Below are 72,089 nucleotides of genomic sequence, written 5' to 3'. Positions count from 1 at the left end.
CATGTATTATTCATTGGCTTCATATGCAGATCTTTGCTACACTTAGCCCAATACCTGGTTTCATGCAATGGCTTCTCGCTAAGCTGGCCTCACAAATAAAATTAGCAGAGAGAGAGTTGCAAGAGGGTAATTCGTTAGAAATTGCCGGTTCTACTTTCAGAGAATCCATCCTTCTCCCAGAGGAAGAGAAGCTGCTACAGAACGCTGTGTATGTTCCATATAAAAATCTTGCAAATTTCACCTGACCCGGTTTAACCTTCTATTTATGTTTAGCTTATCTTATCATTTTTTTTTGTTATGTTTTGGGATTTCCTTGCCATGAATCCACATGTTCCAGAAAATACCCATGAATCCATGAGCTTTTTTGCTTTCTTTCACAGTATTTGATTTTTTATTTAAGAAATAGGTATTTTAACTTAGATTGCTTATGTTAATATTTTGACTAATTGTATTCAACAAAGAAACAGGGTGAAGGGTTACTCGTCGATTTGTTGTCATCTGTGCTCATACAGTTGTACTGTTGCTGCAGTGAACAAGTTGATAGTAAACAAGGAATTGAACTTTTGCAAGATATACTGACATCAAGCCAGTGGGTAAAGTCTGACAAATTATCTGCTGCGCTAAAATCTCCTCTTATGCGTTTGTGTGCAAGGTGTGTAAAAGGACAAGGACACGTTGAAATCTGGAATTCTACCAACATAAATTTAGCATTATTCATTATCTGTGAATTGATAGTCTTCTCATTTAATGTATAGGTATCTTGCCAGAGAGAAAAAGCGAGGAAAAGCTCTAGATGCTGTTGCAAACTTTCACTTGCAAAATGGAGCAGTAAGCTAGCCAATATCATCCCTCGTCTTTCTAATGTTTCACTGTTACTATTTCACTGTATGAAATTTGGGCTTAATTGTATTGAAGGTATTTCGAACAATTCAGCAGCCTTACCTAACAACTTAACACCACTTCCATGGCAGATGATTGAGAGAATAAACTGGATGGCTGACCAATCAGAGAAGGGCATTGCACAAAGTGGAGGTATCATGGTCAATTATCTGTACAGGTATGTTTTTATTGAAAGAATTTCAATCCACATAACTTTTCGATGGCTTTCATGGATACTATTGATATGTTCAGGTTAGAGAATATAGAAGAGTATGCACTGTCTTATTCGGGTACAGGGCATATCCATGCTTCACCTAGCCTTCTCCAAATATGTTGAGGTATGTTATACTCTTGGTTGGTATGAGATTTCACATCTCACGTTATGATATGACGTTTTCTTCTTCTGTACTTTAAATGTTACAACCTTCATCTGTTTTTATTCTACCTATGTATCCTCAGTGCGCTCACTACAATATTCTGTAACACAGGAACAGCCAGATACATGAGACGGAGATGCAATTGCTTCCCATTGACACGTGGCATATATGTGTGATACAATCGACAAAAATACTTTGCAACGATATAATATGACACCTCTTTTCCGGTTTAATGTGGACGTTCCTGCGACATGTTTAATTTGGCAGTGGCTGTTCTGAATACTTTCTGAAAGCTACTAAGGGGTACGAACAGATGACTCTGACTAGCTCTTCATCCCTTTTGTTTGGCAATTGTAGCAGAAAATACAGCATAGACCATACGATATAATGGCATTACTAATTTATAAAGTTTTTGACACATATCTAATTTATAAACTGGAAACATACACACCATTATGTATGTATGCACACTACAGCATAAGATCATATCTTCTATTAGTGGGGAAAAATCGGAGAGAATGCAGCTCACCTCATTCTTTTATTGTGTTAGCACAAAATTTCCATAGTTTCCTTTTTTTTTTTGGTACGGGAAACGTGGTTATGTTTACTTTTGCAGGGTTTGTTTCAGTGGAGCGGATTTTCCACTAGTATTTGTGCATCCCCTGTTTAAAAAATGTTTCAAAACTGTTCTTTTTTCTTCTTGGATGCACTACGATATGACATAAACACTTGCCAAAGTTTTAGCCAAAATAAATGTGTGGCAAAAAAGAAAGACAAAATACAAGTTGTTAGTATAGCAATTAATATACAACGTGCTGTGCATCTGTGAATACTTTGGGTTCTTTTGAAAACTCTCAAATATATTTTAAAATGCGTTATTTTTTGCAACCTTTGCAGAGTCCTCTTCCTCCTATTTGGTTCATAGGATTCTAAAAATGCAAGAATAAGAAAATTTTTTATTCCAATGACATGACATATCAAATTCAACTTGAATCGAACGTACAATTTTACGCAACAACGAGGTTTTTTTGGTGACTACCTCAATCTCTGGCGGCTCTGTCTCTCGGTGATGATGTGTGCGTGTATTAGGTTGAGCATACGTGTGCATTGTGTTTAACTGTTCAAGTTGCCACGTGTAACCTGTTAAAATAATAGGCCTAGAACTTATGTGTAACCCTTGAAACCAAAAAGTCTGAAAAACAGTTTTGTGGAAACATGAGCATGCATCACTTGGTATCTTTTTTTTTTGAGAGATCGCCCGCACTTTATTCATCTAATATAAGGTTTTTCGGAATACAAAGCCCCTCCGGGGGGTTTAGGAGCCACAAGCGGCGTTCAAGTTCTAAATTAACTGAACTACGAGCAAGACGGTGCGGTTTACCATTTGACCCACTCTTCTCATGGCGAAACAAGAAGTCTGAGAAGATCGACACCGTCCTTTTGACCTCCGTGAGAATCATGATGTACTCACCAGAGTATGGCCTCGTCAAATTGTTAATGACGTCAAGGCAATCGGAGGATACACATATATGTGAGATGTGCAGATCCTGTGCCAGTGCTAGAGCCTCCCGACACGCCAGGGCTTCGAGTGCAGCCGGGGGATCTTCCTTCACAGTTAGCGCTGAGGCACCCATGAAGATCCCTGCTTCACTCCGGCAAATAGCTGCAATAGCTCCACCCTTCGCTATCTTTGCTGTCGCCGCATCCACATTGATCTTGTGGTAACCTGCCGGCGGCGGTAGCCATTTTGGCTCCACTCTCCTTGTTGTAGTCAATTTAGCAGCGACTGGCTTTGGAGTCAACTCCAGATCGCCTAGAAACCGTCTGACAAACATGGAAGTAGATAGAGGGCTCTGCTGCTCGCCGTGATGTATGAGCCGTCGACGAGCATACCAAATAGCCCAGAGTGTCACTACCATCTCCGTGAACTCCGTATGACTCAAAGTCTCCCTCATGATAAATAGCCAGTTCTTTGCTGATGGTTCCTCAGTTGATATCGTATGCTGGGTGATGTCTTCATTGACCAACGCCCATACACAGCGGGACATCATGCAACCAATCAAGGAATGTCGCCATGAATCCTCCGCACCACACACGGAACAAGCAGGGGAAGTGGCCATATGGTGGTGGTGTCGGATATCGCCTGTTGGCAGGGACTGATGAGCTAGTCTCCAAAGGAACAGGCGAAGCTTGGAAGGAACCGAGGTCTTCCATAACTTGCTGCAAAGCTTGTCTTCTGCTGCTGTATTAGACGAAGCTGGCCTATGCTCCAACCAGTCCTCCCTCCTCTTCTTTGTACGAACAAGCATCCGATAAACCGATCGAACATTTAAGATACATGTACGATTGTAGTGCCATATGTCCTCCTGATTATGAGTACTCAGGGGAATTTTGCAAATATGCTCGACATCCATTGGCAGGAAGAAATGATCGAGTCTCTCCCTATTCCATGTGATCGAGTCAGTATTTATGAATTCCCTGACTTTCACCGGTGGATCCTCTCTTATACATGCAACTGGCCTCATCATATGATCCCTTGGGATCCAGTTTTGGTCCCAGACATGCGTGTTAGCTCCAGTGCCAACCCTCCGGATAAGCCCTTGTTGCATAACATCTCGTCCTTCCAAAATTGCTCGCCAAACTTGAGAAGAATGGGAGCTGAGGTTGGCATTTAAAAAATCTGTGGAAGGATAGTATACCGCCTTGAGGATCCTGGCCCCGAGAGAACCAGGGTTTTGCAGAATCCTCCATGCTTGGCGCCCTAGAAGGGCCAGGTTAAATAATTCAATGTCTCTGAAACCTAAACCGCCATCCAATTTTGGTGAACACATGACTTCCCAAGAAACCCAGTGTGTCCTCCTCTTTCCCTTCTTACTTCCCCACCAAAAGTTACGTATCAAGGAATTTATGTGAAGACAAAGTCCTCTAGGGAGTTTGAAGCAGGACATGGAAAACGTCGGGATTGCTTGAACGACTGATTTGATCAGTATATCTTTCCCACCGACTGAGAGCATCTGCTCTATCCAGCCCTATATACGCTTCCAGACCCTATCTCGCAAATACTTAAACGCTCCATTCAACGATCTGCCCACATCAGAGGGCATGCCAAGATACTTTTCGTTTAAAGTCTCATTGGGAACTTGGAGTGTATTCTTGACTGATTGTCTAATGGTCCATGGACAACCCTTACTGAATAAAACCGAGGATTTGTCCAAGTTCACCCGTTGGCCCGACTGAAAGGATCGTATGACACCTAGAGGGGGGTGAATAGGTGTAATCTCAAATTTTAATTCTTTTTCAAATTAGGCTTGACACAAAGGTAAATTCTCTAGATATGCAACTAAGTGAATTCACCTATATGACAAGATAGCAAGCAACAATACAAGATACAAGTAGTAAGGGCGGTAAGAGGATAGAGGTAACCGAGGTGGAGCACACGGAGAGACGACGATATGATTCCCCTAGTTCCTTCCTTGTAAAGGGAAGTATGTCTACGTTTGGAGGGGTGTGGTGCCACGAAGGCCAACCAACGCCACGAAGGCTCACCCTATTCTCCGGTGAGCAACACCACAAAGGCCTAGCCCACGCTCCACTAAGCGGTTGCCTTGAGGTCGCAACCGACACCTTTACACAAATCTTGGGGCACACATCCACAACCAAATTGGAGGATCCCAAGATGTAACCACAAAGCTTTGCACGAAGAGTAGCTTCGAGGTCACCTCACAAAGATCTACTAACAATGTTGATGAACCACAAATCCCTTTGGTGTAAGAGTAGATCTAGGTCATCTCTACCAAATCCCCAAGTATGGTGGAGTTTGAGTGGAGAAGTAGAGAGATCTAGGAGTTTTGAGCTCAGCAATGGTGGTCTCAGATTTGGTCAAAAAAGTTGGGAAGAACCATTGGGGAAGAAGAGGTATTTATACCCCCGAAGGGGATCCTGCCGTTGGAGGTGGTCTGACCGGTAGTACCGGCCAGGTTGGGCCGGTACTACCGGTCGGTGTCAACGCGGCGCGGGTCGAAGGCGGCCACGTGGTGAGGCGGGCGCTGGAGCCGCGGGCCGGGAGGGAAGGCCAGAGCCTCCGGCCGCGGTACCGTCCGGGGTACCGCCGAGCGCCCCCAACACCATGTATCATCTCTGCTAGACAATGCATCTTTCCGGTACCACAGTAGGTACCACGTCCGGAGGCTCCGGCCGTGGGCAGGCCGGTGGTACCGCCCGCGCCTCCGGCCGCGCTGCCCCACCTCTCCTTTTCTCCTCTTCTTCTCTTCTTATTTTCTTTCTTCCATCTAATCTCTCTTCCATTCTTTCTTCCAACTAAGTCCAAACAATAATATCATTTCATTTCCCGAAATAAACTCTTCAAGCTCTTCAACTTTTAGGCACAAAAATCATCGCTATAACCTTCAATTCTTATACAACATAATTAGTCGAATATAATTATTGTCATCAACACCAAAACCACTTACTTAAGGAGATATGTTCTTTCAATCTCCCCCTTTTTGGTTTCCACAGACGGCGCCAAAGAGTTCTATTAGGTTCGTACGGGATTTTCATGGGAAGTCACAAGCTTGCGATTTCTTTGACTCTTTATGCTTGTGACTTATGGCTATTAGTTGTTTTGAACTATCTTGTTATGTTTTATGGACCTTATCTATGTGTGTGAGACATATGGGCTATCTATTTATGTGTGAGACATTTGCTATCTATCTATGGTAAAGACTTAAGTGGACTACTTGTGGTATGATCTCTAAACTCAACACTTGTCTTTACTCACATATGCTTTGTCTCTTCTCAAGTGCAAGTGATGAATTTGTTTGCTTACCCCTTACACCTTGCACTTGTTGGTTAATCTATAAAATTCTAGAGTATATTGATCCTAGATGATGTGCTTCTTATTCAAATGCTATGTTAATTGAATGTTCCTTCTCTCAATTGCTTGATCACAAATCCAAGAAAGAACCTCAATTCACCCATCATGGACATCTCAAACTTGTCGGTCATAAGCTTTGAAAATTCTTCATTGAAAGCTTTATTAGTAGATCCAAAGATAATATCATCAACATATATTTGGCAAATGAAAAGCTCCCCATCAACCCTCCTAGTAAAAATAGTGGGGTCGATTAGCCCCAGTTGAAATCCATGGTCTAGTAACAACTCTTTAAGGTGCTCATACCACGCACGTGGGGCTTGCTTAAGGCCATAGAGTGCCTTGTCGAGTTGATAGACATGGTTAGGGAACTCGAGATCCTCGAACCCGGGAGGTTGCTTAACAAAGACCAACTCTTTTAGAGGTCCATTAAGAAATGCACTTTTAACATCCATTTGTTGCAATTAAAGTTATGGTGAGAAGCATATGCACGAAGGATACGGATGGACTCAAGGCGAGCCAACAGGAGCATAGGTTTCACTGAAGTCAATGCCTTCCACTTGAGAGAAACCTTGAGCCACCAATCTTGCATTGTTCCGAATGACAATACCATGTTCATCTTGCTTGTTCTTGAATATCCACTTCGTGCCAATAACATTGCGACAATCCTTGGGCTTCTCTACTAATCTCCATACTTTGTTGCGCTTGAAGTTATTGAGTTCTTCATGCATAGCATCCAACCAATCCGGATCTTCAAGTGCATCAAATACTTTCTTTGGTTCCACCATGGAGATATAAGCTTGATGATCACTAAAGTTGGCTAGTTGTCTCCGGGTGGTCATTTGCTTCCTCAAGTCACCAACAACTTTGTCAATAGTGTGGCATCGAAGTTCCAAAATTCTTGCAACTCTTATTTTGCGACAGGCTTCAATGTCTTCAAAAGAGCTTTGAGACATCACTTGGTCTTCTTGACTATTTTGATCCCCATCTTGACCATCAATTTGAGCTTGCTCAAATTCTTGAGTTTGCTCTTTATCATGAGGTTGATCTTGGATATCATTTGGGGTTGCACCATCATCATTGGGTTGTTCTTGTTCAACACTTGGTGCTTCTCCATCAATCTCATTAGGTTGATCTTGTCCTTTATCTTTCTCATGAGAGGGAGGGTCTTGAGCTTGTTCTTTGGTTGGTATAACATGGTCCAAAAGATCCGGAGCTTGTTGAGCTTGTGAGGATGAGGGCTCCACTTGAGTAGAGCATAGTCCCTCCCGAGGCGCCACACCATGTCCCTCAATGGGGAGGTGAATTCCCGTCCCCATTCTTACTATGGCGTCTTGAGGTATTTCATCATCTGCGCAAACATCAACTTGCCCCACTTGGGAGCCATCATTTTCTTCGAATGTCACACTACAAGATTCAATGACAATAGCCGAGACTTTGTCAAAGACTCTATAAGTGTGAGATTTGGCATTGTAACCAACAAAAATAGCCTCCAAAGCTTTAGGTGCAAATTTAGACAAACGAACTCCTTTGATTTTATAGAAACACTTACAACCAAATACTCAGAAGTAGGATATATTGGGCTTGTTTCCGGTGAGGATTTCATAAGGAGTCTTCTTCAAGCCCTTGCGGAGATAAAGCCGGTTCGAGGAATGACATGCGGTGGAGATTGCTTCGGCCCAAAAGTCATAGCGAGATTTATACTCCGACAACATACACCTTGCCATATCCATGAGAGTCTAGTTCTTCCTCTCCGCAACTCCATTTTGTTGAGGGGTGTATGCAGCGGAATATTGATGTCTTATCCCCTCATCACTAAGGAAGTCATTGAGTGTGTAGTTCTTGAACTCGGAGCCGTTGTCACTTCTTATTGCCAATATAGTGAGGTTGTGTTGACGTCACTGTTAAAAAACTAGGCCGATTCAACGATTACTAGGCCGATTAATCGCTACTAGGGGCTTGACCGTGTCGATTACCATTAATCTCTTGTGTTAATCCTTTAGCCCGATTAATCAGTCCGAAAGTCCGATTACTAGGTATTTTCCCGATTAACTACCACACTTGGTAAAAAAAAGTTACAATCTTTTCAATGCATATCGCTAATACAGGCGCTACCCCTCCCCAATAAAGTAGATTTTGCGAAGCTCCCGCTTGATTGCAGCCTCCAGTAGCTTCATTTCCACTGTTGCCAAACAGTTTCTTGCGCTCCCAGACCAGTTACTCATAGTTTCCCAGACCTCAGATTACAGGAGCTCGATCACCATGAGGAGCTCGTTCAGGAACTGGAGGACGCCTTCAATAGGTTAGGTGGTTGAGGTGTAAGAGGGGTCGTACCCTAGGTATGTGGTGGGAGAATATAAACTTCAGAGGTGAGAGGAGAAGAAGTGGAAGGAAGGAAGGCGGCTTCGGCTAGTAGATCCTGATTCGCTCCTGACCTTAAAGATTAGGTCACGGAGGAGAAGCGTACAAGTTTTTCTAGGATTTTAGGCTTTAGAGAAGTAGGGAGAGACATATAGAGGCTCATATACTATTATTTTTCTTATATAAATTGTTTTAAGTGCTAATTTGTGTAGGTTGCACCGATTAATAGCCGACCGATTAAATCAGTTAATCGTCCAAATTCCGATTAATCGCTACTCCCAAGCCGGCCGAGCAGTTAACGATTACCGATTTCCTTAACATTACTTGACGTTGCACCTCGGTGGCAAAGTCGATGAAGATTTGTTGAGTCTCATCCTTCTTCTTGAGAAAGAAAACCCAAGTATATCTTGAATAATCATCAACAATAACCAAACAATGTTTCTTCGCACCAAGACTTGCATGAGTAGTGGGACCAAAAAGGTCCACATGAAGGAGTTCCAATATTCTCTTGGAAGATGTGATGGTTTGCTTGGATGCGGAGAATCGTGCATTTTACCTTCAACACAAGCCCTACAAACATGATCTTTGGCAAAACAAACATTGTTATTTAGTCCCACAATATGGTTTCCCTTGTGGAGACTTTGCAAAGTCCTCATGTTGACATGGGCCAAGCGGCGATGCCACAACCAACCCACGTCCGCCTTTCCGAATAAGCACATCCTATTTGTAGTGGTTTTCCCCGAAAAGTCAACCACATACAAGTTTTTTTCGACGTACCCAACGAAAGCGAATTTTAGAGTCTTGCTCCACAAGAGAACCACAATATCAATATCAATGAAGACGGCGAAACCCAACGAAAGCGAATTTTAGAGTCTTTCTCCACAAGAGAACCACAATATCAATATCAATGAAGACGGCGAAACCCATCTTGCCTAGGGCATGAACGGACAATAAATTGTAACCAAGAGTCTTGACAAGCATGACGTTCACAAGAGTAATGTTGTGTGCAACTGTTGGAGATATGCCCAAGAGGCAATAATAAAAGTGTTTATTGTTATATCTTAGTGTTCATGATAAATGTTTACATCCCATGTTATAATTGTATTAACCGGAAACATTAATACTTGTGTGTTTTGTAAACATAAAGGAGTCCCTAGTAAGCCTCTTGTTAAACTAGCTTGTTGATTAATGGATGATCATGGTTTCCTGATCATGAACATTGGATGTTATTAATAACAAGGTCATATCATTAGGTGAATGATGTGATGGACATACACCCATAGTAAGCGTAGCATATATCAGAATGATTCATATGATGATCATTGGACAACAGTAAGAATATCCCTGAGTGCTTTGTCAGAGCCGAGGATATAAATATGTAGTTTTATATGGGGTAATAACAAACGAATCGCTGTAAAGTGTTACACCGATATTAGTTTGGTCACATATAAAAATGAATTTCAATCTCAACTAAGCTAATGTGTTCATTAAAAGGTAGCACAATGGGCTAGAAAGAGTCTATGCTAGATTTAGATAAGTTCTAAATATTGTGACGGATTCTACAAACGAAGGCAGAGTATCTCATTGTTTAGACAATGATCAATTGTTTTGACAATGATCAAAGGTGTTTGAGTCGAAGAGTTCTTTGAGAACTTGGTGTAGTTCCGGTAGTGTCAGAACTATGAAACTATATTGTATGTGACAATATTGGTAACATATTTCAGACCGCGGAAATAAGGTTCCACCAGAAGAACAAACATATACGTTTAATGCCGACTCATTTGAAAAGTTGAGTAATGCGTAGGGATGCAAATGAATTGCAAAATACATATGTTTCTGAGTATGTCATATTCGTTGACTGAAGCCTCTTCGATAATCAAACATGATAAGCACCAGAAGGCCAAGGTGTTATATCTTTACAAATGTAAACTAGATTATTGACTCTAGTGCAAGTGGGAAACTGTTGGAGATATGCCCAAGAGGCAATAATAAAAGTGTTTATTGTTATATCTTAGTGTTCATGATAAATGTTTACATCCCATGCTATAATTGTATTAACCGGAAACATTAATGCGTGTGTGTTTTGTAAACATAAAGGAGTCCCTAGTAAGCCTCTTGTTAAACTAGCTAGCTTGTTGATTAATAGATGATCATGATTTCCTGATCATGAACATTGGATGTTATTAATAACAAGGTCATATCATTAGGTGAATGATGTGATGGACATACACCCATAGTAAGCGTAGCATATGATCAAGTCATTTAGTTCTTTGTGCTTCAAGCTTTAATATGCAAAGTAACTTAATCCTTCGACCATGAGATCATGTTAATCACCTACACCGGATGGATGCTTTGATGACACCAAACACTACTGCGTAAATGGGTTGTTATAAAGGTGGCATTAAGTGTTCCGAAAGTATAGGGTTGAGGCACTTGTATCAATAGTGAGATTTGTCCATCCTAATGACGGATAGATATACTCTGGGCCCTCTCAGTGGAATGATATCTAATTACCTTGCAAGCATGTGACTGGTTCACAAGGGATATCATATCATGGTACGAGTAAAGAGTACTTATCAGTAACGAGGTTGAACTAGGTATGGAGATACCGACGATCAAACTTCGGATAAGTAAAATATCGCGAGACAAAGGGAATTTTTATTTTATGTGAATGGTTCTTTCGATCACGAAGTCATCGTTGAATATGTGGGAGCTATTATGGATCTCCAGGTCCCGCTATTAGTTATTGATCGGAGAGGAGTCTCGATCGTGTCCACATAGTTCTCGAACCGTAGGGTGATACACTTCAGGTTTGATGTCGTTTTAAGTAGATATGGAATATGGAATGGAGTTCGAATGTTGTTCGGAGTATCGGATGGGATCCAAGACATCACGAGGAGTTCCGGAATGGTCCGGAGAATAAGATTCATATATAGGAAGTCACTTTCCAAGTTTGGAAATGATCCGGTGCATTTATGGAAGGCGCTAGAATATTCTGGAACCTTCCGGAAGAAATCACCATGGAAGGTGGAGTCCCGGATGGACTCCACAAACCCTAGGCCGACCAAAGGGGAAGGTGTAGTCCATGGTGGACTCCACCACCATGGCCGGCCATAGGGGAAGGAAAGGGAGGAGTCCCACTTCCCCTAGGTTTCACCCATATGGAAGGTTTTGAGTTGGACTCTTATTCGGATTTTGGGCAAACCCTTGGGGGTTCCACCTATATAAAGAGAGGGGGAGGGAGAGGGCTGGCTACACCTTGTCCGCACCACCAAAGGGCTCCCAGGCAGGCGCCGAAGCAACCCCCTCTCCCAAACCCTAGCTACTCCCTCCTCCTTCTTCTCCCGTAGCACTTACGGCGAAGCCCTGCCGGAGATCTCCACCACCACCGTCACCACGCTGTTGTGCTGGCGGGATTTCGAGGAGGATCTACTACATCCGCTGCCCGCTGGAACAGGGAGAAGGACGTCGTCACCAACACCGTACGTGTGACCGAGTGCGGAGGTGCTGCCCGATTGTGGCACCGTCAAGATCTTCTACGCGTTTTTAAAAGTGGCAAGTGATCGACTACATCCACCACGAGACTTATCTCGTTAACGCTTAGCGATCTTCGAGGGTATGTTGATCTTCACCTCGTTGCTACCATCTACTAGATTAGAACTTGGCTTGTTATTCGTTCTTGCGGTAGGAAATTTTTTGTTTTCTATGCTACGAATCCCTACAGCAACTACAACCTTGCCAAGACCCAATACCTCAGATTTAGAGTTGTCGCTGAAGGTAACGGTCCACATGTCCAAGTTAGGCTTCAACTCCGTAACGAGGTCCTTGCCGCTGGTCATATGACTTGTGCATCCACTATCAAGCACCCATTTTGATCCTCCGGCGGCATAGTCCTACATGAGATCAAGTCTTTGTTTTAGGTCCTCATTTTGCAATGGGTCCTCTTTTCTTAGTAACAAGGGTCTTAGAAACCAAATAGACCAAGCAATGTAACCATCATATGGACCAACATATTTAGCATAGACATCTCCATAGTAATCACGGAATAGCACATAATGATGGTCATATTTTCCCGCAAAATTATTATGAGTGGTATTGTCCCTAGTGACATCACCACCCACAACATTTTCTCCTTTGCTTGTGCGGGCTTGGTATTATTGTTCTTGTTTGTGTTCGGCTTATATCCAATCCCATTCTTCCCATTGTTTGATCTTTGATTGCTCAAAAGATTATCCAAAATTTTCTCACCTTGGGAAGGAAAGGACATAGCAAACTTGGCCTTCAACCTAGTGTTCTCCTTAATAACATTCACATGATCACAAGAAGAAGTAGAAGAACTACGCATATCATTTTTAGTTAATTGAATTTGAAGTTGCTCATGAGACTTGGTAAGGGTAGAGAATTCACTCTCCAAGGCCTTGTGAGTCTTTTCAAGTTTCTCTAACTCCTTAGTTAGTTTAGCATGACCAACACCAAATTAACCTTTTCCTTTTTAAGAACATTAGATCACGCTCTTTAGTAAGGTTGGATAAGGTTTCATTGTGAATTTCCTCAATGGAAGACAACTTTTCCTCTAGAGCTTCTCTAAGCTCTTGTTCTTCCCCAAGAGCTTGAGATAAAGCACCAATCTCATCGGCATTTTCTCTCTCAAATCTCTCATTGAGATCAATGGCATGTGCAAGCCTATCCAAGATAACTTGGACATGCTTTTTGGGTTCACCTTGAAAGTTAGAGATAAATTCATCCAAGCTAATAATTTCTCTCTTTATCTTGAGACTCTCAACATCACACTCCGAAACAATAGTCTTGGAGGTGGGTTTGGATGAAGTAGTTACCTCGGAAGTCTTGGCCATGAGGCACTTGTTGAAGTTGAAAGAGAGGTCCTCATTGGGAGATTTGAAGAGAGATGTCATAGGGGTAGAGGCACTAGTGGCGTTTTCACTTAATGTGTCTTTGTGAACATCTTCTTCATCTTCGGAAATGAGAACATGAGAAGTCTTGACCATGAGACATCTTGCATTGTTGGAGGAGTCCTCATTGGGAGATTCAAAGATAGATGATGAAGGTTTGGAGGTGATAGCAATGGCGGCCACCTCACTTTTTGAGTCGTCTTTGTCATCTTCTTCTTCTCTGGAAGAATACTCCTCACGGGCAATCAACACATACTACGATGGCTTCTTGGTAATGTCACAGCCACTTTTCTTGACAAATGGCTTCTTGCGAGGGACCTTTGACTTCTCCTTGAGGATGAGCTTTCCACCATGATCTTCTCTAATCTCATATGGGCACTCAGCAATGAAGTGATATTGATTGCCACAATTGTAGCAAGTTCTAACTTTGGGGCCTTGGCATCTCCTCTTTGGTTTCCCTTTAACTTGTACTTGGAAGGATCTCTCCAAAAGGATTTTATGAGAAGAGCAATGTGACCATGCATGTAGATCACGTTTGAATTCTTCGGAGTGTCCATCATACTTAGTTTCCATCAAATCCTCTACACAAACATGTGCCTTCAATGCATGATTTTCACTTCTCTTCATCCCAATGGCCTGGGCACGACTATCAACCGCAATCTTTGACTAATACTTGAAAGCATCCATTTTTTGAATGACATCATTGGAGGTCATTTGCTCAAAGTTGTGCTTCTTCTTGAGAATCCTTAGATCGGCTGGTTCAAAGGTAAATAGAGCATTGATGTACTTCCTCTTGATCCAATCATCATCAACATAAGTGGCACCAAGGTCTCGAAAGGAGATAGCAAGAGCCTTGAGACGGCGGTACATATCCCGTTGATGTTCACCATCTTCCATGTAGAATCCTTCGGCTTCATAGCTAACCTCTTGGAACTTATTTTGCCTCATGCTTGAGCTTCCAAGGAATACTTCGGCAAGAATATCATCCTTGGCGGTTGTTGCTTTCTCGATGTAGGTTCTATCATCCTCGCTAACGGCTTGTTGAATCATATATAAGTCGGTGGCGTTGAGTTGGCAATCAACCACTTCCCTACGAGACAAACCATTAGGATTGTGAGGCTTGTATCCTTCCACAACAATTCTCCATAATTCAATAGATGAGGAATTTAAGTAAGACTTCATCTTGGTTTGCCACAAAGAAAAAGCATTAGGATTAAGTGACGGTGGATCTCCTCGTGGATTAATGCGAGGGTGAGGAATGGGAGGATCCGGAGAATACACGAGCAGAGGAGCAACCGTCGAGTACACTCCGGTGGCATTAGGATCTAACTTGGGAGGGGACTCACCACTACCCTCTCCATCCTTGGTTTCATCCTCCGTAGGGGCACAAAGGGAGGTTTTATCAAGGAGTGACAACCTCGGTAGTGGTGGTAGGAGGGATAGGAGGTTCATTGGCTTGCATTAAGCTCATCATCATCTCCCTTAATTCACTCATGGAGTCATTCATCAAGGAGATTGACAATTTCAACTCCTTGATGTCCTCCATGGATGCGGTCTCCAAACTAGCAACCCCCTCTTCGGCCATACTCTCTTAGGCGGTAAAGCCGAAAAAAGAGCCGAGGCTCTGATACCAATTGAAATGATCGTATGACACCTAGAGGGGGGGGGGGTGAATAGGTGTAATCTCAAATTTTAATTCTTTTTCAAATTAGGCTTGACACAAAGGTAAATTCTCTAGATATGCAACTAAGTGAATTCACCTATATGACAAGATAGCAAGCAACAATACAAGATACAAGTAGTAAGGGCGGTGAGAGGATAGAGGTAACCGAGGTGGAGCACACGGAGGGACGATGATATGATTCCTGTAGTTCCTTCCTTGTAAAGGGGAGTACGTGTATGTTTGAAGGGGTGTGGTGCCACGAAGGCCAACCAACGCAACGAAGGCTCACCCTATTCTCCGGTGAGCAACGCCACAAAGGCCTAACCCACGCTCCACTAAGCGGTTGCCTTGAGGTCGCAACCGGCACCTTTACACAAAGCTTGGGGCACACATCCACAACAAAATTGTAGACTCCCAAGATGTAACCACGCAGCTTTACACGAAGAGTAGCTTCGAGGTCACCTCACAAAGATCCACTAAGAATGTTGATGAACCACAAATCCCTTTGGTGGAAGAGTAGATCTAGGCCATCTCTACAAAATCCCCAAGTATGTTGGAGTTTGAGTGGAGGAGTAGAGATATCTATGAGTTTTGAGCTCAGCAATGGTGGTCTCAAATTTGGTCAAAAACGTTGGGAAGAATCATTGGGGAAGAATAGGTATTTATACCCACGAAGGGGATCCTGCCGTTGGAGGTGGTCTGACCGGTAGTACCGGCCAGGTTGGGCCGATACTACCGGCCGGTGTCGATGTGGCGCGGGTCGGAGGCGGCCACGTGGCGAGGCGGGCGCTGGAGCCGCGGGCCGGGAGTGGAGGCCGGAGCCTCTGGCCGCGGTACCGGCCGGGTACCGCCGAGCGCCCCCAACACACTGTATCATCTCTGCGAGACAATGCATCTTTCCGGTACCATGGGTGGTACCACGCCCGGAGGCTCCGGTCGTGGGCAGGCCGGTGGTACCGCCCGCGCCTCCGACCGCGCTGCCCCTCCTCTCCTTTTCTCCTCTTCTTCTCTTCTTCTTTTCTTCCTTTCTCTTGTTCTTTTCTTTCTTCCATCTAATCTCTCTTCCATTATTTCTTCCAACTAAGTCCAAACAAGAATATCATTTCATTTCCCGAAATAAACTCTTCAAGCTCTTCAACTTTTAGGCACAAAGATCATCGCTATAACCTTCAATTCTTATACAACATAATTAGTCGAATATAATTATTGTCATCAACACCAAAACCACTTACTTAAGGAGTTATGTTCTTTCACCGATGCCAAGCAGTACTTGTCTAGGATTTCCTTGACTTCCATAGCTCCCGCATGGCTTGATTTGACGAACAACATGCTATCATCGACAAAAGGGAGGTGGTTAACCGCAGGAGCAGTTGGGGCCACTTGGATTCCTTCGAGGAGCGATGACTGACGACTCTGTTTTAACAGGCCTGAAAGGCCCTCTGCTACTATCAAGAACAAATACGGGGATATGGGGTCACCCTGCCGGATCCCTCTAGACGGTCGAAATTCATCCAGTGGTGATCCATTAAACAGAACTGGGAAAGAAATTGATGAGATTATCCTCATAATCAACTGAACCCATCGTGCATGAAATCCCATGCGTAGCATGATCGCCTGTAGATAGTTCCATTCAACACGATCATATGCTTTCCGCATGTCTAACTTAAGCGCACAATACTGATGCTTTTTAGATCCATTCCTCTTCATAAAATGTAAGCACTCATACGCTGTAATTATGTTGTCTGTTATCAACCTGCCCGGAACAAATGCGGATTGCTCCTCTAATATTATGTCTGGCAGTATTATCTTCAACCTATTGACCAGAACTTAGAGGCAATCTTGTATATATAATTGCATAAGCTTATTGGGTGAAATTTACCAAGATCCTCTGGTTGGGCCACTTTAGGTATTGGAACTATGAAGGTTTTGTTGATCCCTTTCGGGCTTTCCTCTCCTCGAGGAACCCTTAACACAGAATTTGTCACCTCTTCTCCACAAAGTTCCCAATTTCTTTGGAAAAAATGAGCCAGGAACCCATCAGGGCCCGGTGCTTTTGTTGGGAACATTTGAAAAAGCGCCATTCTGACCTCCTTCTCTTCAAAAGGAGCAACCAGGTTTGCATGCATCTCCATCGTTACTGAAACTGGCACCGCAGCTAAGACCTCCTCCATGCCTTGCATACCCTCAGAACGGTATAGATCCTCATAGAATGATATGGTCATTTGTTGCATCTCCACCGGTAGTTCAGAGATTGTGCCATCTGGCCTTGTAAGGCGTACTATCTTATTTTTCTTCTTGCGGCGGCTAGCTCTCTGATGAAAGAAATGTGTGTTCTTGTCACCTTCTGACAGCCATTGTACACGGGAACGTAACTCAACCAAACAATCCATCACCTTAACTTCCTCATAGGACGGGCCTACCCTGAGGGGAGCTGCCCTGAGTATTTCCAACTCCCTCTTCAGCCGTTAATCTCTTTCCGCACATGGCCAAAGCTGATCGACCCCCATGATGTAAGAGATTCAGATAGTGATGAGAACCTCTCCTGTACCTCATGCATGGAAGAACACTTCTCTCTTGTAGTCCAAACCTGCTCAACAAGAGGACTAAGGTCAGCGTGGGTTTCCCACATGGTCTCATACCTGAACAGGCGTCACGGAACACGTTCCGCCTCGGGTTTTGGTTACAGGTTGAGGAGAATGGGGATATGATCCGATGTTGCAGCCGAGGCCAAATGCTGCACCTCAGCTAAAGGATACCTAGCACACCAATCGGTAGATGCAAGGGCTTTATCGAGTCTGGCCCGACAGTATGAGCTACCCGTCACCTTCTTCTCGAAAGTCCAGCTTATACAGGTGAAGCCAAGGTCTAGGAGACCACACACATCCACCGTCTCACGAAAGGCCATGATCTGAGCATAGCTACGCTCATTAACCCCTTGATGTTCCTCCCTCCGGAGTACCTCGTTGAAGTCACCAATGCATAGCCAATGATGCGGATATGATGACTTCAAAAACTTCAGCAAGTCCCATGTTTTATATCGCTCGCTGGTTTGCGCCTCTGCGTACACACATGTTAATCGACATGGCTCCATTAAGGGACCAGAAATTATCGCATCAATGTGATACTGAGAGTAAGGCAATTGCTTACAGCGTGCTAATCCATCTACCCTAATCTTAGGAAGTTGGGTATCTGCGTCGATTAAAATAGGGCGAAGGTAGTACCCCCGTGATATCTAGTTTCCAAGCCCTCGTCGATATAAAGCCTGTGAATTAGATTGGGAATCAGGTAGACAGGTCTGCGGTACAAAAGATTTTTAATTCTCAGAATCAAATTCAATTTTTCATGTCATTACTTCCATCTCTTCTCCTAGTAGGCTTAGCAATTCAACTTCATATTCATGTGTGTACCTAGCAACTTAACTTTTGCAACCATCAACATATCTACGTTTACTCCCTCTGATTTATAACGGTGTCATGATTTTAGTTTAAATTTAAACTACAACCACAATACTTATTATTGATCGGAGGGAATCTCTTATAGTTGTATTTAACAATACAATATTGTACTTAAGAACAGAGTGACTATTGAAATGTTAAATAAATAAAATTACCGTCTGCAAGTCTTATACTTCCTCCGAAATGTCTTAACTTTTTCTAGATACGGATATATCTACAACTAAGATGTATCTAGATATATCCGTATTTAGAGAAAATTAAAACAATTGTACTTGGACGGAGGTAGTAATAGCCAAAAAGGACGTGCATTAACATTGGAACCAAGTTAATGTAACGTGATGGCCAATTGGTTATAATCTGATTATACAATGACAAGTGATTTTAATATGAAATTCGTAACCTAATAAAATTGTCGCAACATGTCAATATTTTTTTATAGTTTCGGAGATCTGTTTGTTATAAAACAAATGTTGTAAGAGGATTGTCAATCGGATTAACAACTTTTTAATTAAAAATTCAAAACTTAGAACCTTTATCACTATGCTTTATGCGGAAAGTTATGATTTGGCTCTTGGGTGCATATGCTCGCTTTATTTTGAAATGCATCTTTCATATTTTGAAATATTAAAAAAATCCAAATAAAAACTTAACGTGTACATCTTCACATGCTACATGCGCACAAAATATTTCCATGAAAAATCGACTTGTCATTTTTGTTGTGCAAAAAGACAAAATTTGGTGCTAAAAATAAGACTCGTTTGGAGACATGTTTTGTCTTTTTTTAAAACAACCACAAAAATTATCTTTTTTTAACGCACATAGATTGTCGAGATGTACATGTGATTTTTTTAAAAAAAAAATTACATGAGAAATATGTTTATTGGGTGGAGGGAGCATATGCACCCGGCAGCCGAATTGAATTTCCATGGCCTACATGGAGCTTATTCAGTATGAGAAAAACAAATATTTCAAGATAATATGATGGGAATGGGCGGACTCCTTCGACATGGACCAACCCGTTTTAAGTGAAGTTAGCGGCCTTGTTGGCCCGACAGGTATCCCGACTTAACTCAGTTTTAGCTTATATACATGTTTTTGGTTGTGGTTACACTTAGAACATTCTCTAAAATATATTGTAAAAAAGTATTTCTGAAATATATTATAACGGCATAAAAAAATTATAACCTGAGAAGTATTCCCTCCATTCCAAAATATAAGACGTTCTTAAATTTCGCTGGTTTACAGCTTAAAACTTTGACTGTGATTTGCACTTGTACTATGTCCACTCCATATTCGCAATCTGATATAATCCACATCCGACCATTATTTGCTTCGTTCTGTATCTATTAAAAATATATGGTAAAGGATATGAAAATACTCCCTCCGGTTCATATTAATTGACTCTAATATAAATGTATCTAGACACATTTTAGTTCTAGATACATCCATATTGAAGTCAATTAATATGAATCGGAGGAAGTAGCAAAATTCGATCCGATCCATTTAAACCCCTATGCTCAATTAGAACTAGTATATGTTCAGAAAAAGAAATTAGAGCTAGTCGAAAGTCAGAGAGGTGAGTCGAGTTTTATGACCCAGTTTCAGTGCCTGGGCCACTGACATGATTTTCATACGAGGCCAGGCCAACAGTGCCAACAGGCTTATTTTTCTTCTGGGCCGGGCCAGTGACACCCATTATCCACGTTACAGGTACGTGCCGTGATTGCACAGGAGACCTCAAACGTCGCGTGATCTAACTGACTAGGGGCAGTCTAGGTATTTCCAAGCGAAGGTAAGATTCGTTACTTATCTTTCCTAACAGGACGGGATCCCGGGAGGTCTGGCCTATAAATATCTCAGCTCTCGTCCGTTCCTCTTCGATTTAGGGACCTGCAACCTGGATCTGGACTTCGGCTTGATCTGCTACGGCGTTGCCTCCTCTTTTGTGCGTTGCTTCTTTCTTCTTTACATTGATTTTGTTGTTTAATCGACGACGACTTGGTCTGCTTTTAATAACCACTCTGCTTTTCCTCCTAATTTTGCAAATTTCTCTCTCTCTTGTTTCTTCTTTTTTGGATTGGATCTATAAACTGTGTTGGTTTCTCAAATACTCTCTTCGATTTATACTATTTGTCACATGTTCAATGAACATGGACAGATTTTAGGCAACATTCTGTCTAAATTTGTGACAAGTAATTTAAATCAGAGAGAGTAATTTATTCTCATCTTTATTTACACATTTGTAGTTCTCCTACCATACGGTTTAAATTTGTCTATTATGCATGGCGTCATTGCTCTTTCAATGACACCCTTCTTGCTACCAAATTTTCAGATTTCACTTTCGAGAATCGTTTGGTCATATCTAGTGTTACATCCACCGCCCATCCATCCGGGTGTGTCGACAACGCAAGGCTGTGCTACTGTACTTTGGCATTTTAAACTTAGTTGGCGATGCTTCAAGAAGTTTCTGGATCCGCCAATGGTCATCTTGAACCTTAATTTGGGTTTAGAAGTTTCAACTCAGCTACGATTGTCGATGAACAACAATTCATTGCGAAGCGAGGGCACAAATCTACATGTAGGTTGCAAGGTTAGTAAATCTAATCTTCTTTGAATAACTTTTTTCACAATCTTGCAATTATTGCCATTCAAAAATAAATGCTAGAAAAAAGCGATAAATAATACTTTCTTCGTCCTATGTAATCCAAAATTGGATGTATCTATACATTGAACAGATACACCCAAATTTAGAAAAAGTTCTGACATGTTTCATGGGATGAAGGGAGTATATAAACTTAGTGATAGTTTTTGCATAAACACAACAAAGCTCATATCCATCAAATGCTTTTCAGAAATTAAGCCATGTACTCCATCTATCCTATTTTATGTAGGGTCCACACATTTTAGGTTCAAGTATGGCCATGAGTTTACCTTCATCCCAAATCTTAAGGCTTATATTATTTTTAGAAAGTCAAATTATGTTAAGTTTGACTAAGTTTTTACCAAAAATCATTAACATGCATATTATAAAATCAATTCATTCATTAGTGGTGTTTTGGAACATGAGAGCATATGCTCCTATATTTTGAAATGCATATTACACACATTTTTTTTAATTAAAACAAAAAGTTTGCATGTACATCTTCATGTGCTACACGCTCATAAATTCGTTTCATAAAAAAATGACTTATCATGTGACGTGTGTAAAAAGATAAAATTCAGTGCTAAAAATAATACTTTTCACAAGATAAATTTTCTCTTTTTACATAGATCACAAAAAATATTGGTTTTTTGTGAAACTTGACGAATGCACATATATTATAGAGATGTACATGTAAAAAAAATTGTCCAAATTTGCGACACTTCGAAATATAATTGTTTGATAGAGGGAGCATATGCACCCGGGAGCCGAATTGAATTTCAGTTCATTAGATAGATATTGATTTATATGTTCGTGTGGTATCTAAAACATATTATATTTGTTGATTGATATATTTTTCTAAATATTTCGTCAAACTTTATTTAGTTTCACTTTTCAAAAATAATACTCTCTCTGTCTCGTGAAACATGTCGAAGAATTATCTAAATTTAGATGTATCTAGACACTAAATAGCATCTAGATACATCCGAATTTTGACAAACCTCTGACATGTTTCAGGGAACGGATGGAGTATATAAGTATTAAGCTTTCGGATGGAGGTAGTAGATGTTTAATGCGAAAAGTTCTCAAGTGATAGGTTTTAGACACATATATTAGATGTTTTGGCGTAAACTCATGATTGAAGTGAATTCATGAAATACAAGAGTGCCAGGTAAATTAGGATGGAGGTGGTCGTTTATCTCGTTTGCGCTTTTGAGGTGGCACTATAATTAATGTTGAAAAAATGGCGTTGTATCTTAGCCAGCATATTAGGCATTTCATGATGCATTGGCTCTTGCACACTGTACGTTCTAGTTAGTACCACAAGACTCTTTCTTTGTTTGGTTACATGTCATATCACCTAAATATCTAGTGGCATTGCATGTGATAACATGTTATTATATATGTTAGACCGGTCATAGTGAGTACCATCTAATAAGGGCATCTCCAACCGAGCGATCCAAACGGACACGCGGACGCGGGCCGCTGTCCGGGTGTCCGTTTGGGTCGCACGCTGCACCCAACGCGCGGACGCAACGCATATGTAATAAAAAAACAAAAATGAAAATAAAATTGGAAAACAACACAAAATAAATTTAAACTAGTGGTTAATTAAACTTAGCCCTATTTTGAGCAATTTTTACACAAAAGAAAACCCTATATGGGCTTTAAACTAAAAAAAAGCAAACCCTAGCCAGGGTTTGCGAGCACGGTGACCGCCGGCAGTACTACCCCCAGTAGTACTCGTCGTCGTCGGCGTCGATGACGACGACGCCCCCCGGCGGCGACGCGCTGTTCCGGCTCGAAACGCCGGAGGGCACCGGGGACTCCGGCCAGGGCGACCACTGCGCCCTTTCCCAGGCGGAGTGCGGGTTCGGCGGGCTCGTCGGCCTGCGCAGCCGTGCCCTCCGCGCTGACTCCTTCCGGAGCTGCTCCTCCGCTGCGGCCTGCAGCTCCGCCTCTAGCCGGAGCGCAGCCCGACGCTCCTCCTCCTCCCGGAGCGCCGCCTGGCGCGTGGCCTCCTCCTGCCGGCGCGCCATCTCGAGGAAGGCCCACGCCTCCGCCTGGGCGTCCTCCTAGGCCTTCCTGGCCTTCTCCTCAAGCGCGGAGGCGCAGCGTCTCGGCGAGGTGCGGCCATTTGGCCAGCTCGTCGAGGTTGCACTGCTCGCGGGACGCCGCGAGCGCCGCCTGCAGCTCCGGGTCATCCTCCTCCTGGTGTTGGGGCTGTGGCTGGGGCTGCTGCTGGGGCTGGGGCTGGGCCTCGTCGATGTAGAGGCCGCCGGGGCGGCGGCCAGCTCGCCTTGCAGGTGTGCGCGGCTGCGCGTGAGGCCGCGCCGTCGCGGACGTGAAGCACGTGTGCCGGCGCGCATTGTGCTACACCTCGAACCACAAGTCCCAGTTGGGACTTGCGTCGCCGTAAGCGGGGTCCTCCTTGAGGTCCACCGGCAGCTGCGCGCGGCGCCTCCGGATCTTCGCGACGCGGGCGCGGCCGGAGCACGGGATGGGCGGCACCGGAACCCGATCTGGGCTCAGGTGCTAGCCGTGGGGGAGGTGCACGTCCCCCCACGGCATTGGGACGCCAGCGTCCCAGAACATCTGCGCCACCGCAATGGTGACGTAGATCCGGTCGCGTCTGGGAGGAGCCGGCGGCCCCATGGCGAACGCCGCCGGCGCGACTTGCCGGCTGCTGCCGGCCTCGTGGTCGTTCGCGGACGGGAAAAACTCGCGCTTCGTGGCCATGGCGGCGCGGAAGCTCTAGCCCGCGCGTGCGTGTGGCCGGAGTGGAGAGTGGGGACACTGGATAGGGACAGTCCCCCTCCCCCAGTCCACATTTAATAAGACTGGGGCACCAACAGTTGGGCCAGCCACGCGGACCAGGCGGACACGCGAGGACGCCGCGTGCCATCCGCGGCCACGCAAACCCGGCCCAGATGGGCCGGGTTTGCGTCGTTCCGGACACCGTGGCCGTCCGCTTTTGCGATGCGTCGTTCCGGACGCCGCGGCCGTCCGCTTTTGCGGTGCGTCCCCGCGTTGGCCGCATTTTTGTCTGGCTCGACCCATCCGAATGCGCGGGCGCGGGATGGATCGCCGCGTTGGAGATGCCCTAAGTACTAATGTATCATGCATATGATATTCGTGTATAATATTATCTTCATAGTGCATGATATCATATTATAGTATCATCATGGTCTCATTATATTTGTTGATATGTCGAATTTCAATACAAAATTATGTCAAGATGTATTTGGCATTATTTTTTCTAATTTTACGCTGGTATGATACCATATCCACCTATAATATTACTATGACCTCTTTGATTGTTAATTATGCTGATACATTAGCTTTTTGCATGATACTACCTAGTTTACCTTTACTGGCAGTTTTACTCTGACTATAGATAGTCTTATATGCCAAAATATTATTCCTCTATACGTGCAAGCATGACCGTTGATTCGATCAAATGCAACCTCTTGCAGGTTGCATTCTGGCAGTTTCTCTTAAAATCTACTACCACCTAGGATAACATGTTAAGAGCCACTGCGTTGCGAGTGACCTAATACCCATAAAAGGATAATACGTTGCATCATATTGGTAGTCATATTTTTCGGCGATATCCCTTTTATGGCGATATAGCTAATACCTCAACGGATATATAATGCACAATGAAAATTGTTTATTTCTTTGTCGATCGCAACTGTTTCTACATAGCGCATCGATCATTTGCATAACCTACGCTTTCCTCAGTATATTGTACTTTGGCAACACTACTGCACTATACACTCTACCAAACACTCATCAACTTATTTCCTTCTTCCCCCGCAGGAACGGCTGTAGACAATGTCAATTAACCGGGTACGAGAGCAATGCTCTTTCAGAATCTTCACGGCATGGTCAACGGCATATATTATCATCTTCTTCACCTGCACCCAACAAGAGGTAATATTGTTAGTAACAGATCACAGGTCGATGCAAATTGTTTGCAGGTAGGCGACTAAGAACAAGGGCAGTGTGTCGACTGGCCAAAATAGAACAACCACTCCCTTCAACCCTTTGTTTGAAAGGCAACAACAAATTCACAAGAACTTAGGTACAGATATTTTTCGCTCGAATCTATATCCACATTTATTTTTGATAATATGGTACGCATTTTTAGAAATCCACCAGATAGATATATGACGACTCTTCAGTCATCGTTGGCTGCTCCGGCTCGTCCAAAACCACAACCCCGGCCTGCTCTGTCGGCGTCAAATTTGTTGTTGCCAGTGATGCCAATGACATCGCAGGTGTACTTACCGAAGCCGACGCTGATGCCATCGCGGTCGTGGTGTCGTTGTCGTTGAAAAAGCTCGGTGTGGACATGGAGGCGCTCCCCGGCATTGTACATGGCGCCCCTCCATTGGCGACCACCGATGCCTTCATGCCGGTGGCCACACGCCAACCTTTCTGCACCAATGTCTCGTACTTGCGACGCACCACGTCTGCCTCTAAAGCTTCTTGCAACCATGATTCCAGCTCCGTCTTTGGCGGCGCCTTGTGTGGCTTGTGGAAGGGCGCCTTCGCGTCCTTCTTGTCGACCACCTTCATCATCGCCTTGGGATCTTTCAGCGCAATGGCTACGAGGGCCAAGTGCGCAGCAGTGGCGACGAGGTTTGTGTTGGAAAGAGTAGGGATAGGCGGGTTAAAATGAAAATCGCGGCAAAAGAATAAAATAGAGATAAAAGTTGTGAGAATATGAACCAACCGTGGTGTTGTCACTGACATGACCCGCACTCCCAAGCCGCCTTCCCGCTAAATCCGGTGCGCCCACGGGGAGCCCACTGTCACGGGTGCCCACTGTAGCAGGGACGGGCTCGGTTAGCCGGACACTCTATTAGGCCGCGTGGTTTGAGCAGTTATCTGTTCAACATGCCACAAAAGCCTTTTTAGCGGACTTTTTCAGAGACGTGATTGGAGATGTTTTTAGTTTGCCGATTTGTCCGGCAGATCGAGCACCAAACAGGGCTGAGTTCATGGATACATTGGCTCCTATCGGCTATGGCGGGCAGCCGGTTTGCACACCGACGTGGAATCTTCTGCCCATTTGGCGTCTAACGGCTAAGAGCAATTCCAATAGTGTAGCCAGCTGCTGGCTATAAGCCAAATGCCATGTCATCTATAGCCAACTTAGAGCCAACATATATAATAGTGAGCTATAAAAATGTAGTACTTTATCTATGTATGGCCCACCTTTCACTCTCACAAAGTGCCTAGGAGCACGTGCTAGAGCTGGCTCTTGCATAAGAGTCCACTCTCCTTCTCTCTCCTCCTCTCTCTCCTCCAACTCATCTACAATATATTATTTAATATCTTATAGTCAGCTGATTGGACTCTATTGTACTTGCTCTTAGTGAGAGTGAAAAGTGGGCTATATATTAATAAAGTACTACATTCTTATAGCCAACTATTGTACATGTTAGCTATATGATAACTACAAATGATATGACATCTTGTTATAGCCAACAGTTGGCTATACTATTAGAATTGCTCTAAGGGAGGCACATGGGCTTCAAAGACTTCTTCGATGCTCGCCAACAAGTTGTTTGCTGGCTGCAAGAGAGGTGGCAATCGTCCCGCCTGAGTGATGACGTTACGTCCCGCCTAAGGGCATGAGCAATGGAGGCAGCTGTCCAACTAGGCTTGGATAAAACTTTTGACATATGCATACCATGTTGTGGTCCCATTAATATGTCTTTCTCTCAAAAGCTGATTTGGTTTTTCTCTTTCTCTCTCACATTTCCACTCAATTTTCACTTTATGGTTGAAGAGGCTGCCTCCTGAGATGAAGAGGCTGCCTCCTTATCCGAACCTATTTTGGACCACCCGAACCAAGATAAAGCTGCGAGGCAACACCCCTAAAGCTATGCATTAGGCATGCCCTAAGTGATGCGGTTAAGAGGTTATAAGCGTTTAAATATTATACCACCTGTCCACCTCTGTCTATAAAATATTTCTTGGCGCATCTTTTTTATATGTACACCTTATCTTAAATCGAACTATGGTTATATAGATTAGAGTAAATTAAGATAAAGTGTTTGCTAAAACACCACTCACTCAAAGTCTCATGCTATGTGCTGGCAATCAAACTTCGTGCATGTTTTTCTCCCACAGTGCGTAAATAGGCTTGTTAGCATCCAAGGTAGATGTAGAATATGGTTTTGAACTTGACCAGTCCATTTTGCATTTAGCACCTGCGTGTTCCTGGTCTGCCTGTGCTGCTCGGCGTGGTTTCAGCCAACTACACTCCACCGCTGATTTACTTTTCCAGCTAAGATAGTCATGATTGGAAGTATACTAGTATGCGTGTTTTTGGTCTGCCTGTGCTGCTCGGCGTGATTTCAGGCAACTACACTCCACCGCTGATTTACTTTACCAGCTAAGATAGTCATAATTGGAAGTATACTAGTATGCGTGTTTTTGGTCTGCCTGTGCTGCTCGGCGTGATTTCAGGCAACTACACTCCACCGCTGATTTACTGTTCCAGCTAAGACTAGTCACAATTGAAAGTATCATAAAAACTAGTATCAAGTATCATAAGAGCCAATATTTGGTTGGATGGTTAGAAGGGTAGTGGTACCCCAGCTCAATATTTGGTTGGATGGTTAGAAGGGTAGTAGTATCCCAGCCCATCAGAGTTCAAATCCCAGAAATATTCTTCAGTGGAAGGCGACGTTCCCGTCGACAGCAATCCGTCTATGGTGACTTCATCAATCTCAAGACTCTGCAGAAACAAGTGAAGAAACATGGAGCCCTCGGCGCTGTCACCAAACCCCTTCGCAAGCGTGCCGTTGATGCTTTCGCTGCAGCCATCTGTTCCTCGTCGGTGCCTTCCGGTGCCGATGATTAGACGCCCCTTCTGCTCCTTGGCGCGACGGCGCCGATGCCTCCTCTGGATGGCTTGTGTTGTTGTTCTCCCCCGCCCTCGTTTCCTCGTCCCCCTCCATGGTTTCAGTAGTTTGTGCGTGTGTGTTCTCTCCTATGTATCCCCTGTAATTCTACCGGTGTTTGCCGTTTCGATGATTAAACACCTCCGTGATGTTAAGATCGTTTCGTGGAATACGCAAGGGTTGGCCTGTCTGAAAAAACGCCCCATCGTGCGTGACGCGATCTCTTCCGCCGCCCCCTCGATTGTCTGTTTACAGGAAACTAAACTTGCTTCCATGGATGGCTTTGTAGCTGTGTCCATCCTCCCATCCGGCCTCACCTCTTTCGAATCTCTCGACGCCGTCGGGAGCTCTGGAGGGATCCTCACTGCTTGGGATCACCGCCAGTTCTCTCTGACCTCGGTTCGCCGTGACCGTTTCTCCCTCTCCACCTCCCTCCAATCCTCCCTCTCGGACCTTGACCTGGTTATTACCAACGTTTACGCCCCTGTTGACCACTCCCTGACACCTGCGTTTCTCGCGGAGCTTGAGTCCCTCGGCCCGCTCTTCTCCGTCCCCTGGCTCGTCATTGGCGACTTTAATCTTGTGCGTGATCCGGGCGACAAAAACAACGACAATTTTAACCTCGCGTTAGCTTCTTCCTTTAACGACTCTATCAGGAACTTGGCCCTGTTTGAGCTCCCTTGCTCGATCGCCGTTACACATGGTCTAACAAACGCGACTCCCCGTCCTTGCTCGTCTCGACCGAGCTCTTTTTAACCAAGACCGGAACCTAGCTCTCCCTAACTCTTCCCTCACCTCCCTCCCCGCCCCACCTCTGACCATGTCCCTCTTTTGGTCACCGCTTCCACCTCTGTCCCTCGCGCGTCTGGCTTTCGTTTCGAAAACGCCTGGCTCCTGGATCCTCTCTTCCTCCCCACAACCCTTCCTTCTTGGTCTAGACCTGCTGCAAAGACGAATGCGGCGGGAGACATTGCTGCTCGCCTCAAGTCCTTCCGCTCTGCCGCCAAGGTTTGGAGACGCTCGCACCGTTTTAACCCTAAGTTTGAGAATAACTGCTCCTTCCTCATTGATTAGCTTTACCTGTTTTAGGAGTCTCGCCCTCTATCCGTGGACGAGATCCAGCTGCGTTGTCTGTGCAGGTTGACGCTCGAACGCCTCGTGCTCCAACGTGCCGCGCGGTGGAAGCAACGGGGAAATTCCGTGCGATTAAGGAGGGGGATGAGAACTCCCGTTTCTTCCACGCCCGTGCTTCCCAGCGCCTGCGCCGCAACTCCATCCGCGTCCTCGACGTGGACGGCGTGGCTGTGGCCACTCATGACGCCAAGGCCGCCGCCCTCTACTCCTTCTACAACAACCTGCTCGGGCGGCGGACGGAGGTTGCCTGGGATTTCGACAGCGACGCCCTCTACCATGGTTGCCCATGCATCGACGACGATGGGCTTGTTGGGCCGTTTTCGGCCCACGAGATCGCGGAGGCGGTGAACTCCCTCGACCGCTCGAGTGCTCCTAGCCCTAATGGGCTTGGGCCTGGCTTCTACCGGGCTGCCTGGAGCTGCGTTGGGCCCGCCCTTCTTCGCCTGTTTGAACAATTCCAGTCCCGCGCCGCCGGCCTCCTCCGCATCAACATGGCGCACATCGCCTCATCCCCAAGCTCGCCGGCGCCCTCTCCCCCGCCTCGTTTCGGCCGGTCTCCTTGGAAAATTGCTCCATCAAAAGCATCTGCAAGGCTCTCACCTCCAGGCTGCAACGTCGGATCGGGGCCATCATCGACGTGGACCAGACTGGCTTCCTCTCCGGCCGGAGCATTTCGGAAAATTTCATCTACGCCACCGAGCTCGTCCAGACCTGCTACCGCCGCGCTCCGTGCATCGTCCTCAAGCTGGATTTTGCCAAGGCTTTCGACTCCGTTAGCTGGGCCAGCCTCCGGCGGATCATGATCGCGCGCGGGTTTCCCGTCCTCTGGTGCGATTGGATGGACGACATCTTCTCGTCCTCGCGCTCCGCCGTCCTCCTCAACGGCGTCCCTGGCAAGTGGGTCCGATGCATGCGTGGGCTCAGGCAGGGGGATCACCTCTCCCCTATCTCTTCCTCATCACGGCGGATGTCCTACACCGCCTGATCCGTTGCGACGACGTGCTCCAGCACCCTATCGTGGACGGCGCGCCCTTCCCCGTGCTTCAGTAAGCCGACGACACGCTGATTATCCTCCGGGCGAAGGTTGGAGCTGCACGGCGGCTTCGGCGCCTTCTTCACCAATTCGAGCGCGCCACCGGCCTATGCATCAACTACTCCAAGAGCACCATCGTTCCCACGCACGTCGCTCCGGATGTCCTCGACGGCATCAGGGAGGAGCTCCAGTGCCGTGTTGAGGGGTTCCCCCAGACTTACCTGGGTTTGCCCCTCTCTGCTGAAAAACTCCGCCTCGTCGCGTTTGCGCCGCTCATCTCGAAGGCCGACAAGTACCCCTCCGGATGGAGAGCCCTCCTCTCGTCGGGTGGCCGGCTGGTCCTTCTGAATGCCGTTCTCGATGCTCTTCCCAGTTTCGCCATGGGCGCCATGGAGTTGCCTGTCGGAGTGGTCGCTGCTTTGGATCGTCTCCGCCGTGCCTTCCTGTGGGCAGGCTCTGATCGCGTGTCTGGGGCCCAATGTCTTGTGGCCTAGGACTTGGTGTGCAGGGCTAAGGAGGAAGGAGGTTTGGGCGTGCGCTCCCTACCTGAACAAAACGCCTGCCTTCAGATTAAGCTCCTTCATCGTCTTCACGTGGCGCCGGAGGCCTCCTGGCCGCGGTAGGTCTGGGCCGCCATCAGCAACGCTGGACTCGCTGGGGCGCTCCGCCCTCGTCTGCGGCTCCCACTGGTCCTCCCTCCTCCGGCTCCTTCCGCTCTACCGCAGCATCTCGCGGGTGGAGCTCGGGGACGGGGCACGCACTGCCTTCTGGTGGGACGCGTGGACGCCGTCCGGCCCCCTCGCAGCTGCGATGCCCGAGCTCTTCTCGCATTGTACTGCGCCTGGCGCCACGGTGCGCCAGATGATGACCTGCGGGCTGGACAACACCCTGGTGCCCCGCCTCTCCACCACCGCTGCGGCTCAGAAAGACGCGCTCCTCCACTTGATGCACGGTGTCCAGCTCTGCGCCGCCCCGGATCGCCGCTCCCTCCCTCTCTGCGACAAAGGTGCCGATGGGCTACGCACCTCGGCTCTCTACAAGCTCTGCGTGTTTGGCGGCATTAAGGATGCAAACTTCGAGTTCGTGTACGCCACCCAGGGTGCGGTTCTTTGCCTGGTTGCTGGTGCGCGGGCGCATCCAATGCCGCGCCAACCTGCATCGGAAGAAGATATTGGATCTCTCGTCGAGCGGATGCCCTCTCTGCCCCGCCGCGCTAGAGACCGCCGCGCACATTATGTTCGGCTGTCCCTTTGCCCAGCGCTTCTGGGCGGCCATGGGCGCTCGCCCGCTCCCGATGCGCCCGTGGGCGATGCCGCTCATTGCGCGCTCCCTCCCTCGGCCCCGGCCGACACCGCCGCTACCCTCCGTCTCCTCTGTCTCCGGCATCTTTGGAAACACGGGAATGGGGTCGTCTTCGAGCAGCTCCCTCCTCTCTCTCAATGCTCCGCAAACGGTGCGGAGATGATGCCTCCTCTGGCGTGCTAGGCTCCCTTTGGAGCAGCGGTCTGACGTTGACCTCTGGCTTACCTACTTCCTCCCGGAGCGGCCGTAGTCCTTGGCCCGTAGTTCTTGAGCTCGCCCCCTTGTTGCGTTGGGTCATGCCTCCCCCTCTCTTGTAATTTGTTGTCCGCTTGAAAACACGGGGCTCCACCCCGGTCAGTTTGATGAAATGGAAAATTCAGGCGAGGGCTTTTTTGGCTCTCCCCGGTGAAACGTCAAATAAAAATCTCAAGACCCGCCGAATCGGTTCTTCGATGCGGTAACTTGGAGGCAGGGACGAAGACAGGGGCGCAACCCCCCATGCTTATGATTTTCCTTTGAACACAAGGCATATCACCTTCTTATTTGTGTGATTTTAGCTAGTTCTCCCCCCCCCCCCCCCCCTACTAAGATTGGCCCCCTTTACCTCATTTCTGGCTCTGTTCTTGCTTGGAGGTGCTCATAGAGGTAGGGTGTGTGTGCGTACATTCATAGAGAATGTATGAGCGCCTTTGATTGTACTGTGTTTCGCAAAAAAAAATTATGATATTACCTCCACATTGCATAGTATCGTAATATTATCGTAAAATAGTATCATAGTTTGATCATATTTAATATTTCGTATATTCTCAATGCAAATATACCAATCACTTTATTAATTATCAACCAGTGTGCCACATCAAATTTCACGAAAGTAGCATGCATGATACCACTTTGATATTTTCACTGTGGCCAGTCTTGGTCTGCCCATTTGATTTGGATAAGGCTGTCGTAATCTGACTAGTAGATAACAAATGCTTGAACTAGATAACCTATTTCGTGCATGCCGTGTTTGGAGGACATTGCTTCCCAGCTACGTCACCCAAATGTAGATAGAACAAATGTGTAGGTAATAACGCTGTACTAATATTACTACTAATATTTAAAACAGTGCAACATAAAAAAATTACATATAAAAACTTAGAAAAATATAAACAAATTACATATGAAGAATTAAACTACTTCTTTGATGGTCCCGCCTCGTCGTCCTCACGGTGGCGCTTCCTGCTCGCCACCTCCTCCGAAGAGACGGTGTCATCCGACGCGTCGGAGGAACTTGTGTCCTCATCGACGGTGCTCGCCGGCTGCGCCTTTGCTTTCGCCTCCGCCTTCGCCCAGGCCGTCGCCGCCTCCTCCTCTTCCTCCTCCTCCTCCTCCTCCTCCTCAGCCTCTCATTCCTAGCCGCTGTCCAGCAGCGAGGAATCATCGCTGCTAGGACTCGCAGCTTTGTCCCACCAGTGGCGCCATCCCAGCGGCTTATACTCGCTGTCGGTGTCTGATGGCAGCTAAGAGAGATCGCTCATTGTGAGAGAGGAGAGCTTTTGATGTATGACGGCCGGTTGTAGATCGAAGAAAGTGCACACGTAAGGGTCTTATTGAACACGGATGAACGACGACGCAGATATCAAAGAGACTGGCGGTTGCTCTTCCGCAGAGTTCGCACACCATTTCAGCGGTTCGCACGTTGATCAACGCAGTTGTCAATGCGACGGTTCCCACAACTGCACCGTCCCTAGTATGCAGCGGTTGCGCGTCCGTCCGTGTGCCGCTAACGGTCGGTCCCACCACGCCTCGCCTTGCATTTCGCTGTGTCCAGCGTATCCGAAGTGTCCCCTGTAGCGGGGATGGGCTCGAGACGCCGGACACCATATTAAGCACGCCGGACAAAAAAAGGCTTTAAACGCGGCTGAAAACGCTTTTTTGTCTAAGGCACTCCAAATCCCTTTGGGGACGCTTACGGTACTAAGATAATCTCCACTGATTTTGCATTTTTCGAAATAAACATACTGCTTTCACCAGAAAACAACACTAGGATTTCTCCATAATATTATGAAATTACTGATGATCCAACAGAACCGTTAACATGCTTGTACAGAGCACGTTCCTCCAGACATCCAAAACCCCCCTACGGTTAGAATGCATATCTAGTTTAGAGTAAATCATACAAGTATAGTGTTACTTTCAACTAGAGGATTAGTTGTGCTTTGGCCACCAATCAACTCAAAGTAGCGAAAATTAATTAAATATTTCGGCCATACCAGAGAGGATCCCGTCCAAACTCTTTCATTCCATTGTATTTTTTTATAGTGTAAAAAGTGGACATAAAGCCAAGTTGTTATTTATGTAAAATCTTGATGAGCATGTTCTTCTCAAATTTCGTCGCTACAAATTTAGATTGATCTTGCTTCGAGAGAAGTATGGTGTACAGGTGATAGTGTTCTTCTCCTTCAGATCTAGACGCGATCTACTCTAGGTTGAAGATGATGGCATTTAATGAGCATCTAAAAGGAATCTAGCGGGATAGAACTAGAATGGGGATTGGCCCCTCCTTTTATAGTGGCTTTGACCCTCCCAAACTTGGTCGAGGGGTAACCACAGACTAGCCCAAGGAAACGGACAGCTATCCCTAAGCAAACCCACAGCCATTCCAAATAGGGTGGAGATGCTGACACCCCTGCTGTACTGGAGCTGTCCACCTCATTCCTTTAGGGAAAGGAGGCAACAGCCAGCTCGTTTTATGCAGGCAAACTTGGAGCTTTTCTCATCTTTTAGGTGCATCATGGCTGGCATCATCTTCCCTTAGTTTTACTCCTACTGACCTGCGGTGGCATCTTGACGGCATCTTTTATGATTCCTCTTGTGGAGGGAAACTCTACGAGGCCTTCTCGTAGCCTGGAAACGGTTAAGTTCTAGACCTCTCGCGAGGGATCCTTGGCGAGGAGTTCCCCTTCTCGCGGAGACCTCCTGTCTCTCTCCGGAGAGGGATTCCTTGTCTTATGTTAGTGGGCTGCCCAGTGCGGCGCTACCACTCCAACCCAAACCCCACTGCAGGATACGCAGTCTGCTCGGGCCTCGCCGCGCCGAGAGAACAAGATCTGAGTTAGGTATGTTCTGGGCGCATCTATCGTGTGTTTGGGGGCCAAACATCTGCCGGTTGCGCCGCCCGGCCTCGCCACCCACGACTTTTTCGGTCAATTGTACCAGTAGTTTTCTTACTCATCTTTTGAACGCTATTGTGGGCGACCATTGATCAACGGTTGCTAACCACGCAGATGGACATGTGAAAGATGTTGGACAAGTTTCGCGCTGAGGCCATGTACTCCTCCGATGAAGAGTCCGATCACACGACGCAGACCATGGCTACTATTGCAGCCACCATTCTCCAGGAGGACAATGCCAGCCAGATGTCGATGCACCGGGGCCCTGTAAAGGGCCGCTCAAAAACCTCGTCGCGCAACGAGTGGAAGAGCACCTCCGGCTCCACAAGGACTACTTTGACTGCACCGATCCAGTGTTCCCGAAAAAAATGTTACGACACCCACAGGATGTCAAGGGACATGTTCATGGTCATCTACGGGACGTCAGAGACTATGATCTGTACTTCCAATGCAGGCCCGATGCAACAGGTGCGCTAGGCCCCACCTTCTACCAAAAGTGTTCCGCCGCTATTCGCATGCTATCCTATGAAATGGCTGCTGATATATTCGATGAGTATTTTTGAATGGGTGAGAGAACCCGCCTTGAGTCCATGTACTGGTTTTACCGAGTTGTGATTGCCGTGTTCAGAGAATATTACTATAAAGAGCCAACTAGGAGCAAACCAACAGTTGAGGATACAAGGCGGTTATTGTCTATCAACGAGTAGAGGGTTCCCATGAATGCAGCATAATTGCATGCAATGGAAATGGAAGAATTGTCCATTTGGATGGCATGATCAGTATAGAAGCCATGGAGGGATGCACTGTCATTCTTGAAGCCTTGAAGCAGTGATATCTCAAGATTTATGAATTTAGCATTCATTCTTTGATATGGCCGGTACCAACAATAACATCAATGTGTTGCACCGATCACCGGTTTTCAACAGGTTTATGCAAGGCAAAGCTCCTCAGGTGATCTACGAGATCAATGAACATGAATATGACAAACCATATTATCTTGTTGATGGCATCTACCCTAACTGGATCATAACCAAACTCGGAAAAGACGAGAAGGTTTGCTAAGATGTAATAGGCTTACAGGAAAGATGTGGAGCGGGGATTTGATGTGCTCCAAGTTTGGTGGGCAATTGTCCGTCACCCGGCAAGAATATGATCGTTGAAGACCATGCATAAGGTGATGACCCGTTGCGTGATCATGCACAACATGATCGTTGAGAACGAGCGTACTCATGGCCGCAATAAGCACCAATGAGATTTTCAAGGTGAGCTGGTTACGCCAACCCATCGGGCATCATCCTAGCAGCATTATCTGCATATGATGTTGAAGTCACTGACAAGAACATATCCAAACGCCTATAGACAGATCTGATTGAGCATCAGTGGCATTGGCTAGCCATGTAGATAATGCATAGAGGCTAATATCATCTTATTTTCAATCAATGGCATTGGCTAGCCATGAAGATAGTGCATAGATGTTAATATCATCTTATTTTTATGTAGACTTTTAAGAATTTAGATGTACTAACTGAGACTACTTTGAACATGTTTATTTTATCATTAAAATATCCCAATTTATGCAAACGCACAAACGGATACATACAATAATTTTGCACGTCCGAAATGCGTCGCCCCGTTAGAGATGCCCTAAAAACACTGCAATTCGAGTTAGGACTTTAAAAGGCGCCACCATTCTAAACTTTCTCCGAAAACCACAACCCGTCCCTCTAATTCTTAGAGATATCACTGATCCGACAATTTGGGCTGTTTAACGTTATTTCTGACAGGGATGGTCCCCTGTGAGGCTGACGTGGCAAGGGTGTGATGGTTGGAGGAGACGTACGGTAGACTGGTTCAATATTCTGGACTTTTCTGTAAAACGTCATGGAACCCACACGTCCCTATCTTCTTCCTCCCAATCCCCTCCTTGGTGTCCGCCCTCGCCTGGATGGGCTCGCTGACCATGGCAGGTACGGAGCAGCCGCGGCTAGCTCGCCCTTGCAGGTGTGGGGGCGCCGGTGTGAGCTTTGGCACACACACAACCAGCTTGGCGGTGAGGCACCTCAATGCCAGGGCAGGAGCGGCAGTGGGCAAGCTCCGGACAGGGCAGCGCAGGTTCTCACCGGAGCAAGGGGATTGAGTCCACGCTGAATAACTAAAGAAAAAAAAGGAGAGAAGAAAAGGAGTAGAAAAAAAATTGACACCACAACCAGCTCAGCGGTGAGGCACCTCAATGCCAGGGCGGGAGGGGCAGTGGGCAAGCTCCGGACAGGGCAGCGCGGGCTCTCACCACAGCTAAGGGGATTGAGTCCACATGGATAACTAAAGAAAAGAAAAGGGGTAGCAAAAAAAGATTGGTACCCATGGGGTGGGCTCTACTTGGCAGAGAGAAATGAGAGAGGATAGATCTGACAAGTGGGTGCGTTGGCAATTTACAAAAAAGCTAAGAATATAAAACCAGTTTATCGTGTCTATTTGCTTACTACCAAGGTGTGCAATCCTATGTTTTTAATTGTGTTCCCACTTGATCCAATGGCTATTTTTCAAAAGGTAGTGTGGTTAATGAGGACTCAATATTCAGAGTCAGTTCCAATGTTATCTTTCTAATTGTGTTCCCACTTGATCCAATGGCTATTTTTCAAAAGGTGATGTGGTTAATGAGGACTCAAGATTCAGAGTCTGTTCCAACGAAGGGGGGAAGGGGTTCCAAGGAAAAAAAAACTACAAAATCCATTTGTTCGCTCTCATTACAACCTAACTACATGTCCCGTCAGTGAATTGTGAGGGAACAAAAAGTGTATGTATTAAGAAAGAGAAAAGTTGCAACACAATCTCATTCTGAAATGCATACCTGGAGACAGTCCGATCTGATCATCCTATGGCTACTGCAGTTCTTCCTCCCGCCCTCGGCCCTACCCCTCTCCAAGATGCAAACACAAATTCGGCTGCCGTGCTTAGTGCGCAAAGTCATGTCAGCAGTGGGAATGACCAAGGTGGCACGATGTCTGAACAACAACAATCGCTTCGCTAAGATGCAACTGAATTGTTCACGGTAGTTGCAGCAGAGGGACTAGCACGGGTCCAGGGTGCTAGCACCTCAAGGGTCTGGACAATGTGCGCATTGTCGGAAGTGGCACATCAAATGTATTAATCAGTAGTGTGCGGTCACATGAGTGACGGCATGTCAAGACAACAAACAGAGGAGGAAAAGTTGATGCGAGGATGATATCAAGGAGATGGTGGCCAGTGAGGATGGAAAGAACATTGTGCAAAAGGAGGTTGCTTTAAGATGTAACGTGGCTGATATTTTGTAATTATATGCTTACTTGAAAGGAAGCAACACACCTTCTGTTACGATCCAAAGTTGGGTACCTACCATGTCGTAGCTAGTCTTGGAAAAGGAAGAGAATAGAGCATGCTGGAGCTCATATGCATTGTAATATCTTCTTTACCAAGCTAGTACTACAACGGTCAATGTCACAGGAAATGCATATCTCATGCAGGATGATTAAAACGTGGTTCATCGAAAAGCTCTTTCATATGCTTATAAATCAAAAGGTCTCACTTACCTCTAGTTTATCTTCTTTTGCTCTGTGGTTCTTAGGAAGCTTGCGAAATTCCTGAGTTAACTTGAGACACTCCTTGACATTCTCCGGTGATACAAAATCTATAGCAATCTTCGTGCAAGACTGCAACGATGACGATGAAAAGTAGTCAGTTACATAACATGTCGAAGTCAGACTTGAATACTATTCTCCCAGCTCTCCCCTATCTAGTACAGGTAAGGAATTGTGACACTGCAATAGTAAAATGAGACTATTTACCTTGAGATTCCGTACTTGATGAGGGCACCCAGCAGGTATAAAAACTGCCTCTCCAAGTTTTTGTACAAATGTCCAAGGCTCGATTCCTTAAAGGGCATAACAAAAGTTCAAATAAATACAAATCAGTCACTGCAACCATTGCTGTACAGAACTGGCAAAATATTACAAAAGCAGATAAACAGAACTCACCATGCTCCTCTTTAAGTTTCCTTTTATGCTCCTCGGTTAGATAGAATGTTTCATCATGTACAGGGTTAAATATCTGCATTTGAACATAAGATGACAGGGGTTAACCATGATGGCAGCAAGTACAAGGTTGTGCATATTACACCATTACCAACCTTCTCAACTGGAGAACAATATATATGGCGAAATTCCTTTGAATGTTTACAGAGGTACATTTTCAGTTTTTCAGCATCCTCCCTCCTGAAAATATCCCATAATGCACCTCCCTCTTCATCATCGATGTAGTTAAGAGAGGATGCATGATTTTCACCCACACAGCTTTTATGACATTTATCATTTCTATTAATTGCAAAATTCCCACAGCAATCCTTTTCATCCTGTGCTTCATGTCTTGCCTTCAAGTTTTGTATTGCATCTTGTTGTTCTTCAGAAGGGACAACTTTTGCAGTATGCATCAAAACGTTAACCTAACAATAACCAAAATAATATTACTTATAGAGAATAAAGTTCCAGCAAGATGGAAATACTTTGTAGAACTAGCACCCGTCAGGGCTTTACTGTTGGTCCGATGAAATCCAATGCTCCACATTACAAGGAAAACATACAGGAGATATAGGAATATTGCTTCCAAGGTGAAGACTTCAACAGAAGAAAACAGATAAGGACTCTTGACAAACTAATTGAAAAAATGTCTTGACAAACCAAGTACCAAAAGATAAGGTAATCATATTGATGTGAGTGCTTCACAATTGCTGAAGAAGTCGATTGTTTACTTACTGCATCAGATATATCACAATGAAGCTTCGTAACAGAATCTCCTCTGCCCAGTTCCTGGGTACAGCCATAAGCTATGTATGACTTTGGGCCCATATCAATCTTTAGAATGTCATCAGGAAGTAATGCGGAAACACTTAGAGAACCAGATTTCAAGTTTGTGTATGGTTGAAAGGGTAGAGAATCGATGTATTTCGCTCCATGCGAAGGCAAAAGCTCCTCAAAATGATTTGAAGTAGGCCAGTCCTTCAATTTAAGCATTTCGGGCCAGTGGTTTTCATACATCCGACCTTCATAATATCCATTGAAGAAATCCTGTGTGCATATCTCAACCTGGATAATGTAAACACAAGGTGTGAATTTTCTTTCTAGGTAATGAGAAACAAGATACATAATAACTCTGCCGATCAAGTCCGCATGAAACAAATTAATTGTCTGAATTTATGTTCTCTTGGAACATCAGAAACATCAGACGTACCATTAAATTACATATTTCAGACAACTATAATAAGAGTTATTCTTGCAATTGGCAAAGACAGTATACACTTTCCAGCAAATGAACGCATGAGACTAAACAAGTTTTTCGGAGTCATGGTGAATGAATTGACAGACAGACAGACAGACACCAGGACCTTATTCAGTTATTCCTGTTAATGAAGAATACCTTTTTTTACCATAGGAGTTCTCTATGCTATTGGACATCCAGGCATTATTTTATGTTAAGGAGTCCTCCATGTTAGCTGACACCAGGACCTTATTCTAGGTTCATGATTCTAACTGTATTAAAACCGAGTTGGAAAGCATAGAATGCTTATAATGTGTAGAGACTTGTTAAGTAGGCAACACGATGAGCTACCAGATACCCTTGGGAGAAAAAGATTTTGTTTCAAAAACCACGAAGTGTTTTTACATATGTAATTAACTGCACGATAATTGTTTCTATTGGTTCACAAGAAAAAAAATACACTCTAACGCATTCAAGTCTAGATATGGAAAGTATTTCACTAACCTCACAGCAAGACAAACAGTCAATAGCCTTCACATTTTTCATATCAGAGCTGGTACTAGAACCATGTACTGCAGACCACATATGTGGTGGCTCCCAGCTCAAATCTGGCATTTTCTGTAGTACCCCTTGTACAATAACAGGCTCTCCTTTCACCCAGTGGCTCTGGAAGTGCTTTAGATCATCCGCCTCCCCATTGTCTGATTTTGGACAGTATATGCAGTTATCTGTTGAATTCTCTCTGGTGGCAGCATATCTTGAATTTTCATTTTTAGTACACTTGGGACATTCTCCGCTTACAATATTAGAAGGTTCTAACTTCTTATTCAACCACGAAGCATTTAAATCGAGCTTATTTAACCAATCTTTTGGAAAGATCTGCCTCAACTTAAGAACATGCTCACCGCAACCACCAAGTTCAGTTGGAGGGCAACGAATAATCCCGTGAGAAGCAACCCACTTTTTACTCTTAGGCTGGCAACTGGACAAGTCTGTTCCTTCGCAGTTTATTAACTCGGGCAATGGATCACCACCATGCATATAGTCGAATCCTCTATTAGGGTAAGACACCAGCTCTTCCCGACAAGTGCCGCCCTGTTGATCCTCTTCGCGAAGCTCCTTACAGCATGCAATGCATAGTTCGTACGAGCAGTTTGGACAGCTTCTATGCAGATCAAAGATTGAAGTTCTGCAATTGTCACTGGTTCAAATAGAAAAGAATCATAACTGTAAAGTTTGAATTAACAACAAAAAGAAAAGAAAAAATAGATCAATTCTGAATGAATGGAGCAAGTCAGTACCAGAACACCCTCTCATCATTCCGGCAGTCAGCTTGTTCCACATTCATCTGAGACAATTTCAGCCCTGTTTGCGAGAAAACAGGGTAAGTAGTTAGAATTAGTTGCAAGTCACAGCTGTCTTTGTTGCCCACATGCTCTGAAGACTCAAGTTTACCTAGAATCTTAGCCTCTGTCTCTATCTCAGCCATCTGATCCTTGTTTAGCTCCTTCAGACAAGGCATCAGGTAGTGCAATAGATATCTAGCATATTTTACTTTACTTTCAGCGCCACCCTCCTCTTGAGCTGCCACACCCAACGTATCTACCTTATCTGATTTGACAGACGGGTTATTAATCCCATTAGAGCTTACTAGGGAGGAGTTGTCATTTGCTTCGGTTGGTGCCACCCCGTTACAAACACTGGTCGACTCTACACCAGCAGGATCGGCCTTCTTTCTCTTTGCAGCCACCCCGTTACTAACACTGGTCGACTCTACACCAGCGGGATCGGCCTTCTTTTTCTTTGCAGCCATCCCGTTACTGACACTGGTCGACTCTACACCAGCGGTATCGGCCTTCTTTTTATTTGCAGCCACCCCGTTACCAACACTGGTGGACTCTACACCAGCGGGATTGTCCTTCTTTCTCTTTGCAGCCACCCCGTTACTAACACTGGTCGACTCTACACCAGCAGGATCGGCCTTCTTTTTCTTTGCAGCCGATCTACCAATCTTACATTTTCTCAAAGGTGGGCTCTGCAAAGGGGAAAAATACATACATATATTTTAGACCTCCCTATGTGCCAAAAGAAGTACAGCTGGTGTGCTTTCACAAATCTGCCAGCATGTCAAACTCTCAAGACAACCGATGGCTAGACTTCCTCATGACGGGCTCTAAAACAACTTATACTAGACTAGAAGCGGCAGTATTTTCACAAAGAGAGAATAATTCTTTTAAAACAGGGACATCCTCTGTATGAAGCTCAGTAATCTAAAGTCTCGGCGTCATGCTGATTGCTGAACTGCTGCTGTCTATGTTAGCACTAGCAGAAAACAAGCCAGAAATAGTAATCATCACCTTGGGCTCACTCTGCTTGACCTTGGCAGTTGGGGCTTCACATATAAAGCCGGGCCTTACGTCCTTATGCTTTTGCTTGACCTTGGCACTGCACCGTATGCAGCTGCAGATTCCGCGGCAGCACGGGCACTCGGCTCGAACCTCGGCCAGGGTTAGCTCCCGGTACCTGGAAATTCACAATCCTTCCTGGTGACTTGACCGAGCACGGTAAGCGGGGCGAGAGAGAAGAGAGCAGCAGTACCGCTTGTTGAGGCAGAAGGTGCAGTAGATCTTCTGGCGGCACCGCCCGCACTTGACCATCGTCCTCTTGGCCGAACCGCATTGGTGGCACGACGACCTCGCCTTCTTCGGGGCGGCGCCGCCGCTGCTCGCCTCCGCCGCGGCCACCGGTTCCGTTTCCGCGGGCAGCACGACGACGGCGCTGGCGGCCTGTTTAGCCGTGCTGCTGCGCGGCCTCTTGGGCACGGGGTCCCACGAGGCGAGCGGGCGTGGGGACGACGCGGAGTCGGGCGTCGCGGCGCGGGGGCGCTTGCAGGGCGGCGCGGGGTGCGGCGGCCTCTTCCTCTTCCTGCCGCTCCTCTTCTCCTGGTGGACGCCCCAGTCCTCGTCGGCCCCGGGCCTGTGCAGGGCCCCCGCGTCCTGCCCCTCCTCGTCGTCGTCCTCCGTCTCGAAGCCGTACGGCCAGCGCAGGGCCGGGTCGATCCGGTGGACGCCCATCGCCCCCATAGCCCCCGCCGCCGCCGACGGGCAGAGCGCGGCGCGGCGCGAGGGAGGGGAGGGGAGCCGCGAATCGGGAGCGCGGTCAGGGCGAATCCAGATTCGGGGGCTCTCGATTCACGATATACTGGTTTCCAAAAACGAAATCTCCCGGATTGATTGTGTAGCCTAGCGACCTGTTTCCATATCTCAATCTGGCGGCAGATCAGGTGGACCGAAGGGCGAGGAAGAGGGGAAGAGGGAAATAGAGGTGCAGCAGAGGAGGCACGTGGGAGGCGCGCACGGGCACGATGCGATCACGAGGCGCCCTCCCGTTCGTTTGATTCGGTCACCGTCTCCGGTTGGTCGCTGCCGCTGGGGTTGCTGGATTTCATTTACTACCCCTGTCTTGTGCCTGCATCCTGCAGTGAAACGTAAGTAATGGAAGTTTCGTTCGTGTCAAGTCAAATCGGGCCGATTTTGAAAAAAGACAAATCTAACCTTTTGGCAGAAAACTCTACCATGAAACTACTATCTCCAAAACTGACCTTTTTAGCACCTACCCTCCCCCTAGGGTATGGCCAATGCGTGGCCTCAACCCGCTGCCCCGCTGAAGGTGTCAGAAAAGAGACCGCTTGAGGGTGGCAGGTGCTGCCTGCAGAGGAGGCGAGTTACTCCTCCGACAATAGATGCAAAAGGAACAAGAGAGAAAAAAAATTAGAGAAAGGGGAAAAGAATGCACCAAAAGGAGGAAGAAATGGGAAGTGAGAGAAGAGAAAAGGCTGCGTTCAGAGAGAGAAGCCATCTTGCATGACTAGGATGCACAAGGCCATGAACATTGGTTTTAATACATTTTATTCTTGTTTTAGAGCTGGAATGGCTACTTGCTACTGCCACCATTGCCCATGCCCTTACTCGGCGCTACACCGCTACCCTCCCATCACACAGGGCCCACATTTCTATAAGGTAGCGTCGCTCGGACTAAATCACCACCTCACTGGGCAACAACCCAATGGGGCATGTTCGAAAAGTGTTGTGTGATCCAAACATAAGTGGCGCCGATGGGGACTCTCTCTTTAGTCGGGTCATCCTTCTCCTTAGGAGCCGCACCTATAAGGGACTCCTTCTGATGGTGCCATACATCTGAATTTGTGCTAAAAAAGCATACACGAGAACCTCCAATGGGAAGTTCCAGGATCACCGAAACATAGAGTCATAGTCATCTCCCTAGTCTGGAGGTGAAAATTGCCCGTCTCTGACGTCCATCGGTCAACAAGCGCGGATATCACTGAGGGGTTCATGTGTGGCGTCGACCGCGAGACAAGCTGGATAAATGGAAGGATTCCTAGCTTCTCAATCCAATCGGTGTACCGCTCGTCGTACACATCCTGCCAGATGAGATCTCGTGATACCTCGGGGTCGAGGTGGAAAAAGCTAAAAATATGTGGAAGTTGGACCATTATGTAATGTTGATAAAAAAAATAAACTAGCATGGTGAATTTGTATTACCCGGTTCTCCTCCGCCATAAACCTCGCGGGGTGCTCAAACTCATAATGTTGGTGGAGAATTGTCATCCTACATATTTGAAAATATATCCAACTAATAAGAAATAGACCATAAATAACCATAATCTACCATGTCTCGCATACAAGAAATCCACCGCGCCTCACATAATTTACGACATATCAAATGAAAAAATCTAACTAAAAAAGAAAATAACCATGCTCTATCACATGTACAACGCAAATGCACATGTTTATCAATTTTGCTCGGCTAAAATAAGCTAATACTCTACACGTGTTCACCATGTTCATGCACATCTCACACATCAATAGTAGTGGTATACAGTAGCTACCACTATAATATAAATCAACATCGCACAAGTTTCCCGGTCAATAGTAGTGGTATACAAATGCTAAAGGACAACAACAAAATCACCGTGAATGATAAACTAGAGTTTCACCTAAACTTGCGACAATAGGATCCACGTGAGGGATGTTCAGATGAAATTGAGGAGATCGGGAGAAAATATCTCGACAAAAAGAAGGGGGCCAAAGTCCACGGAGAAATCCTTTAGATTTAGACATTTTTGAGAAGAAGGATTTGAGAGAGGAGAGATGACAGCCGCCGACACCATTGAAGAGGTCTTGCGCCTTTTGCTTTTTGTTATTTTAAGTGGAGACCGATAGTCAGTGGCGGAGCCACCTCGCGGCGAGCTGGGTCAACTGGCTGGGCTCAGACCAGAATTTCCACTTTTTTTTGAACAGAGGATCGGTCCTAAGGACCGAGAAGCTTCATTTCATTTCGTCGATGGAGACACAATTTACATAAAGGACCCAAGAGACGTGAAAAATACAAACAAGTCCTCACTTTTTGCACAAAGGACCCTAAATCTAAACTGGAGAAAGCAATCGGGTCCAGCTCCTTCTCCATCGCGTCGATGCTCTTCAACACACCCAACCACGCCATCGCCGGGGACTTTACCACTTGGGATGGAGCGGCGAGAGCTCACTATACTGAAGCAGAAGGGCCTCCTTCTTGGCATAGAAGCCTGGAGGTTGAAGATGTCCATCTGCCGCCAGCCGGGAGAAGCCACTATTGCTGACAACGGAGGTGGGAGTGGTCGCCCTTCGACCATCATGGACGGTAGCAGAAGAGGTGCTGCGTGTATGCACTCCCCAGAGAAACGTCACAGCTCCCCCATTGCAGACTTTCCACATGACAGCCAAAATCATCAAATCCTTCCTCCTCAACATCACCACGATGAGAGAAAAGAAAGCTTAGATTGTGATGGTCTGGAATCAAAAATGATCTGAGAAAATAGACAGATCACAAATCACATGAGAAACCATGTTGTGCACTTGCTTGGGTGAATGAATGGCACACTATACAGTAGAGCAGTGTAAGCAGATGATAGAATCAATCCTAGCAGCAAAATGGAAAACAATTCCTAGGAGCTTGCGAAAAATTCTACCTAGCTGCGCACAGACAGAACTAGTCGAACAATGCAGGATATTTGCAGTAAAAACTGAAATCATTCCTTACAAAAACCTTGGATAACAAGGGGACATGCTAAGAAAGTGAGAACAATGGCTAACTAAAATATCTACCTATGAAATGACACTAACTAAAAAGCATCAACAACAAAAGAGGACTGCATCAATAGATTCATTAGATCACTGAGTTGCAGTTTACCAAAATAAAATGGTAGGGTTCACATGTACAACATAAACTACTAGCTCTATACAGATAACCAACTAGAGGAGCACAACTGAAATCACTCCAATCAGACGAGCACAAACTGAATCACAGTAACAAATCAACAAACTGACTTGGGGATTATGGCAAGTTCACATGCAAATCAGTACAAAAATCTACATAAACATACATAGGAACAGAACAAATCCGAAATCAAGCTACACATACAGCAGATCCGCGAGCAACAAGCTACCAAAATCCAACAAATAAACGTACAGAAGAAGATATGGGGTGATGCAGGGAGAAACCGTACCCATCCCGCCGGAACCGACGGCTCCTACCACGTCGCCGAGCCCATGGACGCTCATTGGAACACTCGCCATGGACCAACCCACGTCCTCGGTGACCAAGCGGACCCATGCTTCCGCCGATGTGAGGAACGAGTGCACTCGGCCCCAAAACGCTCTCGTACCCTTCACGCGCTAGAGAGAAACGCCGCTCACCTGGACGCAAGAGCTAGGGATCCTAGACGCGGGGAACAGCCGGGGTCAGAGAAGAACTTGAGGACGACGGCGACGTGCACCTACGGGGGAGAGCGGCGCTGACTGACGGCGGAGAGCTTCGGGAGCCAAGGGCGGCGGTGAGTGACGGCGGGGAGCTCCGGGAGCCAGCCTCTCCGCCGAGATCTACGCGGCGACCACCCTGGCGATATTTCTCCTCCACCGGGGAGAACGCGACAGAGGAAAAGTGGAGCACTACGCTACGCACGCTACGAACAAGAAGGCAGGGACCACGAAATTCAAACAGAAAAAACCAGAAAAAACCACGAATTGGAAAAACCCGACCAAACCCAGGACGCGGGACGCGAGAGGACTAATGAACGAAATCACCGATCCAAGATTCGCGCGAGAGGACGAATGAACGGCCAAAGATCCGACTTGAAGCCAGTTGTGTTTTCATCTAGCTGAAATTTAAGAATATCTTGCCGGGCCAAAATAAGCTAATACACCACACGTGTTCACCTTGTTCATGCACATGGCACGTATGAATAGCAGTGGTATACAGGAGCTACCACTATAATGCAAAGCAACATCGCACAACTTTCCCGGTCAATAGTAGTACAGGTGCGCCATACGATCCTTTCACCCACCCCCTAGACATACCAATGTCGCAGCATGTACAGGTGCGCCCCTACGTTGGGTCAAACTTTGGACGCACCAGGTGAGTAGTGTGCCATCGCTAATTGTGATAGCTATGACGCATCATGTACAAATGCGTCGCTGCTAGCTTTTTTTTCTAATAGTGGGTAGCGTCCCGCGCGAGGGAGCTAGGCTTGTTTGGGTAGCCATGTTCCCGACGCCACATAAGCGAGATGTGGGCCCTCCTATGTCATGCTAGCAACGAGTGTAGTGCGGCTCTGCGTGACAGGTGTCAAGTACTCTCTCCATTCCAATGAATAAGGTGTCTCCGTTTTTCGTGTTTCTTCTTTGACCGGAAAATACGACAAATATATAAGAGATTGAAGATATAAAATTACCATTATTAGAAAGTATGTTTCAATACGAATCCAACGATACTAATTATGTACGTATAATATAATTAAAATTTTGTTGCTCAATTTTTGTAGTCAAAGTTTATTTTGAAATAAGCTTGCTCCTTATTCAGCACGAGGAAATTACTTCTAAAATCATTTCGAAGATAAAGTTTTCTGCGCTCAAGTTTAGGAGGTTAGTTTTGTCTTTTTTTCACGTGCCGCAGCGGTGGGGTCTGGACGCATCTGACCTACCTGTGCCGTGCAACAGGGGAGCGACGAGCCGACGACGCGACGACATGAAGTCTTGTGACCTCGAAAGGCATGCCCAGGTTTTTTTACTTTGCTGCACTGCCGTCTTTTGAGGGTGGAAAGGTCTTCTCTGGAAAAACCGTGGGTGAGCTAATCCTGTGGGCCGGATGTAAGCCAGGAAGGATATACTGTTGGCTAATCTTAAGTTAATACTACTAATCTTAATCTTGCTTTCCTTTTTCTCCTTTCGACGGACATAGCGGTAGTCAACAGCACAATGGACGAACGACGGCCGGCTGTCCGCGACGGCCAGACATGCTCGGGAATTGACGACAGTGCTTTCTTCTCCGATTAGAATACACTTCTTATTTAGGTGCGATGCGTATTTTCTTTAGAGCAACTCTAATAAGTATAATTTGGTTGTTGGTATATGTAAGATGACATGTCATCTATATTCAATATATAACCAACAAGTATAATAGTTGGCTATATGAATGTACTACTTTTTCAATGGATGGCTCCACCTTTCATTCACACATTACCTAGGAAGCACGTGCTATAGCTAGCTTCTTGCATAAGAAGCAATTCCAATAAGTATAATCAACCACTTGGCTATAACAAGATGTTATATCATTTGTAGTCATCATATAGCTAACATGTATAATAGTTGGCTATAAGAATGAAGTACTTTACTAACATATGGACCACCTTTCACTCTCACAAAGTGTTGTGGGTATACTTCATGGGTGTACCATCGACAGTGCCTAGATCCGGCAAGCCCGGGTGGCCCACAGATGGTGATGAGGCGTGTGGCCCATCGGGCGGCCCAGTTGCTGTTGATCATGAAGGAAGAAGTCCGACCCGAGATCAGTAAGCCGGATCCGTACCGACATTAGGAGTAACCCGGATCCATGGAAGCCCATGAGGAACCCGGATCCAGTACGACGTATATGGAAGGCGGATCCGTGACGTGCACGGCAAGATATTGTACCGTAGTAAGGCTATCTGTAATCCGGCTAGGACTCTCCATGTAAACCCTAGATTCGTGCGCCTTTATAAGCCGGATCCCGGGATCCCTAGAGGCACAACCACAACTCATTGTAACAACGCGAAAGCGCCCAGATAATTCCGGACAAGCGACGAGTAGGCCCTGTCATCGTGCGGGTGTTCCGAAGGCCGGGTAACTCGCGTACCACCGTCCCGTGTGCACTCCGCCCTATGGCCCCTACTTCTTCTCCCCTCGTGAGGATCCCTCCTCCGAGGTACCGTCGATCAGGCAACGGCGGTTGGCGCCCACCGTGGGGCTCGCGGCGTCCTGGAGGCCGGAGCCGGGAGGGTTCCGCCATGGGAAGCTACGACGACACCATCGCCGTGGGGCGTGTCCTTTACGCCGGAAATCTGCCGATCGTCCCTCCGGATGAGTGTTGGATTCCGGCTAAAACCGACCCCGTCAAGCTCTCCATCGTCCCGAGTTGGCGGCATACACATCTTCATCGGGGAAACCGTCGATTCCGACGGAAACCCGCCGTAGTAGCGCCGACGCGACCGCCGCTGAGCGAGGACGCAGTCGCGAAGATCCGATCCGAGACGCGAGAACTTCCTAGCGAAGATTCCGCCTTAGATCCGAAAAAATCAAAACCCACCCAATCCGCCCCGAGCGAGGAAGTAACGGTGGAAGACCAATGCGGATCCGCCCGGGTCTCCCGGGTGTTAGAGAAGCAAAGGTGTCACTTCGTACACTTCTTGGCCCATACCGCCGGAACCGCCCCTCATGAAGCCGGAGCTGGTCCCGAGCAGGTCGAGGCCCCGGAAAACAACGCTGCTCCGGATCGGCAAGAGGCTGTCGGAGAAAGCGAAACTCCGGCTGAAGAGTCGATTTTGGGAAATCTAAGCCCAATCTCCGGAGACACCCAGTCCATGGACACTGCAGAGTTTGATCGCAAGGTGGCGGAACTTGGATACGGTGAACAGCCTGAAGTCGATTCCATCCAGCCAAAGCAGGTACTTGCAACTGTAGCGGCGCTCGGAGAAAACGGATCAGAAGAGGCAGGCACTCAATCCGACCCCCAGCCATCCCACCACGGATCTCCGATGTCACGGGAGCGGCCCCGAGGGGATTCTCCCTCGGAGAGCCTCCTGTCGCCTGAGGAGATAGTCGCACAAGCACGCATGGATTTGGTCGCAAAGTCAGACGTCCTCAACAAGCCAATAACCCCTGGCGACGCCGCAGATCCGGAGGCTTTAGAGGCCACTAGAAAGGAGATGCCGGCCACGGCCAAAAAGTTTGCCAACACCGCAGCTGCTATATTGGATGAGAGGGAAGAAGCCTGCACCGACCATGGATCGCTTTGAAAGGCGGGATCGCGAAATCACCGCAACGCTCGAGCAAGTCAAGAGTATGAGAAAGGAGCTGGGAGGTGAAAATGACCTACGCACGAGCGGAGGCCGATAGAATCATCGGAGAAGCAATCCCTCCCCGCAGGATGAACTTCGCAACCCTCGCCGAACGGCAGCCGCTCGCCACCCCAAAGGACAATATGGCGAAAGCTGCAGAAATTCTGAAGAAAGGTGACGAGGAGATTGACATCAACTACTTACGCACGCTCGTCGCTTCAGCGGTTAAACAACAGAGCAAGGCAGACACTTCGCGCAAGTTGGAATCTAACCCGGAGCATTGCGTCTCCACTGCGCAGAAGGACGCCCACAACAATCGCCATCGAGATGACGAGTCGCGAACCGGATCCTCGGAACGCAGGAGGAAAGCCAGGGAACACCCAAATCCGATCCCCGTACCATCAAAGACGCCACCGTCAGATCCGAGAAAGGGAAAGGATCCAATGTACTCTGGACGAGAGAAGTACCGCAACGCCTCTCCTCCGCCTAATGGTTACCCGCGTCCCCCTCGTCGCCGTAGTCCAGCCGGAAACACCAGGCCTCAAGGGCATGGTGGAATTGTTATCCGCGACATCGTGATGCCCTCCGGAAACCGGAACGAGGAGCGCACGCCGGAACCTCGCCGGAATCGAACAATGATCGTGAGCCCGAGCCTAGGAGGAGCCGGAATGAGGAGCGCGACCGGAGCCCCGCCGGAGCCGGAACGACCGGGCGGCCGGCGTCACGGCGAAGGCGGCCACGAGAGCGGAGCCGGCACCGGGAGGGCCGGGGAGAATCTGCGAGCGGAAGCGAGGAGGTCGGATCGGCCCCCTCGCAGGTCTCCTCACCACCACCTAGCGGTGGCGGCGGAGGTGGAGGCGGAGGCGGTGGCCGGAGATCTCGCTCTCGCTCACGGTCCCCGTCACGGCTCGCGCGACGCGCGGGAACGCCTCAACGAATACGTAACCGACTACATCGGACCAAAGTGCTTTGGCGAGGATGATTCGAGAGGAACCAAAGCCAAGGAGCTCCCTCAAGCTACCCGGAAATACGAAGCATTATGATGGCACCGAAAGGCCGGATACCTGGATTGAGGATTACTACAATGCGATAACCTTTGCCGGAGGAACCCCTAATATCGCCTGCCGCATGCTCCGGCTTGTACCTTGTAGGACCAGCCCGGATCCGGCTCGGTGACCTCGAGAAAAACTCTATCTTTTGCTGGTTCGACCCGAAGACCGCTTTTGAGAAACACTTCACGGGCACCTACAAAAGACTCGCCACGGCAAGCGACTTACGAGCTTGCATCCGGAAGAAGGGAGAATCCTCAAGAAACTTCCTCACACGATGGTTGGCATGCGAGAACGAGTGCGAAAACGTCGACCACACCACTCGCCATGTACGCCTTCATTGGTGGACTGCAGAGAGGAGGATTGCTGAGGCATAAGCTTACATGTTTGGCTAACGCCAACAAACCGACTTTGGACGAGATGATCTCCATCGCCGGTGATCTACCGCCGCCGATGACGACGCAGGCGGTGATATCGCAGCTACAGCAATCCCCTGCACCAACAAAAGAAGAACCGTGATAACGGTAACAACGACGGCCACAAACGCAAAAACCCCGATGACCGAGAAGAGTGGCGGATCCGACATGGTCGCCATGGCGTTCCAACGCGGAGGTTCGGAGAGGCGGAAGAGGACGCGGCCGCGGAGGCGAGGCCGGCGGGGGTCGGCAGCATGGCACCGAGGTCACCGCCGGCGGATCCCGCGCCCGCAAACCTACGAGGAGTACGAGAGACATGCCTGCCCGGCCCACTTGGATCCGGCTACAGGGAAGTCCACTCACACCAACCGTAACTGCAAGTGGGTCAACGACCTAAAGAACGACCCGGAGGCAGGATACAAGCGAGCCCGGAAGCACCGCCCACGCGGCAAAGGAGGCAAGGGCAAGAACAAGGACAAGGAAGAGGACAGTTCCGAGGCGATGGACGAAGATGATAACTCGCCGGATCCCAAAGCCGGATCCGCGAGTAAATCCAACCCCTTCGAGAAAAAGAGCGTGGGGGCTTACCACACCTTCCTCGGAACCCCCACGATCCGCGCTACAAAATCAGCTACCCGGATCCCGAACGCCACGGTTCCGGGCTGTGCCGCGATATGTCGGGTGGTCGGAAGTTCCGTGCACATTTGACGAGGAGGATCATCCCGCCATTGTGCCAAAAGAATACTACGCCTTGGTTGTGAGTCCCCGCATAGACGGGTATGACTTCTCCAAGTGCCTCATGGATGGCGGGGCCAGCTTGAACATCATGTACCGGAGACTCGGAGCGGATGAACCTCACCAAGGAACAGCTCAAACACAGCACCACTGAGTTTCACGGCGTGGTTCCGGGTAAGAAGGCGAATTCCCTTGGCAGCATCACACTTCCCGTGGCTTTCGGCGATGTTCATAATTTCCGCGAAGAAAAGATCACGTTTGAAGTTGTGCCCTTCAAGAGCTCCTACCACGTCATCTTCGGCAGGCCCACCTACCACAAGTTCCACGCAAGAGCGTGCTATATCTACAACAAGCTCAAGATGCCGGGTCCCAACGGTATGATTACCATATCCGGAGACTACAAAAAGGCTCACGAGTGCGAGTTGGGCGAAGCCGCCTTCGCGAGTCCGTCATATCCGGAGAAGAGCCGAAAGGCTACGAGCCGCGGTGGATCCGACCGAGATGCAAACCACCAAGAAGCGGATCTCCGAACGGAAAAACTCCTTCGGGGCCGCGATAGAGACCAAGAAAGTCAACTTCAAGGAAGATGACCCTAGCAAGCAAGTCTCGATCGGAGCCAACATGGACCCCAAATAGGAAGACGCGCTCGTCGAGTTCCTCCGCGCTAACATGGATATCTTCGCATGGCAACCTTCCGACATGTCCGGAGTACCTAGGGAACTCGCCGAGCACTACCTCAACATAAATCCGGGGCTAAACCGGTGAAACAAGCTATGCGACGCTTTGGAGATAAGAAGCGCCGCGCCATAGGAATGGAACTAGCAAAGTTACTAGAAGCGGGTTTTGTAATAGAAGTTATCCACACCGATTGGGTCGCGAATCCCGTCCTTGTACCCAAAAAGAACAACGAAATACTAAGAATGTGCATCGATTACTGCGGCTTGAACAAGCATTGCCCGAAGGATCCGTTCCCCTTGCCGCGCATTGACCAAGTCATTGATTCGACGGCGGGGCGGAACTTCGTGTTTTCTTGATGCGTATTCCGGGTATCATCGGATCCGGATGAAGGAATCCGACCAAAAGGCGACTTCATTCATTACCCCGTTTGGCACTTACTTGCTATGTCACTATGCCTTTTGGTTTGAAAAACGCAGGTGCCACCTACCAACGTACGATGCGGCGGTGCTCGAAGGACCAAATTGGCCGGAACGTGCACGCCTACGTCGACGACATCGCGGTCATGACCCGGAAAGGATCCGACCTGATCGGCGACCTCACGAAAACCTTTGAGAATCTCCGTCGGTACAAGATGATGTTGAATCCGGCTGAAGTGCGTCTTTGGCGTGCCAGCCGGAAAACTCCTTGGCTTCATAGTCTCTCACGGAGGCATTGAGGTTAACCGGAAAAGATCAAGGCAATCCTGTGTATCAAACGGCCAACTTGTCTCAAAGATGTGCAACGACTAGCTGGTTGTGTCGCGGCAATCGATAGGTTTGTTAGCCGTCTTGGCGAGAAGGCGCTACCTCTGTACAAGTTGTTGAAGAAAACAGACAAATTTGTTTGGGACGACGCGGTTGACGCAGCTCTTCGAGGGTTGAAGGAAATACTTACCTCCCCACCTATCTTGGCAGCCCCAGCAGAGTCAGAGCCAATGCTCCTTTATCTGGCAGCTACCAACAAAGTCATCAGCCTCGTCATCGTGGTGGAGCGAAAGGAAGAAGGTCATGAATATGACGTCCAAAGACCTGTCTACTACATAAGCGAGGTGCTTGACGAGTCAAAGCAAAGATACCCTCACTTTCGAAGCTAGCTTATGGAGTTTTCCTAGGCAGCCGGAAGCTGAGACACTACTTCCAAGAGCACCCGATGACGATTGTGAGCAAGGCTCCGCTGTCAACAATTCTCAACAATGCTGACGCAACAGGACGGACGGCTAAATGGGGCATTGAATTATCCGCCTTCGACATCGCTTACAAGCCAAGGACCGCAGTAAAATCCCAAGTCTTGGCAGATTTCGTTGCAGATTGGACAGAAGCTCCGGATGCAAGTCCGGAGCCGGAACCGAAGACATGGGTCATGCACTTCGACGGATCCAAGCAGCATCAAGGCTCAGGAGCCGGAGTCACCCTGAAGTCCCCTACCGGAGAAGAACTGCAGTATGTTCTGCAGATTCACTTCGAAGCTACAAACAACATGGCGGAGTACGAGGCTCTACTACACGGATTGCGCATCGCTAAGGAAATAGGGATCAAGCACATCATCTGTTGCGGAGATTCCGACCTCGTGGCACGACAAGTAGCCGGAACCCGGAACGCCGAAATTCCGTCATGGCGGCTTACGGAGACGAAGTTGACGAGATCGCCAAGTGCTTTCTAGGATACGAAGTCAAGTATGTCCGGAGAGACGACAATACGGCGGCAGATATGCTATCCAAGCTCGGATCCGCGAGAAAGCCAATTCCGCCCGGAATTTTCCTGGAGCATCTCCGGATACCCTCGGTGAAGGGCGCTAACCCGGAAAACCCAGAAGTGGCAGTATCTCCGGCCAGAGAGGTATTGGCTACCATTCCGGCTTGGACACAGCCTTTCCTGGACTACCTCATCGATCAAAAGTTGCCGGAGGACGAGGTCCTCGCGCGACAGATCATCAGATGAGCACGATCCTACACAATTGTTGATGGACAGCTCTACAAACGAAGCGCAACAGGGGTGTTTCTCAAATGCGTCTCTGATACGTCTCCAACGTATCGATAATTTCTTGTGTTCCATGCCACATTATTGATGTTATCTACATGTTATATGCACACTTTATGTCATATTCGTGCATTTTCAGGAACTAACCTATTAACAAGATGCCGAAGTGCCGTTCTCGTTTCTCGCTGTTTTTGGTTTCGGAAATCCTAGTAACGAAATATTCTCGGAATCGGACGAAATCAACGCCCGGGTTCCTATTTTACCCGAAGCATCCGGAACACCCGAGAACCGCGCAGAGGGGGCACAGGGCCACCAAACCCTAGCCCGGCGCGGCCAAGGGGCGCGCCCCCTAGGGTTTGGCCAGCCCTTCGACCTTCTCCGCGCCGCCTCTCCGCCTATAAAAAGCCCCCGGATCGAAAACCCGATACCGATTGACGAAACCCACGAAAACCTGCCGGAGCCGCCGCCATCGCGAAGCCAAGATCCGGGGACAGGAGTCTCCGTTCCGGCACCCCGCCGGAGCGGGGAAGTGCCCCGGAAGGCTTCTCCATCGACACCGCTGCCATCTCCACCGCCATCTTCATCACCGCCGTCTGCTCCCATGAGGAGGGAGTAGTTCTCCATCGAGGCTCGGGGCTGTACCGGTAGCTATGTGGTTCATCTCTCTCCTATGTGTTTCAATACAATAATCTCATGAGCTGCCTTACATGATTGAGATTCATATGATGATGCTTGTAATCTAGATGTCATTATGCTAGTCAAGTGAGTTTTACTTATGTGATCTCCGGAGACTCCTAGTCCCACGTGTGTAAAGGTGACAGGTGTGTGCACCGTGTGGGTCTCTTAGGCCATATTTCACAGTAATACTTACTCATTGAATGGCATAGTGAGGTGCTTATTTATATCTCTTTATGATTGCAGCATGTTTGTATCACTACTATCTATGTGCTACTCTAGTGATTTGTTATTAAAGTAGTTTATTCCTCCCGCATGTGTGCAAAGGTGACAAGTGCGTGCATCGTGTTAGTACTTGGTTTATGCTATGATCATGATCTCTTGTAGATTATGGAGTTAACTATTGCTATGATAATATTGATGTGATCTATTCCTCCTACATATGCATGAAGGTGACAAGTGTGCATGCTATGCTAGTACTTGGTTTAGTCTGTTGATCTATCTTACACTAAAGGTTACTAAAACATAAGCATTATTGTGGAGCTTGTTAACTCCGGCATTGAGGGTTCGTGTAATCCTACGCAATGTGTTCATCATCCAACAAAAGTGTAGAGTATGCATTTATTTATTCTGTTATGTGATCAATGTTGAGAGTGTCCACCAGTGAAAGTCTATTCCCTAGGCCTTGTTCCTAAATACTGCTGAGTTACTACTGCTTGTTTACTCGTTTTATCGCGTTACTACTGTCTGCAATACCACCACCATCAACTACGCGCCAAGCACTTTTCCGGCACCGTTGCTACTGCTCATACTTATTCATACCACCTGTATTTCACTATCTCTTCGCCGAACTAGTGCACCTATTAGGTGTGTTGGGGACACAAGAGACTTCTTGCTTTGTGGTTGCGGGGTTGCATGAGAGGGATATCTTTGACCTCTTCCTCCCCGAGTTCGATAAACCTTGGGTATCCACTTAAGGGAAACTTGCCGCTGTTCTACAAACCTCTGCTCTTGGAGGCCCAACACCTGTCTACAAGAATAGAAGCTCCCGTAGACATCAAGCACTTTTCCAGGCGCCGTTGTCGGGAGGAAAGGTAAAAGGCACTCATACTACGGTCTCAGGTAAAGTATTTTTCCGGCGCCGTTGTGTGTGTGCTCAAAGCTATTTCCTTTAGATCCTGCAATTGCATCTTGTTGTTTCTTGTTTACACTAGTTTGGCATAATGTACAAGAGTGAGCTTCTTATTCTATTTCCCGAATTAAAACATGGATTGTTTGATGCGAAAATTAAAAAACCTATGAAATCTTATTTGCATGCTGGTAGTAATATTAGTATGAACGCTTTGAACACCATTGTTGATAATAATATAGAAAGTTCTAAGCTTGGGGAAGCTGGTTTTCATGATCTTTTTAGTCCCCCAAGCATTGAGGAGAAAATTTTCTTTGATGATACTTTGCCTCCTATTTGTGATGATTATAATAGTGGTCTTTTGGTACAACCTATTATGGAGAGTAAATTTTGTTGTGATTATACTATGCCTCCTACACTCGATGAGAATAATAATGATAGCTACTTTGTCGAATTTGCTCCCACTACAACTAATAAAATTGATTATGCCTATGTGGAGAGTAATGATTTTATGCATGAGACTCATGATAAGAATGCTTTATGTGATAGTTATATTGTTGAGTTTGCTCATGTTGCTACTGAAAGTTATTATGAGAGAGGAAAATATGGTTGTAGAAATTTTCATGTTACTAGAATGCCTCTCTATGTGCTGAAATTTTTGAAGCTACACTTGTTTTATCTTCCTATGCTTGTCACTTTGCTCTTCATGAACTTGTTTATTTACAAGATTCCTATGCATAGGAAGCATGTTAGACTTAAATGTGTTTTGAATTTACCTCTTGATGCTCTCTTTTGCTTCAAATACTATTTCTTGCGAGTGCATCATTAAAACTGCTGAGCCCATCTTAACGGCTATAAAGAAAGAACTCCTTGGGAGATAACCCATGTGTTATTTTAATACAGTACTTTGTTTTTATTTTGTGTCTTGGAAGTTGTTTACTACTGTAGCAACCTCTCCTTATCTTAGTTTTGAGTTTTGTTGTGCCAAGTTAAGCCGTTGATAGAAAAGTAAGTACTAGATTTGGATTACTGCGCAGTTCCAGATTTCTTTGCTGTCACGAATCTGAGCCCACTGCCCTGCAGGAAGCTCAGAAAATTATGCCAATTTACGTGCATGATCCTCAGATATGTACGCAACTTTCATTCAATTTGAGCATTTTCATTTGAGCAAGTCTGGTGCCATTTTAAAATTCGTCAATACGAACTGTTCTGTTTTGACAGATTCTGCCTTTTATTTCGCATTGCCTCTTTTGCTATGTTGGATGAATTTCTTTGATCCACTAATGTCCAGTAGCATTATGCAATGTCCAGAAGTGTTAAGAATGATTGTGTCACCTCTGAATATGTCCATTTATATTGTGCACTAACCCTCTAATGAGTTGTTTCGAGTTTGGTGTGGAGGAAGTTTTCAAGGATCAAGAGAGGAGTATGATGCAACATGATCAAGAAGAGTGAAAGCTCTAAGCTTGGGGATGCACCCGGTGGTTCATCCCTGCATATATCAAGAAGACTCAAGCGTTTAAGCTTGGGGATGCCCAAGGCATCCCCTTCTTCATCGATAAATTATCGTGTTCCTTCTCTTGAAACTATATTTTTATTCGGTCACATCTTATGTGCTTTACTTGGAGCGTCCTGTGTGCTTTTGTTTTTGTTTTTGTTTGAATAAATTGGATTACATCATGCTTGTGTGGGAGAGAGACACGCTCCGCTGGTTCATATGAACACATGTGTTCTTAGCTCATAATATTCATGGCGAAGTTTCCTCTTCGTTAAATTGTTATATGGTTGGAATTGGAAAATGATACATGTAGTAATTGCTATAATGTCTTGGGTAATGTGATACTTGGCAATTGTTGTGCTCATGTTTAAGCTCTTGCATCATATACTTTGCACCTATTAGTGAAGAATACATAGAGCATGCTAAAATTTGGTTTGCATATTTGGTTTCTCTAAGGTCTAGATAATTTCTAGTATTGAGTTTGAACAACAAGGAAGACGGTGTAGAGTCTTATAATGTTTTCAATATGTCTTTTATGTGAGTTTTGCTGCACCGGTTCATCCTTGTGTTTGTTTCAAATAAGCCTTGCTAGCCTAAACCTTGTATCGAGAGGGAATACTTCTCATGCATCCAAAATACTTGAGCCAACCACTATACCATTTGTGTCCACCATACCTACCTATACTACATGGTATTTTCCCGCCATTCCAAAGTAAATTGCTTGAGTGCTACCTTTAAAATTCCATCATTCACCTTTGCAATATATAGCTCATGGGACAAATAGCTTAAAAACTATTGTGGTATTGAATATGTAATTATGCACTTTATCTCTTATTAAGTTGCTTGTTGTGCGATAACCATGTTCACTGGGGAACGCCATCAACTCATTGTTGAATTGCATGTGAGTTGCTATGCATGTTCGTCTTGTCTGAAGTAAGGGCGATCTACACTGAGTTGAATGGTTTGAGCATGCATATTGTGAGAGAAGAACATTGGGCCGCTAACTAAAGCCATGATTCATGGTGGAAGTTTCAGTTTTGGACAAACATCCTCAAATCTCTAATGAGAAAAGAATTAATTGTTGTCAAATGCTTAAAGCATTAAAAGAGGAGTCCATTATCTCGTTGTCTATGTTGTCCCGGTATGGATGTCTAAGTTGAGAATAATCAAAAGCGAGAAATCCAAATGCGAGCTTTCTCCTTAGACCTTTGTACGGGCGGCATAGAGGTACCCCTTGTGAAACTTGGTTAAAGCATATGTATTGCGGTGATAATCCGGGTAGTCCAAGCTAATTAGGACAAGGTGCGGGCACTATTGGTACACTATGCATGAGACTTGCAACTTATAAGATATAATTTACATGATGCATATGCTTTATTACTACCGTTGACAAAATTGTTTCATGTTTTCAAAATCAAAGCTCTAGCACAAATATAGCAATCGATGCTTTTCCTCTATGGAGGACCATTCTTTTACTTTCATTGTTGAGTCGGTTCACCTATTTCTCTCCATCTCAAGAAGCAAACACTTGTGTGAACTGTGCATTGATTCTTACATATTTGCATATTGCATTTGTTATATTGCTTTGCATTGACAATTATCCATGAGATATACATGTTATAAGTTGAAAGCAACCGCTGAAACTTCATCTTCCTTTGTGTTGCTTCAATACCTTTACTTTGAATTATTACTTTATGAGTTAACTCTTATGCAAGACTTATTGATGCTTGTCTTGAAGTGCTATTCATGAAAAGTCTTTGCTTTATGATTCAGCTTGTTTACCCATGTCATATACATTGTTTTGATCGCTGCATTCACTACATATGCTTTACAAATAGTATGATCAAGATTATGATGGCATGTCACTCCAGAAATTATCTTTGTTATCGTTTTACCTCGCTCGGGACGAGCGGAACTAAGCTTGGGGATGCCGATACGTCTCCAACGTATCGATAATTTCTTGTGTTCCATGCCACATTATTGATGTTATCTACATGTTATATGCACACTTTATGTCATATTCGTGCATTTTCCGGAACTAACCTATTAACAAGATGCCGAAGTGCCGGTTCCTGTTTTCTGCTGTTTTTGGTTTCGAAATCCTAGTAACGAAATATTCTCGGAATCGGACGAAATCAACGCCCAGGTTCCTATTTTACCCGGAAGCATCCAGAACACCCGAGAACCGCCAGAGAGGGGGCACAGGGCCACCAAACCCTAGCCCGGCGCGACCAAGGGGGGGGGCGCGCCCCCCTAGGGTTTGGCCAGCCCTTCGACCTTCCTGCGCCGCCTCTCCGCCTATAAAAAGCCCCTGGATCAGAAAACCCGATACCGATTGACGAAACCCACAGAAACCTGCCAGAGCCGCCGCCATCGCGAAGCCAAGATCCGGGGGACAGGAGTCTCCGTTCCGGCACCCTGCCGGAGCGGGGAAGTGCCCCCGGAAGGCTTCTCCATCGACACCGCTGCCATCTCCACCGCCATCTTCATCACCGCCGCTGCTCCCATGAGGAGGGAGTAGTTCTCCATCGAGGCTCGGGGCTGTACCGGTAGCTATGTGGTTCATCTCTCTCCTATGTGTTTCAATACAATAATCTCATGAGCTGCCTTACATGATTGAGATTCATATGATGATGCTTGTAATCTAGATGTCATTATGCTAGTCAAGTGAGTTTTACCTATGTGATCTCCGGAGACTCCTAGTCCCACGTGTGTAAAGGTGACAGTGTGTGCACCGTGTGGGTCTCTTAGGCCATATTTCACAGAATACTTACTCATTGAATGTCATAGTGAGGTGCTTATTTATATCTCTTTATGATTGCAGCATGTTTGTATCACTACTATCTATGTGCTACTCTAGTGATTTGTTATTAAAGTAGTTTATTCCTCCCGCATGTGTGCAAAGGTGACAAGTGCGTGCACCGTGTTAGTACTTGGTTTATGCTATGATCATGATCTCTTGTAGATTATGGAGTTAACTATTGCTATGATAATATTGATGTGATCTATTCCTCCTACATATGCATGAAGGTGACAAGTGTGCATGCTATGCTAGTACTTGGTTTAGTCTCGTTGATCTATCTTACACTAAAGGTTACTAAAACATGAGCATTATTGTGGAGCTTGTTAACTCCGGCATTGAGGGTTCGTGTAATCCTACGCAATGTGTTCATCATCCAACAAAAGTGTAGAGTATGCATTTATCTATTCCGTTATGTGATCAATGTTGAGAGTGTCCACTAGTGAAAGTCTATTCCCTAGGCCTTGTTCCTAAATACTGCTGAGTTACTACCGCTTGTTTACTCGTTTTATCACGTCACTACTGCTCGCAATACCACCACCATCAACTACGCGCCAAGCACTTTTCTCGGCACCGTTGCTACTGCTCATACTTATTCATACCACCCGTATTTCACTATCTCGTTCGCCGAACTAGTGCACCTATTAGGTGTGTTGGGGACACAAGAGACTTCTTGCTTTGTGGTTGCGGTGGTTGCATGAGAGGGATATCTTTGACCTCTTCCTCCCCGAGTTCGATAAACCTTGGGTATCCACTTAAGGGAAACTTGTCTGCTGTTCTACAAACCTCTGCTCTTGGAGGCCCAACACTGCCTACAAGAATAGAAGCTCCCGTAGACATCGGCCTCCAATCAAGATGGCATTGAAATCCTCGGAGAGATCCACGCAGGGGACTCGCGGGCACCATGCCGCTCCCAGGTCACTCGTTGCAAAAGCTTTTCGGCTAGGCTTTTATTGGCTCACAGCCTAAAGAAGATGCCGACAAGATAGTCAAGACCCGCCGAGGTTGTCGAGTACTACGCTACTCAACCAAACGCTCCAGCCCAAGAGCTGAAGACCATACCTATCACCCGGCCATTTGCGGTCCGGGGGCTCGATATGGTTGGTAAGTTAAAAAGATCATCTCCCGGCGGTTTTGAATACCTATTGGTCGCCGTTGACAAGTTCAGCAAGTGGATCGAGGCAAAGCCGGTGAGAAAAGCCGACGGTGCTACGGCACTAAAATTTGTCTCGCAGCCTCGTGATGAGATTCGGCATCCCACACAAGCATAATCACGTATAATGGCACAAACTTCGCTCAAGGAGAATTGAAGGATTATTGTGAGACAATGGGGATTCGATTGGACCTTGCATCCGTGGCTCACCCACAATCCAATGGTCAAGTTGAAAGAGCTAACGGTCTAATATTATCGAGAATCAAGCCACGCCTTGAAGAACCGCCGCGACGAGCAGCCGGAGCTTGGGCCGACGAGCTAGACGCCTGTCTTGTGGAGTTTGCGAACTACCCCTAACAGGTCAACAGGGTTTACCCCATTTTTCCCGGTATACGGATCCGAAGCCGTGATTCCCTCCGACATCATCCATGATTCGCCGCGAGTTTCCGCCTATAATGAAGAAACAATCGACGAGGCCAGACAGCTATCTGTGGACCTGATCGAAGAAGCTCGGAATTTAGCTGACCAGCGCTCCGCCATCTACCAGCAGAAGCTCCGACGCTATCACAGTCGTCGAGTTCGGAAACGCTCCTTCATGGCAGGAGACCTGGTCCTCCGCCTTCGACAGGTGAAAGACCATAAGCTGCAATCTCCATGGGAAGGACCCTTCGTCGTTAGCAAAGTGCTTCATAACGGATCGTACTACCTTGTCGATTTCCGCGAGCTGAGGGATAGACCTGCTAATTGGCGCCGGAAACGCAAGCGTGAGGATCCGGATGACATCTACGATGAAACAGATCGCCCTTGGAATATAGCACAGCCTACGTCCTTTCTACACTTAGCATACTTCTTTCCGAGTTACAAACTCGTAATAGTTATACATGATCAATGAAATAAAGCTTATGGTTCACTCTTTGAGTCTTTTACCTCCTTTACTTGTTCATTTTTAGATCGTGTATGTTTTCCGACTAAAACCGCAGTAGCTGGATTTTTCCGCCTAGGCGTGTATAAAAGTTGTGATTTTCAAAAATCGTCCTTTAGGACGTAAGCTTAAGTTTTCCGATTAAATTGTTGTCTCGTTGCGAACTCGTGGATTCCTAGTAGCGATTTCCGGCACCTACGCCCGGGGGCTTGTTTCCGCGGTTATTGACGGATTGCCATTGGGCTTCGTCGCCGCTGGCGAGCGTTTCCGGCTAAGGTCTTCCGGCTCGCGGAAGGTCAAGCGGGCAAGCCGGAAAACAATGAAGTCAGCACTTGCTTTCCGACATAAAACGAAACATGCACATAACATTAAACGGATAGCAGGATAAGTGTTTCCGCCCCATGCATAATCGTTTCGTTCCTAGCTACTTAAGAATTTAAGTCTTATTACAAACCCACTCTGGGGCCAAAATGATGCAACTTGTTTCATTGTTTAAAGCAGGAACTCTACTCGGAGTCCTCTTCTTCTGATTGCTGGTAGGAGGAGCCGTCGTCGCTGTCACCAGATCCGGCTTTGGAGTCGTCACCAGAGTTTTCTCCGGAATGCTCGCCGCTTGATCCGGATCCTTCCCCGTAATACTCCGGCTCACCTGCTTCTTCCTCAGCATCGGAAAATCCTTCGGGCAGATCATGTTTGTTATACCGTAACGAGTGATCCACTCGCCTGACAAACAGCTGTTCATATCCTTCGGTTTCCGCGAGGAGGGCGCCCATGTCGGAACCCTTGGGGGCTCCGCGTGCAACGATCGCCAGGTTGAGCGAGGGGAAGTGAGCCTTGCAGGTGGCCAAGACTAGGGAGGCGACTCCGCGTGCTGAAGACTTCTGCCAGTCCTTGATGAAATCCGGCACCAGTCCCATAAGTTTGGTCATCGTATCGATGACTGTGGTTTTGGCCTTCTTCGGAGACAGAGCCGTGGCGATTCCGCGACGAGCTTCAAATAACGCGTCAATTGATATCCGCGCTTCATCATATGCCTCCGTCCTCGTAAGGTTTGACTCTTTTGTCCATTCGAAGCCAAGGCTTGCTCGTGGAAGAAAGATGTTCGGTTCCGTTAGAGAGGAATCATACAAGATAGTCGGAGCAACGACACGGAAAAATGCTTACGGAAGATAAGTTTGTCAATAGCCTCCGCCTCCTCCTCAGAACTCTGTTCTTGGATATTATGGAAATAACGCGGCCCTGGCTTTTCTCCAGTTTGTCATTAAGTTCCGCCAGGTCGCTTGCATGCTTCTCGGAGAGTTTTTTCCTCGCTTCAGTTTCCTTTTTGGAGGATTCATGAATGAAGTTTTTGAGGGACTCGTTCTCCGCCTCAAGCACCTTGACTTTGGCGGAAAGTTCATCAAACGAGGAGTGCTTGGCAGATTCTTCTGAAGGCAGAAAGTTGCACATATTATGCATCCTGAACTATGACAAGCACAAACAGTGAAGACCCGGATCTCGTACCTTTAAGGCGGGTCTCAAGCAGCTGGATAGCCTTTTGGCTGTTTTCCGCGTTCTGGCGCAGTCCCTCGATCTCCGTGATCTGCTCTAGCACGTGAATGCGCAGATCTTCGTGCAATTTCCGCGTGGTCTGTGAAGCAGCAGGGAGTTAGCCGGATATTTAAAATCTTGGGGGCTAGCGAGGAATTCAGTCTTGAGATATAAAAATTTTAAATTTCCGTCTAAAGTACATTCTGGGAAAGCATCGTATAATACACGTTACACGGAACTATATCACCCAATGCTTGGGGGCTAGTATTACCTGCCGCACTTCTTTGTGCTTGGCGAAAAAATCCTTCAAGTCGCTCTCCAGCTCGGCGAGTTCACGCACCTCCTCGTCCGGTTTTCCCCATACCTTGTTCGAGCATGGCGGAAACTTCCGCGTGACGTTGTGCAAGGGTAAGTTTTTGGAGGGACGGAGTTGGTTGGAGGTTGACTCGGGTCGCGTTGGTAACTTGGAGGAGCTTAGCCTTTGCTCCTGTTCTTCTTCGTGGGCTCCGCGAAAGCGGAGCTTGGTTGATCCGGCGGAGGAATTGGTGACGAGGTACCCTTGGCGGAGTCGCCATGATGAACGGGATCTTCGTGAAGGTCATCAATGTCGATGATATCCTTTGGATCCGGCTTGGTGGCGGAGGAAGCCTTGGGCGGAACTTCAACCTCAGGAGTAATGGGAAATGAAGCCGGAGACGGCTTGGCTCTCTTCTTGAGGACCTTTGGGGCCTTGGGAGGCTGGCTTCCGGAGCTTCAGAAAAAACATAAAAGTATAAGAGCAAGCGTTAAACCAGAACTTGGGTCTCGGAAGTGGACGTTTACCCGGAAGGTTTGAAGAAATGCTGGATTGCAGGCTGCCCCTTATTGCTGGTATTAATCAGCGAGAGGCGCTTCTTTTCCGCCTCCAATTTCCGGGTGGCCGCAATGCTGGGCACTTCGCGGGCGCGTTTTGCATAGGGGCTGGAAGGAGCCGGCTTCTTCCTCTTAGCGGGGCGGGAAGCCTCGGGAGCTTCCGCCTCCGATGCGGCTTCCGGATCCGCGTTGCCGGTGGATGGGACTCGGAGGAGAGTTCCGAGTTCATTTTCCTCAAGCGCCTCGAGCTAATACAAAGTTAACACTTAGATGAAAAAGTTTGAAGAAAAACAATAAACCAAAGTCAAGACGACGTACCGCGGTTCCGGATCCATTTGTATGGATGTCTTTGTTGCATACGTGAACATGGAGTTCACGTGAGATCTTGAGGAGGACCCGGATCCTCTTGTCGATGGCGTCGGCGGAAAGATTGTCTTTGGTGGCGCGCATTGGATCGTCGCGCCCCGTGTATTCAAACATCAGGCGGTCCCCGTGTTGCGGCGGCCGGATCCGCTTGGTGAACAGGAAAGGGTTAAATCCTTCCCCGTCAGCCCCTCCTCCGTGAGCTTGCAGATCCGCCTAACAGCGCGGGTCAGTTGAGGCGAGTCGGAGAAGTGGGGGCAGTGCGTCCATGACGGAAGCTCGGTGGCGGGGCAGTTCTTAAAAACCGGAAGTTTCTTTTCACTCGCGGGGTCGGAGACGTCCTTCAGATAGAAGAAACCCCCGGACCAGTACCTCGCGGATTCGTGGCGGTCGGTAGGGGGGTAGACGCGGCCCGGGCGGAGCATAAAGGTGATGGATCCGCATGTAGCGAGTTCGGCAGATTGCCGGATCCTCTCCTTCTTGACAGAGAAAAAATATTGGAACAGAGAGATCTCAGGGGTTACCCGGAGATGGCCTTCGCAGAGGGCGACGTGGTTGCTGATGGCGAGGACGCTGTTTGGAGATATGTTGTGGGGTTGGAGTCCATACGTCTTCAGAATCTCCAGGAAGAAGTCCGAAGGCGGAAATGAAAATCCGCGCTCTACCAGCGCCTTCGTCAGCACCATCTCATCGTCCCTCGGAGCCGGAGCAAGTTCATTTGGAACTGACCTCCAGCTTCCGGGTTGCAGAAAGCCCTCCGACTCGAGGTTCTTGAGCTCCATCTCGGTGGTGGTACAGGGCCACCACTTTCCTTTAGCCTCAGAATCTCGCTTCCGAGCTTTTGATTTTTTCGTGACCTCTTCCGCCTGGTGCTCCGTTTGACCCGCCCCGGAAGTTTTCTCCGGGTGAGCAGAGGTCCCTCGGCCTCCTTGCCGGAATCCTTTGAAGGATCCAGCCGGACTGGAACGAAGGGAGGAGGGGCGGAGGAGATCGGGGTCGCCATGATTGGTTCCGAGGTCGGAGGCGGAGTCGTTGAAGACATCTGAGGAAAAAGAGTTTGGCGGAAACTTACTTTAGTCGGATCCCACATCGTCTTCCTCAAAGTTCACCCCTACCAACTACGGCGCGAAGATGAAGCTCGAGGACTTACTGTAATGGCGGACGCGGTGGTTGGAGTCGCCGGTGATGAGTTTTCCGCGCGGTGGTTCACCGGAGTTAAGAACACGAAGAACACTGCGGTGGTGAACTCGCTCCGGCGATGCTCCGGCGACTTTTCCGGCGGGTTCCGGCACGGCGGAGGAAGAGCTCACGGGCGGCGCTCGGCAGAGAGGTGAGAAGGGGGGTGAATGAGGGTAAGGGCCTCGACGGCGGATATTTATAGGCTGAGGGGATAAGATTCGTGTTCCGCATCCTGTGGTCGGAACGCAAGCGTCGCACCGTTGGATGCGTGACACGTGTCCAAAACCCTAACAGTAAAAATGGCTAGAGATAAGTTACCGCGGAGATCGCGCGAAAATGGCGCCAGAATTGGCGGAACCGTTTGAGTCTTCTAAGATTCCGGGTAATTGCGTGAGGATAAGTTGGTTCTCATTCACGAGCAGGGAGTAACCCGGAAATGTTCTTTGGAATGTCGATGGATGAAGTCCCGCGGGATGGGAGCATTTTCCGACTAATAGTTGGGGAATGAAGAAAATGCGAAGTTGGAGCTCTTCAAGTTTCTCCGCGTTACCAACGTTTGCCGGAGATCATGATGGACCGGCAAGGCGGAAACTGCAGGTAAAACTCGGAGAACTCTGGGGGCTACTGTTGTGGGTATACTTCATGGGTGTACCATCGACAGTGCCTAGATCCGGCAAGCCCGGGTGGCCCACGAGATGGTGATGAGGCATGTGGCCCATCGGGCGGCCCGAGCTTGTCGTTGATCATGAAGGAAGAAGTCCAGCCCAGGATCGGTAAGCCGGATCCGTACCGACATTAGGAGTAACCCGGATCCATGGAGGCCCATGAGGAACCCGGATCCGAGTACGACGTATATGGAAGGCGGATCCGTGACGTGCACGGCAAGATATTGTACCGTAGTTAGGCTATCCGTAATCCGGCTAGGACTCTCCATGTAAACCCTAGATCCGTGCGCCTTTATAAGCCGGATCCCGGGAGCCCTAGAGGCACAACCACAACTCATTGTAACAACGCGAAAGCGCCCGGATAATTCCGGACAAGCAGCAGTAGGCCCTGTCATCGTGCAGGTGTTCCGAAGCTGGGTAACTCGCGTACCACCGTCCCGTGTGCACTCCGCCCTATGGCCCCTACTTCTTCTCCCCCTCGTGAGGATCCCTCCTCCGAGGTACCGTCGATTAGGCAACGACACAAAGTGTCTAGGAGCACGTGTAAGAGCTGGCTATTGCATAGTAGCCCACCTCCCTTCTCTCTCCTCTTCTCTCTCCTCCAACTCATCTAAAATATATTATTTAATATCTTATAGCTAGCTGACTGGACTCTATTGTACTTGCTCTAAGAGCTCACTCACATTTTTTCTCCTCCTCTCTCATCCAACTAGACACAAATATATTATTTTAATCCTTGTAGCCAGCTGACTAGATCTTATTGTACTTGCTCTTAGGCAGGCTGCAGGTCCATCTCTATTGTGATTGTGCCCTTCATTACAACGGTTTTAAAATAAATTATTAAGTGTGGAGAAACTTGCGAAAAGAATATAAATGCTAGTATATTACAACTTAAGCATCTTTTTAGCTGAACGATTTTGGTTATCGATTAACCCCCAAATCTAGTCATCTTGTTCTCTATGAAACAATAGAGTTATGAATGTGTAAATGAAACATAATTTGCAAGATGAGTAGGTGAAAAAAAAACTTATAGACATGGGAAAATATGAGACGGAGGTTTTTATGTTGCTACTACATCAAGGAAAACTTTTTCAAGGATACGTTATAGACAGACGTATCGGTTTCATAGAAGAAGGGCTAAGAGGCCAAAGTACAACGCGCCCCTGGCACAGACGCCCTCGGCGCAACTCCACGCTACCCCGCGAAGACATTACGTAACTACTCGTGACACCTCCACTTATCTGGCATGAGGACGCCTGTAAACAACCTAGCACCTCGCCATATATAGCTCAGCATCCTCAGAAATCTTCTGGACCACCACAACTTTGGAGGGGGTCACACTTTCAAAAACCACGTCGTTCCGGTGGCGCCAAAGACACCAACATATGAGTACCACAGCAGTCCACAGGTCCCGGTCAGCTCCTGGTCCCCCATGTTTCCCCTGCAGCCAGCTGACAAGAGCGGTGTCCGACAGCGGCGTCCAGTGTAGCTTCCCCCAAGGGCAGAGAAAGGTTGCCTATACTTCACGTGCCAGGACGCAGCCCATCAGAAGGTTATCAAGGGTCTCACCCACTTGGTCGCAGAAAGGGCAGGACGCCGAGTGCGGAAGTCCACACCGGCTCAGTCTGTCAGCTGTTCAACATATGTTTCTCGCTGCAAGCCACATGAACACCCTGCAGTTTGGCGGAGCACACGATCTCCAAATCTATAGGGCACCAGCCATCTCAACTCTGGCGTCAAACATCGCACCATAGCAAGATTTGGCGGAATAGGAGTTATTACTCTCTCAGCCCCATCTGAAATCGTCTTCCACGCCCTCGGCAAGGTTAATGTTCACTAGCCAATCAACCACTTCCAGCAGCTCCCTAATCGCAACATGAGCGTGATACCAGGGGAGGCCGTGATGGACGTGGAGGTGAGGATGGCCGACAAGATGAGGGAGAGCGGACCGCGCGCGAGACGACCACATGAGCCATTCGCCTTCCCTCCATGGAGATGCTCTGCGCCGGCGGCCTCCTGGCGGTGGCTGGGGCGACAACCGCCATGTGGCCATCAACACGGCGATGGAGGTCACGCTGTGGCTGGAGGTTGAAGACGAAGCTGGCGTCGACATTATGGCTGATGTCGCTGCTGGCGAGAGGCCTGCGTTCCTGCCGGCGGAAAGCAGTCAAAGGCCTCCCCTGATTTTCACAACCAGGACTCAGTTTATATCTATATCTATATATATATAGCTACTAATAAAGCACGAAGTGTTTCGGTGGTTTCGTACATTTTGGTTTCGTCCGTCTGGTGATTTCGTCCATGGTTGCTATTCTACACGGCAGCCAGGTCGATTTAGGATTTTGCATCGGACACGTTTCGTATTTTTTCACTCCTGATTCTCTATATATGCGCTACCTAGGCCGGACATCGCATCATGAAGCGAACTCGCAGGGAAGTCGGCAAGCACGTGCTACGCGTCTGCAAGATCGCGAACGGTGATGGTTTCTAGCTACCCTGATTTCCCCTGATTTCTTCACGCTGCTGTTCGCAAACTATAATGTCGGTTGGAGCTTCAAGGTCGTCGCACATCGGCTGGGACTTCAACGTCGAAGGAACTAACGGCGGCGGGAGCTTCCAGGTCGACGCACATTGGTCGGAGCTTCAATGTGGAAGGAGGCCGCGCATCTGGGGTAGTTGTGGTGAGGCTATACCGTGTCATCAGGAAGCGACATCGGCGGGGAAGTCGGCGACCCTGTGCGACGACGACAAGGTCACGAACGCCGACGGTTCCTTCCCTCGGCACCAAAGGCTGCAGGGCGCATGCAGAGCCAGAGTTTTGAGGCCGCGCTCGACCGGCGATTACGAGGCGTGCATGGCCGGCGGCTTGAGGGCGCATGCGGACCCGTTCCCGAGGTCTTCTGTACGCAGCAGCGCCACAGTCTGCTCGTATAACTGTATAAGTAAAGCTGCAATTACCTGACCTGACGAACAAAAGGAAGCTCCCCCTACTAAAGGCCGCCCAGTCTCCTTCTGATTTGAGCGATCATTGAACAAGCTAATGTCAAATTGGGTGCATGAGGTGGTTCAATAGACATGTTCTGTTGTTTAAAAAAAATCTTCAGAAGTTAAATCTAAAATCTACATCTTCTTATCTTTGGCAACAGCCAGGACGGGAATTCTCAAAGAAAGTGCCGATGCAGTTTTCTTATTGAGAGTAGGTCGTCGGTAGTGAGCCCCCAGCCTCCAGCCCCCAGCCTCCCGTACCCCCAGCCTCCCAGCCCTAGCCGCCGCCGCCGCCGCCGGTAGCGCCGCCGGGGCAAAGACCCACGGGGCATGGCGGCGGCGGGGGCCCTTCCTCGTCGACCATGGTGGACGGCGGCCGGATCTCCCTCCCTCGAGCATGGCGGACGCACGGATGGGATGGGCGGCGGCGGCCTGCGCTGCGCCCCCTTCTCCCGTCGGCTCTCCCCTAGTGGATCGGCCGGCGCGGTTGGGATGGGCGGCGGCGGCCTGCCTGCGCCCTCCTCCCGTCGGCTCTCCGTAGCACTCCGGCAGGGGCTGGTGCCTGGTGGGCGGCGGCCAGGCCCATGGCCTGCGCCATTTTCCCCCCGCCTCTCGCCGGTGAGTGGAGGCGATCTCGGGCTTCACCCGCGACACGAGGTCGCCCGGGGCAGCAGCCTTGGGTACGACGGTGGAGGTGGCCCTCTTCTTCGCCGGAGAGGGTCGGCCTGCGGTTGGTGGTGGTGGATCTATTGATCTATCACCGCGTTCCAGCGGCGAGATGGAGATGCATGGAAGCCGGCGACGGAGTCGCCGGTGGAGGGTTGGAGTGGCCAGCCCGGGATGGTCGCCGACGTGGGGGTCCGACCTGAATAAAGGCGGTGGTCCTAGGGTCTCTCTTGCGTGAAGAGGAAGACCTACCGGAGGCCTGGACTCGTGATCTAGCCGGAGTGTTGAGTTCCGGAAGGCTCCGCCGGCGAATGTAACAGTGCTTTTTGCCCGGAGTTTGCTGGATCGGTGGTATTCGGTC

At 47.4% G+C, this 72,089-nt stretch overlaps 2 protein-coding genes across 2 annotated transcripts in view; one reads left to right on the top strand and one right to left on the bottom strand.

The window, feature by feature from the left end:
• Nucleotides 1–1,683, top strand: part of LOC124656839 (malonyl-CoA decarboxylase, mitochondrial-like) — a 17,776-nt gene extending 16,093 nt beyond the window's left edge. Inside the window, exons 8-13 of the mRNA XM_047195509.1 lie at nucleotides 30–208; nucleotides 530–652; nucleotides 756–828; nucleotides 972–1,057; nucleotides 1,132–1,217; nucleotides 1,368–1,683. Of these exons, the coding sequence (XP_047051465.1) occupies nucleotides 30–208; nucleotides 530–652; nucleotides 756–828; nucleotides 972–1,057; nucleotides 1,132–1,216 (546 nt within the window). The 3' untranslated portion in view covers nucleotide 1,217; nucleotides 1,368–1,683. The remainder of the gene's footprint in view (nucleotides 1–29; nucleotides 209–529; nucleotides 653–755; nucleotides 829–971; nucleotides 1,058–1,131; nucleotides 1,218–1,367) is intronic.
• Nucleotides 1,684–24,809: 23,126 nt separating this feature from the next.
• Nucleotides 24,810–42,654, bottom strand: LOC124655536 (lysine-specific demethylase JMJ25-like). Its single transcript, XM_047194412.1, has 11 exons — nucleotides 42,588–42,654; nucleotides 42,347–42,512; nucleotides 41,445–42,024; nucleotides 41,291–41,354; nucleotides 40,494–41,190; nucleotides 39,488–39,817; nucleotides 38,866–39,177; nucleotides 38,714–38,786; nucleotides 38,525–38,610; nucleotides 38,270–38,389; nucleotides 24,810–25,076 (listed from the first exon to the last, which is right to left on the bottom strand). The coding sequence occupies exons 1-11, from the start codon at nucleotides 42,644–42,646 to the stop codon at nucleotides 24,957–24,959; spliced, it is 2,607 nt and encodes an 868-aa protein (XP_047050368.1). The 5' UTR covers nucleotides 42,647–42,654; the 3' UTR covers nucleotides 24,810–24,956.
• Nucleotides 42,655–72,089: the final 29,435 nt, after the last annotated feature.

The sequence above is a fragment of the Lolium rigidum genome, chromosome 5 (genome assembly GCF_022539505.1).
Source record: "Lolium rigidum isolate FL_2022 chromosome 5, APGP_CSIRO_Lrig_0.1, whole genome shotgun sequence".
In the NCBI taxonomy this organism is placed as follows: domain Eukaryota; kingdom Viridiplantae; phylum Streptophyta; class Magnoliopsida; order Poales; family Poaceae; genus Lolium; species Lolium rigidum.
Note: the sequence above shows the minus strand (reverse complement) of the source record. Positions and strands in the feature narration are given on the sequence as shown.

What these genes read in the sequence shown, in the direction of transcription:
- LOC124655536 (XM_047194412.1), bottom strand. Translation starts at nt 42,646, where the DNA reads ATGGTCAAGTGCGGGCGGTGCCGCCAGAAGATCTACTGCACCTTCTGC. An exon ending in TCAAGCAGAGTGAGCCCAAG is followed by an intron (nt 42,025 to 42,346) that starts GTGATGATTACT and finishes TCCCCTTTGCAG; the next exon opens with AGCCCACCTTTGAGAAAATG. An exon ending in ATTGTTCTCCAGTTGAGAAG is followed by an intron (nt 38,787 to 38,865) that starts GTTGGTAATGGT and finishes GTTCAAATGCAG; the next exon opens with ATATTTAACCCTGTACATGA.